Here is a 72,089-nt window from a genome sequence, read left to right as displayed (position 1 = left end):
GCAACAAACACGAATAACAATATGAGGTCAATAATATTAATTTAAAAATTGTTAGCAAAACTTATTCCTGCACCTCTGGCAAACCTACAGTATTCAGTCAGAAACATCTTTTTGTTTTACATTCTGCAAACACCAAGTTAAACAGTGAATAGATGAAAAAAATGTTCATTGCTCTACTAGAAACTAGCTATGGACTAGGTGTAAGCCTCAATATAGTCAGTAGAGGAATCCCACTGAACTGGGATTTTGAAGCAGACTTTACCTGAATTGAGGAAATTCTTTTTTGTTAAAATCTTGTTAATTTGTTTTGTTAAAATTTTAAAGATAACTTTTATTAAACTAAGAGTTTTGTGAGATTTATGAAAAATTTTTTTTAGATCTTTCATCCAAAATTATGTAAAAATATTACTGAAAGTTTTTAATATAATTTAAATAGGAAAAAAAAAGTTGCTTTTTTTTTTGAAGCCAAAATGAATGTTGTTGACTAGATAAATATCCTTATTTAAATTTTTGTTTTGGGCAGTCATCATTCTGCCAATGATTTTAACGTGGTCTGGAAAGGCTGGCATCTCTAGAGCCATGATGACATTTGCTTTCTGCTCAGAAGCAGCACAGAGCTGGAACTGGGGAGCAGGGAAACAGGAGATGCTCCTTGATCCAAATAATACCCAGGAGTTGTAATGTAATGTGAAGTACTGTCCGGACACTCTGACCCATTCCATTTGGTCACATACTGGATGTGACAGTCCTGTTGGACAACTGGAACATAGCCCTTAGCTTTGCAGTTGTTGGAAGGACTTTCAAGCCTGCTGATCTGGTGAACTTGTCAGTCAAGTTCACCATTGGAAGTGCAGGGACTGAAGGACAGGGCAGCATTGCCAGGGTTTCAGAGTGCCCATTCAGTTTCAGATGCTCACAACGCCCACGGGGGCATGTGTTAAGATCACAGAATCACAGAATGGTTTGGGTTGGAAGGGACGTTAAAGATCATCTAGTTCTAAGATGCATCTTGCACTACTTTGTGCCTTCTCCCTGAGTGCCCGTGGCTTTTCGTATGCTTCTGCCTTTCCCCAGCAGGAGCTCTGAATGTGCTTGCAGATGCTCCATGGATGTGGGTGGCAGGAGAGACGTGCTCTCTTACACACCTTGTGCACATCTTGCAGCAAAGTCCCTTGAGCCTTTCCTCGAGAGACTGCTATACTCAGTGTGACAAACCCCACTTGTCAGACCCAGTCAGTTTGGGGATTTGATGTTCGTAGACAGAAGTTTATTTTGTTTATTTAATCTTAATTCCATGCCTGCATTCAAGGCAGTGACTTTGTGCATGTGTTTATTCGCTCTTATATGCACACTCACATCCTTGTACCCTTGGGTCATTGTACATTTAGCTGGAAAAATACATGTATGTGTAATATGCTGTTAATATTTAATCAAACTCCCTAGTAAGATTTCCACCAAGCTAATGTTCAGAAAACTGAATAGATTAAAAAAAAAAAAAAGACAACTGTCATAAATGGAGTTATTTTGTAAAGCCCCAAGTGAATGAGGTTTCTGCACTGTTAAATACGATGGAGAAAATACTGTAGAGAACATATTCTTCGCCATGTATTTGCATTTTCATAAATGACAAATGACAAAGTTGTGGGGGCTCATACTGTGGATACAATTCCCACTCTGTTTTATATTGTTAAACAACATATGCTTGGATAAGTTAGTGTCCCATCATAAATTCAAGCCTTCAGGCAAATTCTGACAAATTGTAAATGTAATTTAATTACATTAGGGGGAGAAACAAAGACATTTCTTAGGCTAAGGGTTTGCAGAGAGCCATAGGTTCCACCCCTGATTGGGCTAGCTTTATGCAACGCGCTGACTGCAGCCAGTTTAACTGAACCAAGTCCTGGAGTTGTTTGTGTATATATATGTCAATGGGCTTTTTTCCCAGGTCTCTTGCTGGAAAAGTGTCGTGGTTTAACCCCAGCCAGCAACTAAGCACCACGCAGCCGCTTCCCCCTTCCCCCTCCCAGTGGGGTGAGGAGGAGGAAAGAGGGAAAAAAAAAAGTAAAACTCGTGGGTTGAGATAAGAACAGTTTAATAACTAAAGTAAAATATAATACTAACAATAGTAATAATGAAATACAATAATAATAATAGTAATGAAAAGGAATATAACAAAAAGGAGGGGGAGGAAGGGAAAAAACCAACCAAACAACAACAAAAGAAAAAAAAAAACCACCAGTGATGCACAATGCAATTGCTCACCACCCGCTGACCGATGCCCAGTTAGTTCCCGAGCCACGATCCGCCCCGCCCGGCCAACTCCCCCCTGTTTATATACTGGGCATGACGTTCCATGGTATGGAATACCCCTTTGGCTACTTCAGGTCAGCTGCCCCGGCTCTGCTCCCTCCCAGCTTCTTGCACACCTGCTTGCTGGCAGAGCACGGGAAACTGAAAAATCCTTGGCTGAAGATAAGCGCTACTTAGCAACAACTAAAACATCGGAGTGTTATCAACATCATTCTCACACTAAATCCAAAACACAGCACTGTAGCAGCTACTAAGAAGAAAATTAACTCTGTCCCAGCCGAAACCAGGACAAAAAGTCACTTTTCTTGCTGTTATGTTTTCAACACCATGATTGAACTGTGAATTAACATTGCAAAAGACTGTCTATAGTCTCTGGTTCCAGACTGTACAGGTACTGTTTGCAGAAAGCCTCCTCTGAACGGTTGAACTGTGGAAGAGCATGTTAAATCTATCCAGCATTTGGACAAAAAAAAAAATTGTTATTTTTAATTTTGTGTGAACAAACATTTTAAAGCACTTTAGTACAGCTGACATGGCAAAAAAGAAAGGTGAAGATTTTCTCTTGTGAGAACTTTTATGTGTCATGAGAATAACAACACTGACAGAACTTAAGATTTCTTCTTTCTTAGCCCCTTCAGTCTCTCAAGCCACAGATTTCTTCAGATCACCAAGTTTTGGCCATGGAGTTGAGCTCAACATACAAGTCAATCTGCCACCCTTGTCAACGCTCTCCGGAGAGAGAAGAGTTTGTTCTGTCTCCAGCTTCCCAGGTGTTGCGGTGGTTTCTGTCGGAGTTGCACCACTGATCCTGCTCGTGGCCTGCTGCTTGGCTTATGGGCTCTGCACGAAGCATCCTTTCTCTGCAAAAGGTCTAGCAGAGAGATCAGCCCATCCCTGGGGCCTCCCCGGGGGACCACGTTCCCTGCTCCGCTCGAGTGTTAACAACTGGGGAGGGCTGTGCCCAGCTCCTGAGTTCCTCCTGATGGGAAACTGGCTGGACAACGGTGTTTATCCTGTCACAGAAAGACATTTACCTTGCAGTTCCTCTGCACCCTGATGACCGTACTTCCTTCATCTTCCCCACTGCTGCGCCCCAGAATACTATATGCTCTAATGGCTAAAACAGATCATTGCAACGCTGGTCTTAGTGTTTGTACTTCAGATTAAAGGATGTGGTTTTGACAAGACATCTGCTGAGCAAACCGCTTTTCTTTTTCCTTAATCAGCATGCTGTGCCCCTGTCCTCTTAATCTCTTCTAACTCTCATGGCAAAAATAATTGAGCCCACAATCTCAGAAGCATAGGCTCTTACGGGATTATTTATGGCACTGACTAATTGGGGATTTATTTCTTAGAAGGGTGCTGGTTTTGGAAATCTAGGCACCCCTAATTTTCCTTCCCTTAAAACTTTTATGACACTGTCAGGAACTTTCTCTTTTCCAATTTTTTTTTTTTAAAGCAGTAATTACTCTGTCAGATAAATCAGCAAATCCTTTAGATTACATATTTAACAATGAGACCATTTCTATGTGGATTCTTCAGTGTCCCATGAAAGGTGTATCCTTCCTACAATGCGGGTATTTTTGAGATCTCTCTTTTACACAACGATCAATTTTTGCAGCACTTTCAAGGACCTGATATCTCAACTGACTTCACTTCTGTGTTTGGTTGGTGGTGTTTAATGGGTTCAAAGGCAATAGGCAGGCTGGGGTCAGACAGACCAAGTGTACGCTTAAGCTTTGTTTCTCTAGACCCAAGCTATAAGCCAATAGTCCCTGTTTTATTAAGACTGTACTTATTAGCTGCTTCACCCACAGATTTGATTCACATGATTTTGATTTGGAGAAGCCTTGCAAAGCTCCTTTGTAAACGGGGCTCTGCATGATGCAGGAGTCAAATAAATGAGTGCCAGGTGAATGTGTGAAACCTGACAATCTCTCTGCACCATGCCCTGCAGATGCAGGACATGGTAATGAAGGGAGCATGAATGAACAAGCTGATTCATGAGATGCATAGGCATCTTTCATTAGAGTTTGTGTGACTTTGATGAACCGGATTTGGATCTGGTTGCTGAAACTGGCTTCACTGCTGAGTCACTGTGTGTTGGTGGCAGAGGATGGTATGAATAAGCCCTAGCACCAGGGATCTGTGTCCTGCTCCACCGGTGACTCAAGACTAACCTCAGCAAAGTCATTTGCTCTCTCTAGATTGTAGTCTTCCCATGCCTGAAAAAGGGAGGGGTGAAGATGAACCCACCTTTTCTGGTGCCTGGACACTTGGGAAGAGCCTTATGTAAATGCAATGTATAACTAATCTTTCTTCTCCAACGTCCTGATCAACTTGTCTCTTATGGGAACTGCTGAAACTTCTGTTCTCTTGGTGACTTTTTGGAGCTACAGAGCCCAGGTGTTGTTAATGACATCACGTAGGCAAGCAGACAGTCACACAAGTAAGCAAAATTGAAGTTAACTTCATCTGTGCTGTACCAGTTTTAGCTCTTAGATGAGGAGGAAGCGGCTGGTGTTTTGCCAGTCTGGGGGAGGAAGGTGGAAGGCAGAGGGTCAACAACTGGCAGGAACTGAAATCTCTGCCTTTGAGATGTGTTATCAGCCGTGGAGAGGAGGGAGAAACTGCGATGGTGCCAGGAGCATGGTTGCTGTCCTTAACAACCTATTTCTTTGGGGACTGTTGCACTCCCAGTTGGTTTCAGAAAACCTGAGCTCCCTGACCTGCTGCGCACACCCCGCTGAGGCAGGGCGGCCGCCGGGGCAGAGCACCCAGCTTGCTGGCTCATGGTGCCGGGCGTCTCGGCAGAGCCTCGCTGCGATGCCCTCTGCTTTTCCTTTCTTTTTCCCAGCTCAGTTTCCGTTAAACATATGTCAACGCTGGCCAATGCTGCAGCAGTTGAAGCCTCCTCTTCCATCTTGATCACGTAAAGTGGAAGTCATGCTGGCCCTGGCATGCTCATCTCCTCTGGCCTTTGTGACTGCTCAGTTTATGGTGTAACTCTGTAAAGGTGAATCAGAGCTGCAGGCGCTTTGTCAGCATTTGGCTTCAGCTGTCTTCCTGGCTCTGTGGTTATCACCTGCACGAGGGTGGGCAGGAAAATGATGTGCCTGGCCACTTTTCCATATTCTACAAAAGAATTACAGCTTGTGAGAGGGAGGAAACAAATGGTCCTCAATTTCTGAAGTGCTCTTACCTCTCAGAAATACTCTCATGAAATGCTCCACATGAAAAGCTTTTGTCTACATTTTTTATCATTTAGCCAGACATGCGACTCTTGTGGAGAGGCTTCATTTATTACTTCGCTTAAGTGTGGAGTCCTAATTTCTGGTTTCATCTGAAGACCATTTCAGACTTGGGCTCTTTGGGAAAAGGAAATGAAAGTGGGTTCAAGAGCTCTTTGTTTCCTGAACCCCTGGTTCCCACTCAGGAAAGCGTGTTCGTGCCACAAATGGATAAAAATTACAAGGGTTCATTCAGGAATGTAACATCCATTTAATTGATCTATTCACAATCACAAAATCAAAGACAGGATTTATTAGGCTTTGACATATGGATTGAGTATGCTCCTTTTGTTTCTAGATGACGTTTTCCTCCTCTCAAACTTAGCTAAAAATGTAATAGCCCCTCAGTTCAACACAGATTCACAAACCTCCTTTGTGCCTTCTTGGTCAACCATTGACTCTTTGTGAAGCCCAACAAGGAATCACAGTCTCAATGGATAGTCCCTCTATGCTGTGGAGTAAGAAAAAAAAAAAAAGGAATATCATGAATTACTTATAAAGTTCACTGAGATACAGCCACTGACAAGAAGAGTAATGACTAGCTTCTAGGCTTAACTCTTCTACGCTTTTTTTTTTCTTCACATAGACTTTCATTACTGAGCCACAAAGGTGTAAATGGGCTGAAAGTGTTTCCTGTATTCATGGAGTGATGGAAAAGCTATCAAGTAATGTGGGACATGCACATTTTTCATGGCAACATGTTTTATTTTTAAGTTCAGAAATACCAGCTGCTTCAGAAGAACAAACCTACAGCCTCCCTTAAACATGAAAGATACTGCCTGCTTCCTTCTCGCTGTGCGAGCCACAGCTGCTGGGCCTGTTTTGAATCATTGAAATGAGGGGGAATATCCACCAGAAGCAGGTTAATCAGGTCTCATCCTAATTTTAGTATTAAGAGAGGAAGCACTAACTAGATTCCTTGGGACGTGTGGGTGAGATGCAAAGGAAACATGGGCTATGGTGGCCTTAAGGCATAGTCCTGCTTTTCCAAATCTGTACTGTGCTAGGGGCTGAAGCAGTCAGCAGTCCCAAGCAGAGCATAACCAGGCTTCTAAAATATGCTCCGTTTGCTGTCACCTGCTGTCACTTGGACACTGCTATAGAATTACAAGAACTGTTTCTGCAGTGTCAGGAGCTGCTGGATGTGCTAGTAGCCATAAACTACATCAGCCAAACCACAAAACACAAAAAAACCATTATTCATTTATTTATTTTAAACTCAACCAGACACACAAAATCCCACTGTTTTACCAATTTACATGTGTATAATTTTCTTGCACATCTTTTAAGATAGCTGCCTCCCCCCAGGCTACGACAGCTGCTTATGTGGGTTAGGTTAAGGTACGCTGATGAACCCTCTGCAAAACATCCTCCCACTCTGCCAGAGAGCTCTTGGTAAGGGCTCAGGGTGTTTCTAACCAGTTCTGCTCTCACCCCGCGGCAGCCTCGTCTCCCCCAGTGTTTCCCTCGCCTCCCAGTGAAAGCATCATGCGTAACCGCGTCAAAGCCTTATCAAAGCCACAGGGGCGGTAAGTTAAAACGCCAGTGGCAGGCAATATAAATCCTGTTCTTTTGCAGTTAACTCTGGGAAACTCATTTCCCAATCTCACTTTCATGTTTGCATGGCCCTTCCATTATATCATGCCCAAAGAGCATTAATAAGGACAAGGTGTGTGTTGCGGTCTGCATTGGCTTGCCGATTGCATCCTATTATGTATTGGGCTGCAAGAGCCCTGCCCTGCACAAGCGAGGAGCTGTAGCCATTTCACAGACGCTGTCGATGTTCAGGGTTAACATCTCAATTTCTGCTGGCCTCCTAGACAGCAGAGAAGTGCTTTACTCATCAGTCAGGGGCAGCTCTCAGCCTCCTTCCTATTACCCTTCTCTCCTACCATCGGTACCATGTACCAAAAGGGTACGTTTTCCTGGCTGAAACTTCACTGTATTGAAGGCTGTTTGCAACAGAGCTATGCCAGAGAGTTTCTAGTTCTTGCATTATTTCATGCCCAGCCCTAAACCTTTTGTTTAATTAACAGTGTATCTTTTAGAAACAGGAGCAATCCTTGCAGCCAGATGCCCTGACTTTAAAGGCTACATGTATACCACCTGTGTAACTAAGTAGGGGCTTTGCCTAGGACTAGTTTCAAGGCCTATTATCAATATAAAATCAGATTTTGTTTGGCTTTATTCTAGCTGCAAAAAGGACTCCAAAAGAGTCTTCTCACAAGAAGATATTTAAGACCCAAAAAAAATCACAATAAAGGTAAGGTGCAAAGTTTTACTCATGATGTTAATTAACAGCTGAAATAATTTGCCAAGAGAAAAGCAGATTTTTCCATCCCATGCAGCATTATAGATGGGAACATTTTAGGAAATGGGAAAACTTACCATCGTAGCTTTAAAATGATTTAGCCTCTCCCCACTTTACCATCTGATCCTCTTGTAATTAGCTTCTGCAGGCTTCAGTCAGAGGTGCTTGTTCAGAAGCGCGTACCAATAACTATTCCCTTGGTACCATTACATGGAAATGCTCAAAGCTCTTGGGCTTGCTCTGGGTGTAAGTGGGGCCAAACCACCCACTTCTTACAGATCAGGAGGGTAAATTTTGTTCTATAGCTTGTACTTGTCATGTGTGTTAAAAGTGAAGCCAAGTTTTGCTGCATTTGCTTCAGAGGAGTTACACGGCCTTGTCCTGGGAAGAGTAAGGTAAGTGCTGTCGATGCGAGGTTTCCTGTTGATGATGGTTGTTTTACACTGTGTCAGAGGTGACACCAGGATTTCTTTCTTAACGCTTAGTAGGACTGTACTCAAACTGAGGTCTACAACACTTTCTCTTCAGATTTTGTTGGAACAAATAAGAAAACATTTTAAAATATATCCATTTTGTTTACAGTCTATGTTAAATTACAGGCTCCTAGGTAAAAGTATTAGCCTGTCTCCGTTTTCTGTAAGACTCATACTGAGGTTCTCTGAGTTGCTGAGCAACAGAAAGTATAGTTAGAGCTTTACATAGAAATCAATGCAAATTGGATATACATGTGAACCCTCAGATGCATACAATTTAAAGGGACATTTACTGCCTCCAGAATGTATTCAAATTGCTTGGTTTTCCCAACTATCTTGGTAATAAACAGTTGTCACAATGTTTGGTTTTGTTTTCTCATTTCTGTGCTTTTTAGCAATACTGAACCTGCTGGAGAGACAGATTTGTTTTCTTTTTTTAACGATTATTGTCTACACTGATGACTTTCCCCCAATAAAACGTAGGACAATCGATTAATGTTGTGAGTAGTAATTTGTGTTCTCTTGTAAAGGTTGCAACTATATCTGTGTTGCTTATATGTTAGGCTGCAGACTGTAAACCTGATTTTAGGAGCAAAGCATAAGTGGAATATGTGTTACTGTGAGGATAGACTGGAAATTAAAAAGCTGTGATAGACAGTCCAGCAGTGCTTTCCTCCTGCCTCTATTATCAAGTTAACAGCTGGTAAATCACAGGTCCCTCATTATTCCACAAGCTTTCTTGTGGATGCCTTCTCTTTCCCAAATCATGTCAAACCATGGAGTCCCTCTCAAAGTTTTCATGGTAATAAAGAAAATGTACTTTCAATGTTTTTCCAACTATCTACTCTGAAATAGACAGACCAGGCAGTAGTAGAATATTTTTAGCTAAAAAAGTATGAGAGGAGAATATTGCCTGCAGTGGTATTAAAGCAAATATCCATGTGGATGCCACACTTAATACAAATTATTCTAAACCACTCTCTGTTAATCTGTTTATAGCACTTTCTCTCACACTTCTCATCATATTAACCTTTTAACTTTAATATTTTATAAAACACTGCCATCTGAAAGCTCAGCAATTCTTCCTTGACAACATAATGTAGAGTTAATACTTTACACATCTAACCCAATATTGTGCCTGTGTATTTAAGAGAGAAATATAATAGCATTTGACATATAATTAAACTGCTGGCTGCCATTCCACTGAATTAAAAGACTCTTTTGATCAGAGCTGGATCAGAATTGGGTAATTCCTCTGTTTCCAAATCCTACTGTGATGACATACTGGATAACAGTGAATCTGCTTGGCGTAGGTCATAGGGCAGATAGCCCTACGGTGTGGTAGGGAGATGCTAGGACTGTAAAGCTACGTCTAGACTAGGATATTAAAAGTACACAGGTCTGTTCACTGGCAAAGAGGCCAACAGGCATAATGTACCCTGCCCATGTAAACTGTCTTCCCCTACAAAACAACGTGGTTAGGCACAAGCTGCCTGCTGGGAATGGTCCTCGAGGAGTTCAAACTCTGGAAGTGTCCTTAGGGGTGGCCTGAGACAGTGCTGGCTGGTATGGCCAAGAACAAGGCAGATCATGCAAACAGCTTACCAACACAGAATCTACCAATTACCCAGTAATAGTCCCTGGCACTGTTTAATGCAGAACTACATGTTTAGCACAATTTGCATGCTGGTTTCGTACTGGTTCTTGTTGTTTAGTTGTAGACCTTGTTCACCACATCCCAAATCCACCTTGTCCAATTCATTTGTGATTTGAATGATTAAAGGTGTCACTTTCCCAAGTAGAGTATGGAGAGGAAGGCTGGCTGGTCAGGGGGATTTGAGGCTGAACACCGAGAGGTCTGGGCACACTTTGTTGATTGAACAGATCAGGAAATCCTAGGATACTAAAGTTCCACCTATAATATATACAGGTAGCAAACAGTGCCAGAGCATCCTCTAATTGCACAGTTTGGAAATACAGCGTACACAAAACAGTAAAGGGAATAATGAGGTAGGCCAGAACATGGGATTGTATAGGATAGACTCTCTTGCGTTGCCTCCATGCTTTGACTGCCTCCTATCCTGACTTCGGCTTTTTTTTTTTTTTTTTTCCTGTTTGTTTGGTTATTTTGGTTTTCATTCCTTGCTAGAGGTTTACAATCTTCCACCAGCAGTTCATCAGCAAACTCCAGGTTAGCAATCTGTGATGCCCAGAAATGCACAAGAGACTCTTTCGGTAGCCAGTATTTAATGGAGGTTGAATAAACAAATCTACAAAATTGCGATTTTTCTTCTGGCAAATGGAAATAACACAGAGAGGAGTGAATTTCAGTGGGCTTTAGTTATGGCTGATTCCAAGCAGCTTAAATTAAACACTCATTCTTCTTCACAAAGCCAAATTAAAAAAACTCTGCCAAGGCTGTTTGCATCATTACTGTGCATATGTGAATATGCAATTGTATTTCAGAACCAAAGAGTACAATCTAAGACGATCACAAAAAAAAAAAAAAATCATAAGTCCCAAGGTATTTTTCTAGGTTGTATTTTTTTGTCCATGTCAGATAGTATATTATATGCTGTTTGGATTTGGTACTTTGAAAATACCTCTTAATTATACTCTAGAAGTTTAATTGTTGCTAAGTAATTCTAGTACCTATATTGCTGGATGTGAACAGAACCTAAAGAAACTGAGGAATGTACTGCCAATGAAGAATAATTATGCTTCTGGCCAGCGAATAATTTAGTACATTTTGGAGGGGAAAAAAAACTCAGGGGGAAAAGGCAGCTAGTTGCCATTAGCAAATAAATGGCAGGAAGTCATACTTCACATGGAACTAGAATAACACAAATGACACAGTGAAGCACAAGCTAATAACTGCAGCCATTCTGCTGGGGGCAAGTAATTGAGAGACACGGGAAGCAGTTTTAGGAATGCCAAAAAATACCTCATTATTGGCTATTTGATGGGACATGTCAAAAAGCCACAGTCAGCTAAAAATTAAGACACATTTGAATAGATGTATCTGTAGCAGCCTGGACAATATTCTACAGATGGAAAGCTAATGCTCAGGAATGACAAACGCAAGGAAGACACTAAAGTATTTACAGTCCATTTTAGCTCTGTTGTATACATAAACTGTGAACAGCTTAGATGTGAAAACTCACCAAGTCCCAGTGAGACAATGTGATGTACTATATGGGCTGTGCAGATTACTGGGTCATCTCCTTCTATGGCAAATCCATAATGGCCAATACTGAATGCGAGGATTGCACAGGAAACACAAATTCTTACAGTCTCATAATAACTCCATTCACTGCACTAGACTGTATTGTGTATTGACTTCCACATCAGCTTGCAGATAACAGCGGTAGAGGAAGAATAGCTATGACTATGGTGTTATTCCATGTAGGTGTTCTTAGCACTGAAAATAGGAAATAAAACTTTCTTTTTCCAGACCACTATTAGATTATTTTTATTCTTATTATGAAACAGAAATATAACCCAATATAACTCAAGCTGTTACAATTGTAATTTTTGCAACTTCCTTGTTTGGTACTACTTTAAAATCAGTCTTGCTTGGCTTTGACTATATACTGCTTATTTTATTTCTATGATTAGCCTCATTGCCTTTGCAGCAATGAAAGTAACTCACAAAAATAATATCCATAAGTATACCCAGGAGCAGTAGCATTGGCCTGCTATTGGCCAGTGCCTAGGCAATAACACTGGTTTTTCACTGGGTAGAGTCCAGTGGGATGATTTTTGTGTAGGCAAAAGGATTGCTACCTGGCTTTGAGTGTGCTGCTCAAGAGGAGCTGGTGACCTTCTTTTCTTCTCGCAGACTGGGCTGGCAGGGAGCCACTGGCAGGGTATTTTTTTATGATGGAAAATGTTTCCTTCTTAGGGTTATTTGGCTTATCTAAGTTTTCACTAAGAAAATTCCATGCAGGTTTAAACAAATAAAGCTTTGGCAATGTCTTTCATATCTTTTTCCTTCTTTCTGAGGAACAACACGCTTTTTGTAAGAAGAGGATGATGTTACGCATTAGGAGTTTTAGTTTGTGCAGGGTGTCGGTGCTAGATGGCTCAGGGGGCTAAGGAGGAGTGCAGGAATCAGGTGTCCTTGGAGCCATTGGGATGGTGCAGATTCCCATCAGCCTCGTCTTCTTTCAGCAGTGTAACAAAAATAGCACTTTTAATGGTGAGTCAAACATCACTGATGTTTCATATTGATTACTGAGTGTAAAGGTCAGTATGAATCGCGCCTGGAACACTTGAATGCCACCCCTGAGCTGGCTGAGGAGGGAAGCGATGGCCCTGCATTTGTGATCTTCAGCCCATCTGCTCCTCTGAGTGCCATTAAAAAGGAAGTGAAATGGAGGATGTATGGTTTGTAGAAAAGAGCATGACTGTTTTGTCACCTTCTTCCTTGCAAACACATATTGATTTGCACTTGCAGGGCAGGCTTATTTTAAGGTGTCAGGGCAGTAGGATACCAAGTTTATCAAAGTAAGCAACCAACTTTAGAAGTTCTAGTAGACAGCAGAAACCAAAAGTTTTGTCCTTTACTTCACAAGCCATACAGTTTGTTTTAGCCCATAAACTAATACAGTATAAAGCATGAAAATATCAGCCCCAGAAAAATTAAGTCAAGCACCTTCTAACAATGATTTGTCTTAAAACAGGGTCGTGCAACCTACATTAACTCTGCAATCCACGTTAACAGGCCCTTATAATAACTTTGCAGAGCAACATTTGACATCCTCTACTGAAGTACTTTTGCCAGCCTCTATAGTCAACAGATACAGGGTCTTAAAATAGAACCACATGTCTCCAAAAATGAGCAAATAGGTATGAGAGGAATGTCACACAATTGTTTATGCAGCTATGATACTTTTTGAAAGATTTTGCTGGTAAATATCGGTGGCATGTTTGTTACTAGTTGTCACTGTGGCAAAATAAAATTATGGATTAAAAATTATTTTTAGAAATGGAAACTGCTGCCACTGGGCATAATTCTAAAGAGGGGTGGAGATACTATAACCTGACAGTATTAATTAAATCATATTCATGCTGTTTCATTCTGTTTTGCCTTAGAAAAATTGCTAAGACCCTTAATGAAAGTTTGACAAAAAACCTATTTTAAAAAGGGGAAGGTCTGTTCTGGCATTGTCTGGTTGTCTTGTTTAAGGCACAGGAGAGGCTAAGTAATGCAGGACTGGACTTTTTCATCACTGAAATCAGTAAAAATGAAAGACTTCAACACTAATATTAACCATTGCAGAGAGGAAGAGGCTGTCTTACAATCTGTTTGCATTATTGAGGCTGGTTTTCAGATTTCATTTTTAAAACTTTTGTTATTCTTTTCTCCTAAAATAAGACATAGTGCATATGTCCAGTCTACCTATAAATCTTAAGCCAGCAACATTCAATTTGGAACCAAAATCATCTTACACATAAGCAGTGCGAGCTGAAAGTCTGAAGTGCTAAGCAGCTGGGCTTTTATTATGCTCGTCGTCATCAGGTATACTCAGTTAAATTTACACAGTCAACGTTTTGTTTTCAATTGTCTGAAACACTTTTGCTCAGCTTATTTCTACCATGTTTCAAGCCAGAGTGGTGTTTGCAGCAGCTCTGCACTCCACTGTTCAGCATCTAAGTCCTATATGTGCAATACAACATCCATTATACAGGTATAGGTATAATAAGCATATGACAATTACAAAGATGCTGGTTTTTTTCTACAAATGTTAAAATTTCCTGGATATATTAATTTCCTCCACCTTTTAACCACACATACAGGAGTCAGAGGTAGATTTGAGATATTTTCATTGACACTAATGATAATTTTCACTTTTTTTGTTTGTTGGCTAACATTAATTCAGTGTCAACCTGTTTGCTCTGTTGTCATTAAGGATTTAGGTTAGCAACTCTTACTTTTTAAGTTTCTTGGGCCCAGATTCCAGCTCTATTCAAATTAGAGGTGTGATCCCTCAACATGATCATACCTATGCAGTTAGGAAAGATGATACCTACTGGTGGTTTTCAGATGAATGACAGAGTTCTTTAGAAGTAAATTATTATCTGACTTCCCTTCTTTTCACATATTCATTTCCCGGCCAGACTTGCACAGATCACATGAAGACACGTTTGCATTAGACATGCTGTCATGATTTGAAATGTGGACCAAACAAATAATACCATGTATACTCCAGCTTTGCTATTAGCTTTAATGTGAGTTGCCTAACAACTTTCTGTTGCCTCACCATTTGTAAGGTGGTTCTGCTATTTAATTTTCCCTCAGGAGTGCTGTGAAAATCAGCACAAGCAGGCAACGTTTATAATGAACTTTAAACTTGTAAAGTGCTGCTAAACTTCTAAGTACCATTTACTTCAGCTACCACTTTCTTTGTTCAGAAGTAGATTTGAGGTAATATAACTTAACAACCATAACAATGACATGAAAGACACAGAAATATGTATTAAACCAATTTTTTAACCATCAGCTGCCAAACTACAGTCTTCTCTGTTGGTGGACAGTAAAGAACTGATTGTACTTTTTTTTTTTTAATAAGGGAGCATTCAGAGCGCTGATGCTTTGAATGAATTCCAGCATAATAATTACATCCTACCATATCTAAATATCAATTAGATGTGGTCTTTTTTAGTTCGTTTCCTGTTCCGCATTGCTGGGTTGTGTTGCTGTGCCCTGTTGAACAGTAGCCACATTCACTCTAAAGTTGGCAACATTTTTGTGACAGACAAAGTGATAGCTTTATGTCTCAAGGATGATTCTCTGAATGCTTCCACAGACACTGGTTTTGCTCTGGGGCAGCTTGAGTAGTGTTGCTTTGGCTTACAGTAGCCTAAGTGTGTGTAGGGATTATACTGCAATAATAACTATATAAATATCAAATGATTAATAATATTTTATAGTGTGGACAGTTGATGAATGTAAAGCTGAATCTTGTCAGGCAGAGATTTAACTACAGGAACAATATAAAATTCACTACTCAATACTAACCCCCCCCCCCCAATCTTAGAATTAGTATTTACCCTCTTGGGTTTTTTCCTCGAGTTCATTGGGATGAATTGTGAATATGGACTTTCCACTTCAATTAATTTACAGAACATTAGGCCCCTGGTATGTATACTGTGTGCAGTGGTGTGGTATCTGAGTTATAGTCAATAGTTATACCAAGTGCTATTCAATTATTCTTTTCATTGGATATTATGCCAAATTTCTTTGGGGGCAAAATATAAGATTCAGTGACCAAAAAAAATCATTTATTTATGAAGGACATGGTTGAGAGCCCACGAGTAGTGCAGAAATCAAATTCTTTTCATTCGCTTGCAAGCCCACTTCAGCAACTCAGCAGAGTACAGCGCAGAAAGAAAAGAGGATGGGAAGAGGACTATTTCAGTTTGATGGCATTGTGAGATACCGAGCCCTTTAAACTCCAGGCCAAATAAAATTTCAAGGTACTTGGCACCATGCCCTTTATTTGCCGGGATGTAGGCCCTGATACCACAGTGCTGAAGAAAATAAGGAGGTTTCCAGATGGCTCTGAAGAAAGTTGGATGTGATACTTAAAAGTGTCTTACAGTCTTGCTTTATCCGGACTTTGGTCCTTAAGAGTCATTTTTGTATATGAATCACAGATTTGGTTTCTGCTGATGGGTATCTGCTCAGCATCTTTCAGATGGTGCATCTATAGAATGGGGCTGATCTTAAGACCCATAGCATGAGCAGAAAATTCCTTAGTTATAGTGAGACTGACCTCAGCTTTCAAAATTAAATTGGGCGATATTTGTGTAAACGTTTGGTCCCTCCTTGTTGCAGTGACTAACCAAGGTGATCTGCAGTGGAAGATTAGGGCCTTGTTTTATAAAATTGCAACTTTGGAGTAACGCTTTATGTTTGTGAAATCAGACAAAGGGTCACCGGCCTACCCGCTTTGTAGAAATGGAAGGTTTCTTAGCTTAGACATCACCAAATGTTCCCAAAAGACAGACTCAGATCCAACAAGGAGTTAAGGTTACAGCTGAAAGCTGAGCTGTTTGCCAGGGAGCAAGACAAGCCTTGATCTTTTTGCTCAGTAATCTTTTTGCTCAGTAATCTTTTTGCTCAGTAATCTTTTTGCTCAGTAATCTTTTAACGGGCAAAAGAAACATGGTTTCTTTTCCTGTCAGGTAATTTACATCCAAGATTCAAAAGAGGGAGTAGTGACTGGGTGACCTTAGCTTGCATAAAACAGAGCTTCAAACAGAGCTAAACTGTTTCTAGTGAGCCTGGCTGGTCTTTTGACAATACTCTTGTATTGCTTTGGGATACCCAGAGTCCCCGGGCACAGATTTATTCTGCACTCTAATTGGAAATGCCTAGGAAAGGTGACAATCTGAGAGATTTATAACTAATTGCAATGATTAAAGTGTTAATTCTGAAATATCTCACTAACATATACCATTTTCATGTTTCTATCTAGTAAGCAAGATAAATCTGTGAACAAGGACTTCAGTGCCCATCAGTCTTGTTGACTAAACATCACATATTGAGAGTTGGCTGTTATGTGAAGAAAATTACTTATTAGAATAATGGTTTTGAAAGTTGCATACAGGGCTGGCATCCTTCAGATTAATATATTTGTTTCAGATAAATTAAAATAGGGTTTCATATGATGAAATCGGGGCTAGGTGCGCTAATGGGGACAATCTGTACATGCAATCCACAGAGGCCCTTAATTTTGGACACCAACAAGAGATGTGCATGGCAGTTGTGGATGATTGTTTGTACAGAGCTTGTACATATATAATATTTCTGCTCACCTAATTCACACATGGGCATGTTTGAAAATAAACCCATATATCATTTTCCTTCTTTTAGCAGAATTATAGTGACTTTCATACATATTTCTCAAATGCCACCGTAGCCCAATTGCCCTGGAAGACAGATCAGTATTCAAACTGTCAGCAAAGAAGACTGATGTTGGTCATAAGTCCCTATTATCTGAAAGATTTGATGTGGACTTGAGTTGGGACACAGCTTTGATCAATGCTACTTAACTGTATGTTAACCATATACCTGATGGCTCATCTACACATGGTAGAATGGAGATCAAATTATGCTGAAAAGTACTTGTAAATGTGGGTGCTAATTGTGATGCTACACTGATAAACAAAGCGTCAGCTCTGGATGACGCATTATTAGATGTACTGAAGTACAGCACCGAGTCCAGCTGTAAGAGTGCAGCTATGATTGTGTCGCAGCTTGGAACCGCACATACTGCACAGTGCTAGGAAAGAGGTTAGCTGTATAATACACCTCCTAACATTACCTCCCACCTCAGTAAATCTACTTGATTAATGAGATACTGACATTTTATTAGATTATTTTGCATCACCAGTGCACAAGCACCCTTTAAAATTTCGTATCCTGATTTCTAGGCTTATCATTTTCTTACAAGTCACTACTTTTGAGAGCAGGTTGTGCTGTATTACGGCTGGCTGACTCATAAAATCCCACGGCACATGGAGATCTGAGCTTATACTTCTTGAATATTTTTCATGCTGTAATGAAATAGAAGTCTTTGAAATAGGCACGAGACACATGCACATGCTCTAGGATGGCCAGAAGTGGGGTACACCCATAGGGTTGTGGGAGAGCCCAGTCCTTGTTACCTGCTCTGCCTTACGTGGAGCAGAATCCCAAACTCCAGGTGAGCATCCTTATTCCCACAATATATCACCAAGTACCTTAGCTCCAATTATAATGCAGGTTTCATTTCTTCCCTGTCGTCTTCTCTGGAGTGGACAGCAGTGCCCCTCAAGAGGCTATTATGTATTGCTGTCTATGATACAGCTAGCCGGTATAGCAGGAGGATGTTGATACTCCCTCCTCTACTGTTTAAATAAGCAAAAAATGAGCCTATGAATGTCCTAGTCATAAAATTGCTTCGTTTTTTTTCAGTTGGAAACTAAGTATCAAATATAACCATTACAACATGAATGAATGTGAATTCTCTTTGTCTAACTCTCTACTTAGCAACTCCGTTAACAGCTCTCTCTCTCTCTCTCTCTCTCTCTCTCAAATCAGATGGTGCTTCTAAGGCTAAAGCATGTCGGATGCCTGGAAGCATTTCTGTTTTCAGTGAGAACCTCTGTTAACATGACACAATCCCTTTAAAATGCAGACATGCACTCAGCAAATTTGATAAGTCCTGAGATGAATTTAGATGCACAAAGATGGTGAAGCAGCCTAATCCTTCCTACAGAAGATAATATTTAAACGAATTTATTTCAATCAAGGAAACACCTGGGCAAGCTTATTTAATATAGTCTTTGCATTTAATTATCTCCACTGAAGGGGCACTTGCCATATTTCAAAATATGATTATTTTCTTTCGTATTATTTTAAGATCCTCAAAGGAAACCTGGAGAGAAATAAAAAAAGGGCTCTTAATTAACCTGAGCCACCAGAAGTCATCTTTTTGGAATAGGGAAGCTGGGATATGGGACTGAAAATAAATAGTACTTTAAAAATCGGACTCTCTACATGAATAATGAAGAATAGCTGTTAAAACCTGAAAAGAATTCTGTATGAATGAATTGTTGCTAGGCATTAATATCAGAAAGGCACACTTACACATTAAACTGTCTTATGGAGAAAAGACAAAAATAGAAAAAATAATTCTGTGAAGAACTCAATATGGTCAAAATTATTGGCAGAAGTCAAGGAAGTGTAAAATTATGATATACCCAGAGAACAGTACAGCCCAGAGTCAGCGTCTCGGTTCTTTTCTTCTCTCCTGTTGCTCTTGTGTGGTTGGCATAAAGCAAGCTATTCCTTTTGGGAAGAATTTATTCCCTAGTATATCTCTGGCAAGCACTTTTACCATGAGTGCTCTGACTGCTTAATCCAATTACCCTCATACTTGCAAGAGGGAATACTGTATAAGAAAACAGGAGACGCTGTTCTCTCCACCACAACTGGAACTGCAATATGAACAGGGCTTGGATGTTTTTATTCTAGATAGCAAATTAACAGACTATGGCAACTTATGCATGAGTAATTAGATCACTGCTTTTTTGCAGCATCAGTACTACATGAAAGGCTATTTGCAACATGGGTTTGTACAGGATGAGTGTAATTGTATGTATGTATCATCCAAAAGTTGCTTTGGTTGCCTAGGCACAAGCAAGAGGGGAATTGTGCCCATTTTAGGCAATTATTTAGTATTGCACTTCTGGGCTTCTCTTGTTTAATCATTTAACATGTTAACTTTGCTCCTTGAAAGGCTAAATACAGTCTTGCAAAGATCATGTTACATGTGCCTTAACCTTTGCAAGAAGCCAGACAGCCCCTCATGCTATCAGTAACAGATTTGCCTTGTATTCTACTCCCTTTAGGAACTGTATGTTCTACACTCTGTAGGTGTGAAAAGGGATCAAAGCCAGTTTTCCAACGGAAGTACTCTTGCCTTTTATTCTACCAAGCAATTACACAAATTTTAATTTCCAGTCAAAGTCATGCCGTTACCAGATCATACTACTGCTTCATCTGGACAAAAAATTAAGCTGTTTTATGCCACTTGCAAAACTAATTCAAAGTCAACTCTCACTCTTGAAGACAGACTTCTTTTTTCCTTAGTTTTTTAAAAAGTGTGAGGTTTATTTCACTTTTCTGTAGATGCTTTGTATAGGTGCTTATACTATCCTTTTATCACTATTGGTCAATCAAACTCATCTGAAAAAATTCCCCTGGGCTCAGTCTTGGCGTTGAAAGTGTGTGCTTTCTCCAGGAAACATTTAAAATGACAGGAAATGCTTGTGAAAGATGGGAAATAATGAGGGGGGGGGGAAATGTTTTCTGATCATCTATGTTTGTGTTCTTGCAACTGATGATATTTTCACAATTGAACTGAAATATATTGCTATTCTATTTGTCATAGAATTGTATTCAAGCTGTTCCCAGAGATGGCACGCTGGATGAGGTGGCAGCATGAAACCCGTATTCCTCCCGTTTTCCCACCTGCAAAGGGGCAGTGAGTCCAGTACGTCAGTCCTCTCTCTCAAGTCACCCTTTGAATATTATGTCACGCTATTGACATCGCATGGCGACATTAAAGATGAAAGTGAATAGAAATCGGAGAGTCTGTAAGGTCGCAAAGAGGGAGGGAGGTCAGCTACATGGCAAGAGCCGCGCCATCCTGGAAACGGGTGGAAGGGCCAACAGAGAGCATGGCCCACTGCTCGGCTTCGTGCGAAGGCAGTTTAGCCCTGACAAACGGCTACCTAGTGGCTGGTCCTCTGCCTGCGGCAGGCTCTGGGCCGGGCTGCGGCCTGCAGACCCCCACGGGCCCGGTTTATTTCAGCCACTGCGGCCGCAGGCACCCCCGGCCCTGCCCGCGCACGGGTAACCCGCTGGCTGTCAGGGACACCCGGGTGGGGCTTCCACCCGCCGTGACACGGCGCGGGGGGCGGCGAGGCGAGGCGGGGGCAGGCCGGCGCTGCAGTGGGGGTGAGGAGGAGGAGGAGGAGTGGAGAAGAACTGAGAGGGGAAAAGCGAGGGGGGCGTGAAGGAGCGGGGGGGTGAAAGGGGAGTGAGCGGAGAGGAGGCGGCCGCGGGGAGCGGAGCGGGACGGCGGCGAGCTGCCCGAACCAGCGGCTGCCGGCGGGCGAGGCGCCCGGGCCATGGCGCGGCGGGACGGCGGTGGCGGGGGGGTGCCCCGCCTGCTGCTCTGGCTGGCGCTGTGGGGGCTATGGCGCGGCGGCGACGCTGGCGCCCTGCCCGCCCGCGGGGCGGCCCTGCCCTTCGGCGCGGACCCGCCGGCGGCGTGCAGCCCGCGCTGCCAGCACGGCGGGCTCTGCCTCGGCAACGGCACCTGCCTCTGCTCCAAGGGCTACGAGGGCGAGCTCTGCCAGCACGGTAACGGCCCGGCCTCGCACCGCGGGAGGGGCGCCCGGAGGTGCCGGTGGGCGGGAAGGTGGCGGCGGGTTGCGGTGGGGAGCCGCCGTGGGGTGGGCGCCGCTGTGGGGCGGCCGCGGGGCGATGGCGGGCGGGGAGAGGCCGCTCCGCGCCTCGCGTCGCCGCGGGGGAAAGGTGAGAAGGGCCGCAGACAGGGCCGCGCCCGGCCCCAGGCCGCCCGGAGAGCCCGGCGGCGGGGCGCCCCGTCACGCATCGCCTGCCCGAGGCTGTGGGGACCTTTTCGTTGGTGGTGGTCCCTGGGGACGCGTCTCGGCCTGTACAGGGCTGGGCACAGGTGCCTGTGTTAGCTCTCTGACCTGTCAGCCTTGCTGGAAGTAATCCCTCCAGGAAGGTCTGAGGAGCTCGGGTTTGGATCTGGTGTGAGAGTTTGGTGGTTAGATGCCAGGGTGGACGTAAATAAAAGAAGGTGGAAGAAGAGGGGTAAAGACACCCGGTTTCTGGTGAGGCGAGGCAATGATAGCAAACTGATAGAGCACAACCAAGAGCCAGCTCCTTTATGAAGACACTCACGTAGGTGAGTAGACCCAGCCGTCGGAAAAGGTGGTGTTGTCAGCAGACAGCGTTTTACCACTTTAACATTGGGTAAACGTCCACTTACTGGACAGGCTTCTGCATCGGCTTCCTTTTATCATTTTCACTGTGCATGTTTAAATACTTGCCTGAGTAAGGAATGATGCTTTTAGAGGCTTGACGGCTTTCCAAGCCTCAGCAACGTTAAACTGGTATTTCTAGGTGCAATGAGTGAGAATAGTACTAATGAAAAGATCAAAAAAGTGTGTAGAAAGTAGGTTATCTCTTGTTTGTTTAGAATATGTTATGCTTGTAAAAATACTGGAATTTACTTCCTAGATGTTACCTGACCCACAGAGTCATTTGTACATCCCATTTCCATGGTAGGAGGCGTAAAGCTAGGGTGAACTGACATCTGTTCCTCTTGGTTTCCAAGGGGAGACAAAGTATTTTTTAAAATGTCACCCAGTATGCAAAAGTAAACACTGGGGAGAAGAGTTTTAGTTTAAACCCTCTTTAATGTAACATGCCTGATTTCTAATTCCTTTCTTCAAAAGTTTTAACTGCAGAGCATTGTGGCTATTAATTGCTAAAAATCACTCAAGATCAGGAGTTCTTTTGCTTCACATGTCCTGTGTGAAGAGGTGATATGATTGTACAATATTTGTTCTAGTTTTCAATGCCCTTCATTTAAAATGTGATTATTTTTTTTTTAAACTCTGAAATGGGATGCTGAAAATTTCATTCAGCACTGTAATCATTCATGGAGCGTTGTTTTATTTAGAGGCTGAGGCTAGCAGGTGGTGATAAATGATGTATAGCTAATGCGCTGCGTAGTGGGGATGAATAACTATGCTGTATGCACTGTTGCAAACAACTGTTGGATCCTAGACATTTTGGGGTTTAGGGGAGATGTGAAAGATTGTTGGAGATGCAGATCCGTTTTTGAACTAGAGAGGTGAACTGTCTGGAATTGTTAAGGGAACCACTAAATGCTTGCTTTGATAAGGTCATCAATGTAGAAAAAAAATTGGATAAATGAAGCTTAATCCCTTGTTTTGTCAAGAAAACTGAACTGAAAACTATGTGAAATAACACAGAAATAGAGTTTTTCGTAAGTTGAGAGCTCTTGCATGGCACTTCCAATGAACTGAAAGCATCTGGTGGAAGTTATGCAGAGCTGAGTGCTGAACATGCCTGTGTCCTTTATTTGCATGCAAATACTCATTCTGCAGATACTAATGTGAAAAATCCTCTGTTCTTCAGTTGAATTGCTTGAGAGTGCTATAAGTATATGAGGGCAAAATAAGTGTGGTGTTACTCACTGCTCACCTTTTCCCTTTTCTTCCCTCTGTTTCAGACTTCTTACCCATCCAGTCAAAGGATAAAGCGATGTGGTGTAGAGAACTCATCTCACACCTGCAGTTAATTCAGATGAGACTCTCTGAAATGCATGGGTTTCTAAAATCTGTGTGTGAATAAACAAATGTTTTCTCAGACACCAGGGCTGATTCAGGAATGATTTATGAGTAGCAGGGAGGCCTATGTGATAGGTAATTAATTTTCAATCTGACTGGACTTACCCAGAATTTTGCAAAATGAAGATTTTTATTTGTGCCTTATCCAACCTGTCCAAGGTGTCAGCAATGAAAAAGTTGCAGAATCTGTGATGATCATAATGCTTTTCTCCCAACAGATAATTACAGTTATGACAAAAGTTACATTTATCTCAGATGATTTCTAAACAAACACTGTACATTTCAGAAAGGTCTCTGAGAGGCCAGCTGAGGCAAAAAAAGAGGGTGGGGAGGAAGGAAGTGCTGACTTACTTCTGGAGACATTTTAGAGAAGAGGTATGAGGAAATGAGCATGTAGTTTTTCTGGAGAGGTATGTAGGAATCCAGTAGAGTGAAGTCTGATATTTCATCTTAAGAATCAGAAGATGTCCCTGAAGTTGCAGCATTTTTTATTAAATCATTTCTTCTTACCACCTCTTTTCTCACCTGTCATTTCTTGACTTCAATTATCAAAAGCTTCTTTGGCAGTCCAGCTGTGTTCCTTTGTTCCTTTTTAATATGGCTCTTTCTTCTGCCTGTTCTGTCTAGGGTCCAAAAGCTTCCTTAGTTTTGAGTGTTTGAAAGCTTAAAATGGTGGAGTGCTGTCTGTGCAGGGAAACTATTTCACCTGATCGGCAATATAGGATGGCAGGGAAAATATATCTTAGGAAATGTGAAGACAAACTGAGTACTCGGAGACTAAAATAATGCGAATTTCTTACGCACTTAAGTAGTAACTTTGGTAAACTTCACCAATATTTATCCAAGCTTTGCTTGTTGTCTGTCTTACAGCAACATGTTATCCAAAATGCAAAAATGGTGGGGAGTGCCTCAGACCTGGAAAATGCAGATGTCCACCTGGCTATGGGGGTAGATACTGTCATAAAGGTGAGTAAGACCCAAACAAGTGATAGCTTGGAAAGACAAGGAGTTTGAAAACAGACAAATTTAATTTGGGACTCCTCAAGTCCAGGATCTAATGCACTTTGAAATGATGGCCTTAATTCCTTAGACCTCTGACCTTACTGTCAAAAAATGCATGGCCTAGAGGATCTGCATGCTTGCAGGAGAATGGGGTGGAGTATATGTACTGAAATGTGTTGTGACAATCTGAGAGAATTTTGTCCCTTGGAAAACACCTTGTTTATGTGTTATGTAAATATTCTGTTTAACATTCTGTAACAGAGTCTTTCTAAATAATTTAATGAGATGACTTGTGTAGATGATACATATTTCTGCATTAGGTGGTTGAAACTTTTGTGTAGTATCTGCAAGATGGTAATAGTGAGGGCAAGTCGCTCAAGATATGCGTGGCAATGTACTGTTGATAGGTAATGGGAGATGACACAGATAAGGAGTAGCAAAGACCAGTTTTTATGGTTTTGTGAAGCCTATTGAATATATGCATGGATTGGAAAAGGCAATCCAAGAAAATGTTGTGTTGTTATGAACTGATCAGACTACTGATGATAACGAGTTCTGGGATAAAAGCGGAAGCAAACTTGAAGTAGTTTGAAGGGAAAATGATGTAGTAGGCAAGATATCCCCAGAGAGCGAAGGAAAAGAAAGCATTGTTTTCCTTTCAGAAGAAAAGCCTCAATCTGGCACTTAAAAAATTTCTAGGAGTTCTTTTTGAAAAGATGCTGGTAAACTAGTTGGGCAGTCATCACTGTGCTGAGAACTTAATAAGCATTCTGCCTGACTGTGGTCACAGCAGCTAGCAACACCTCACAGGATTCTCTGTTTATGCTTGATGTTTATTCTGTGGGCATTTTCTTTATTTCCTTCAAACGTGAAATAGCTACAAGGCTTTTCTTGGAGTGTAACCTAATGGGTACTTGGAGAAGAAACTCGGCTAGCTTCTGCAGCTCTCTGGAGTCTTGTTGTTGGGTTGTCTGGGTTTGGGGTTTTTTGTTTGTTTGTTTTATTTTTTAATAAAGCTGTATTTGGTATTTTATGAAGAAGGCATGACCTGAGTGTGCCTAATGTGGTAACATCTGTCTAAGTTTGCAGAAGCTTAAACTGTAGCTCTGGGATGTTAACTAGACTGAATGGGAATTCAATTGCCAGTGATAATAATTTGATATCAAAATTTTTAACATTATAGAGGAATTAAAAAAGATGAGGAAGTGTCTTCTAACGAAGATCTGTATAACACAGTACTGTTGTGTAATGCATTCGGAAATAACTGTTCATTTTGAGTAGACGTAACAGTGTTGACAGCAATGAGGTAAACTGGAGCATGGTCAGCTTCATTTTCCAGCCAAAGGATTTTTATTTTTTTTAAATTTTTTAAAAGCCAACTGAAAGCTTAGGTTTGTGGGGTCTTGACAGGGACCCCACAAGAAAGGGGAACTTGACGTTCTCAGAAGAGCCTAAATCAGAAGCAAGGTGAGAAGTACTACTGAAATAGAAAAAGCAGAGTGAGGATTCATGCTAATACTACAGTCTAGATTTTGATTTGTATGTGAGTAAAAGTCCTACTTGTATTTGTTATCATGTTATCCCTGTAAGGCAAAGGATGTGCTTGTGGTCGCCTTTAAAGTGGCGTACTGTGGCTTATGGAGCCTGGATGTACAAACTTGCACTGTGGTGCAATGTGCTATTACAGAATTGCAGAGAGTCACAGAATGGTTGAAGTTGGAAGGGACCTCTGGAGGTCATCTTGTCCAACCCCCCTGCTCAAGCAGGGCCATCTAGAGCCAGTTGCCAAGGACCATGTCCAGATGGCTTTTGAATATCTCCAAGGACGGAGACTCCACAACTTCCCAGGGTAACCTGTGCCAGTGCTTGGTCACCCTCACTGTGAAGCCATGCTGACTATTCCTGATTATTTTCTTGTCCTTAATGTGCCTGGAAACGGTTTCCAGGTGTTCCATTACCTTACCAGGGATTGAGGTGAGGCTGACTGGCGTGTAGTTCCCTGGGTCCTCCTTGCCCTTCTTGAAGACTGGAGTGATATTTGCTTTCCTCCAGTCTTCAGGCACTTCTCCCGGTCACCACGATCGATCAAATACAATCAATATTAAATACATTAACTTATACTGTGTGACAAAGAAATATGCAAACAAGCTTTGAAGAGTTTTTCCAGCTGTACTGGAGTTGACTTGCATGTCCTTGTGTGTTCAGCATTTGTGCCAAAAATCTGTTAGCTGAAATGATGCTCAAAACTTGTGGTAGAACAGAGATTTGGACTTTTTTCTACCAAGTATCAAGCAGACATCCCAATTGTCCATCATTATAATGAAGGATAGTTGTTTCTCTTCAATACAGTGAAGGTGGTGTATACATTTACATTCATGCTTGTGAAAGGATGCATTTGATTGTACAGAACAGTGATTATGCCATATTTCAAAGTTGGTGCATACCACAGTTGATACCAATCATATGTCTGGCATAAATAATGCTTCATTAGTGAGGCCTTCAGGGCTTTGATGTGTAGAATGATTCTGGAATGAGGAGGCTGACCTAGACAGTTGGCCTTTAGGAAGGCACCACTTGACTATAGTTATAGGTTCATTTGTCAAAGTAATATCCCCTTCTCTTCCTCTTGTTATGTGTAGGTCCTGTCGGGTAAGGAAATATGTGAATCCGTGACCACATGTTACTGGCTTACCAGCTGTGATTTGGCAAGATCGATAAGCATATGCATGTTAGTAGTTACTGTGGTGTAGCTGATGAACAGTGGTGTAGCTGCTGAACAGTTGGTTCACGGTTGGGGAGGGGAGGAGCTGTGCCATAGCAATAATCATGTTTGTTGGTACTCTCCGGCTAAATGCTCAACAAACTTTTAAGGACATGCTTAATTTAAACTGCATTTTGAGTTGGCGTTTGCAAACGTGGTTCTGTCATCCTCATTCACTCCTTATAGAACTGTGCCTTGCTCTGAATAGTTGAAATTTTAGTCTTTGCAGATGTGATAAAACAAGCAGTTGATGGTAGACCAGCTGTTTAAAGATAATTATTTGAAGTCCTATGCTGCTTCTGAAATGCACTGCGTATGCTGTTCTTCCGCAGTAAGCTGTGAAGGAGGCTGTCAAAATGGTGGAGAATGCATCTCTGTCAATGGAGTTGTGAAGTGCCTTTGTGCTTCTGGCTGGACAGGATCAAGATGCCAAGAAGGTGGGTATCTACATTCATGAAAATACTTATATTGATTAAAAATATAACTGCAGTAACAAAAACATTTTAAAAGTATTAAGAGGCTAATGACTGTGGAAATGTCATTGCATTACTACAGAAATGAAGGACCTACATTATTAGTACATACTCAGATAAAATAGCGTCAAATTATTTTTGCATTACAATGTACATCTGTTAACATTTAAACCAAAATTCTGAACACAGTACATAAGTATGTTTTTCCATTTCCATGGTCCTGGAAATGCCTTTAGAGTTACACCAGTTGAGTATCGGGCCTGGAAGAAAATGTGTTTTGCCATTTTGATTTGTATCATCCTGAATCTTTCATTCTGTCAGGATTCTTTTATATCAGTTTTATAAATCCTGCTGACTTACCCATTCTTTTCTTCTAGCAATTTGTCCTCAAGGTTGTCGGAATAATGGAGCTTGTGTGGCTCCTGGGATTTGTAGCTGCCCAGCTGGATGGGTCGGTGGAGCATGTCACTTAGGTAAATGACTTCTGACATTTTTTATTTATCCTTTTCTTTACTTGTTTGATTTACCAATATAGTGTTCAAATCTTCAGTGCCTAACAAAGGTGCTAGGAAGGTATCTTAGAACAGTAGATGAGAGCTGCTTCTGCGTACTGGGGATCTTGCAAGCATGCATAAGGAGTAGATGGCTTTTCAATTTGGTCAGAAAGACAGACCTTTTCCACTTTAAGTAAATTCAGATTCAGATTTTGGTTATCACCAAATTCATTACTTGGTATGTCTTGTCAGTATTCCTGACAATTACCCTGACGAGATACCCACCTTCTTGGTGTCTTGATCCTGTCCAGCCAGAAGCACAAAGGCACTTCACAGCTCCATTGACAGAGGTGCATTCCCCACCGTTTTGACAGCCTCCTTCACAGCTTACTGCAGAAGAACAGCATACGCAGTGCATTTCAGAGGCAGCATAGGACTTCAAATTCTGACAGTATTTTCTATAAACCAATACCCCAGTGTAAAAAACTGAAAATGGCCATTACAGAAACACTATCACTACTGATGTGGGTTAGAAGCTTCATTAAATTTTATGGACGTGGAAAATTGAAACTTGCTTCTCACTTTGAGGATAAGTGAGCAGAATCAACTCCAGGTGCTCTTAAAAGAGTAAGAGGAAGCCGGCTGTAATCAGGATTAGTACTGGGATTAGACACTCCTGCTGAACAACCACTTGCCTTTTCCCCCATTTTGATTCACAAAAGCAAATGATGATTATAAAAACTTTAATCTACCCTTCTCTGGCAGGGCCTCATGTGCTCGTAACAGCACTGCCCTGATGCTAAAGGCAATAATCCTGAGACTGTAAAAAGGAAAAGTTTTTTGTTTGCTGTCTGGGAGACTGAGAGAAAGCTCATTTAAACATTGGTTTTGAACTTGATATCGTAGGTGCAAGGTCTCTGGATTAAGTCCCCTGCATTTGAAATTTTTATGTGGTGGTGGGAATCCAAATCAGCTAATGTTAGTTCTTCTGCAGTATATATAGTCAAGCAAACATTAACAAATAATACTTTAACATTCCCATTTGACCAGCAAAATGCTTATCCTTTGTATTCATCAGTGTATCGAGATAGAGAGTGATATTAAAAGGTAAGTATGGGAGATGCAGAGAACTTACAAAATGCTCCCTTTCCTGCACCAGCAATAATGGTAGAAGTGTTCAGGTTCTTAATGTCAAAATAATCACTGTTCGCGAACTAACTAGATCTGCATCCATTTTGACTTCTGTTGGTGCAGATGCTCGTAAGCAAATTGCAGCCCCTGGGTTGTTAACTGAACTGGGGTGTAGCTAGGGGACAACTAAAGCTGTGCCCGCTCAGTCCTCCTCTGCCCTTCTTGTGGGGGAACAGAAGGGCAGTGTGTGAGCAACAGCAAGTATATGGCAACTGTTTCCTCATGGATGTGGATCCAAGAAACAGCTTGGATAAGTTTCAGCAGGAATTTTTATTGTTCCTTCACTTTCATGGAGGCATCCATCTCAAAAATAGCCTGTGCCTTAAAGAGCAACAGAAATGATAGTATTTTAAAAGGGGAATGGAGCATGAATAAGACCAGACATACTGTGGCTGTATTCCAGTGAAGGCCACGATGCCATAAATTGAGAGGTATTGCTTTTCAGTTCTTCCATTATGCTTTTATTTATACTGTCCCAGTGCGGTCACCAGGGAACAATTCTGCTAGCACAGTGAGACAAAGAAGAAAAATGATCCTGTGTTGTGCTGAAGACATACTATGTATCTGGTGTCTCATTTCAGCTGTATGTAAACTACCTTGTCAACATGGAGGAAAATGCATAGCTCCAAACGTGTGCAGATGTCGACTGCCGTACTCTGGTCTACAGTGTACAAAGAAAAGGAAGGAATGAAGCAACTTCAGCAAAGATAAGCTGCATTTTCTTCATGTAACTCTTCACACAGAGATGAAGTCTGCAGCAGTGGGGGACCTTAAAACAAACATGGTAACTAATTGATTTCAGATAGCTTTTTGTCTTCAGTATATTAAGTAAATGCTTTTCCTTATGAAAGAAAAGTATTGCTGATTGTAACAAAGCTGTTAGAAGTATCCAAGTGTGTGTAGTGTATGGCACATGTTTTCTTCTGTTCTCATTTCTTTGTAAGCAGAAGTATTATGTCTTGGTTGATACAGCTGACCTTGAAATAAAATTTACTCTTCAAATAAAGTACTTCAGAATAGATCTATGCGCATCTTTTTGATTCCCCCCCCCTTTGACTAGAATTATTGCGTTATATTAATGATGTGTTTTTAAAAACCACATGAAACAAAATGTCCTTAATTCAGATCATCGGAAGTGGATGTTAGTTCAAGTATAATTTACCTTCAATAAGATTACACAGTTGCAAGAGGAAACTTGCAGAGTTTGCATCTTTCTGGAACATCAGCAAACTGCAAAGCATCTTATCAAAATCCTGGTTATCGCTTTATGTATGCTTCCTGCCCCTCCCCCCCCAATCAGATTTGGATCTTCATCAGTTAAGCAGTATTAAAAAAAACCCCAAAACACAGTACTTGTTCAGACAGTTCTAACTGTTACTTTCTAAAAGCTTAATCCATACTGATACTCTAAGAGAGTCCTTATCTTGACTAGTTCTACAATCATATTATCTGATCATCTCTCAACTTCCAATTATTTCTTTTCCTTATCCCAGTAAGACAGGGAAATGTGTTTATCTCCCTTCTGGAGATGTAGACATTGATGAGTCATTCCTATTCAAGATTGTGTTGTTACAGGAGCAATATAATGGGAGGCTACAGACCGGCAGTGAGGAAGAGCCGTGTCCGTCACAAATCACCTGCGTGGAGGATGCTGAGGCTTGTCTTCTGGACATGTTCTAGTTTGGCCTCATTTAGGTTTTGCAGCCTTTTGAAGGGGCTGCAGATTGGACTGAGGCTTCTATGGTCATTGTTCCATGTCTCATTTGTGCTGTTTCTTGAGTGCTACAGTTGAGGAAGGTTTTGCCAAAACATGCAAGTTGAATCAGTCAGCTTTCTGAATGATGCCCAAATCAATTATTTTTTGAGAGATAGATTGATTTTCATTGTTTTCTAGGTGAAACTGAAAGTCTTGGTGGGAGAATTTTACCTATGCATTATTTTAATCCATTTGATGGAATAACATCATATCTGTGTATAAGCTCCCTTACCAGAACATGTAGCTTTCATAGGCAGAGTGACTTAGATGGACGTGTTTCTCCAGGGATTACAAGCCACCGAGCATTGCCAAGAAGCAAAGGAAACAGGGTCTTCTCCGTTACCAGCCTTCTCTAAAAGAGAGAACCCAAGCGTACGGCGGGCAAATGAAAGACAATGGTGTAGTTCATGAGACCCCCGTTTTCTGTTAGGAGCGATTGCTGTGTTGTATAGTTGAGAAGCCTTCCTCTGCCCTTGCTTTGGAGGCTGCTGCATTCGGTCCAGATGAAACCTGCTATGGACGTGTGCTGTGCAGGTTTTGTTGCCAGGGGCAGGGGACGGAGTAAGAGGAGAGTATGGTTTTTGTGCCGCTTTTGCTGTGATACACTGGATGTTTCAGAGATGCTGGTGAAAAATGTGGTTTTCATGCATGGAACAAGATGATGTCATGAACAATTCTGGAGTAGGCTTTATGATGATGAAATTCTGTGTCACAGTTCACTACAATAATCAGGCCATGATTTAGAAATTCAGAAGTTAAGTTGAATACCTTAGATGACATTGCTGGTTGCAGGGAAGTGAATGGAAAAAAATTCATTACCTGAGACCCAAGATTTCAGAGTAAATGAGCAGAAAGAGCATAATATCTCAGTATTGTTCCTGAAAAGACTGACTTCTTTACTAATAAAGCCAAAAGTGACAATAATGGTGATTAGAAGCCAAAAGAGATATTAGCATTGTTAGGAGCATAAGACCAGGAGCAGTCAGTGAGAGACCTGTAATTGGTGTTTCTGAGCAGGCCAGAACAAATGCTAACTTAAATAGTTCCCTGTTGAGAAATGATTGAAGTAAGCAAGCAGTAATTTGATGGCATACAGAATGTGATGGCCTATTTTAGAAATACTGCTTGAACGTAGCACCATCTACTGGCTACGGGGTTTTTCGTTGGGGTTTTTTTGTTTTTAAGAAATATCATTTAAGTCTCCACAATATTTTGAGTTTAAAAGTGAATTTTCTAGTAGTTATTTTAAAGTAGAACAGTCTCAGAATGCGTTATTAATGACAGTCCAGGTCCCCAAATTATTATTTCCACAGTTCCACATATATTTACTAAAAGAGCTGTCGGTATTCCTTGTCTTTTGTTTGTTTCCCACTCACTGGAGGATTGAACATACTAGTTATAGCATGTAATTTTTGGAGCTAGATGTGTCTTCCTGTGAAAAGCTAGTTATGCATGCAGCTCAAAGGTCAAGAAAAATGACACAGAACAGGTTACCTCCCTTATTTATTAGAGCTAACTGTAACGCCTTATACAGATGCTCTGATTTTCACTAAAAACAACTGGAAAAATTGTAAGGGTAGTGCACTGGTTGCGTTTTTGATGTTCTGTCTTTTTAGAGCGTGCGTGGAAAGGTGAGAAGTGTTTCTTCTTTTTAATTTACTTACATGCACATTTTACCATTTACATTTTCTCTTCTACTGTAAGTGGTTGTAGCAAGAATGGAGTTACTTGGTTTATCTGTAAAATATCCTTTATTGGCTAAACTGAGCTGCGTGTGGAAGTTGAGTAACATGATGCGACGTTGCCATGTGATCTCTTTATACAAGAGAAACAGCATAACCATCTTTAGTCATTAGTAACACTTTCTAATCTCTACGTTTGGTTTTGTATATGTACCCAGGTGTTAGGTTTTATTGAGAATTTAAACTTTGGATTTTCCCATTTGGGCAAGTAATGGAGTCGATATAGCCAATTTGTCAAATAGCTTAAGCTTTTATACCGATTTACTTTAGGGTTTGCTTTTGGTAGATGGAAGTGTTAAATCGCTCTCTCTTCTCAGCTATGAGAATATATAACTAACTTTTGTAAAAAGAGTGAGCCTTTCGCATGGGACCCACTTTTTTGTTTTGTTTTGTTTTTTTTAATCACAGCCAACATGGATATAAACATAGGAAACTGAGTCCTTGCTAAGATCTGTGGTATCTTCTGTGATATGAGTCCTTCCTTCAGAAAACATTCATTATTCTGCATTTTAAAGATCTTTTCAAGATCATTGGCAAAAGTCAGTCTGCACTTGGGAGAATTTCTGCTGGCCTGCAGAGCAACTTCAGTGCAACCAGATAAAAAATGGATGATGTACATAGGTACCTTCCAGCACTGTTTAGTATTTAAAGAAACCATGCAAGAAAATTCAGTGAAGATACCTGTATTCGGTATAACGTGCTAAGAATCACTGTAAGATCTTCAGTTTGGCACAAGTTGCCCTTCGTTCCATCAGAGTGGAACCATGGCAGCTCCTGCAGTATGCAACCCTTCTCCCCCCTTCCAAATCCCCGAATTCTTCTGGGCCTCATTTCAGATTGCATTTTGCAACTTTCGAACAATTTTGTTAACCTGTGTACATGAGCCCTCTGTATGCTTCTGCCTCTTGTTAAACTGAGCAATTTTACTGCATTGTTGCATTGTGCTTTGTAATTACAGTGAATTCTGTTTCATGTGTATGATGGACAATCTAGTAACAAAATAGTTTCAACTAATCACATAATTACTGGGCAGTTTTGAAGTAGCTGTCTGTCTTTATGCATGTACTAGTAATTTTTCTGCATCGTGTGCTTGCTGGAACTAGTGCAGCTTAGCACTGAGCATTTTTAACTACTGTAGCAAAACTCTGGATGTGCTTTTGTGCGCACAGCTTGCATTTGGAAAATGTAAAAGAAATCATTTTTGCCTTTAGAACCACTGAAAATAAATGGGAAATACTAAAAGTTATGATTAAAAAAACCCCCTTTATTCAGCCTGAAATCCTAGAAAGGCACATATGTATTGATCAGTTTTGTGAATGGAGGGTTGCACAAACTCATTAACGAAAGTACTATTAACAGTGTTCCTGGCAGATGTTATCTCTCTCTTTAGCACACCACCTCTGTAACTGACGTGGAATGGGGGTTATTACCATATGAGACAATGCGATATTGGTGTGTTTGTGTTTTAAAAACATTTTCAGAACCTTGCGTATTCAAACCATCATCCTGAGGCATCAGTTCCAATAGCTAGTCAGGTTTTGTTCATCGAGATCTTTATGAGCTGTGAGAAAGGAAACAGTTCAAGTGGAGTAGGTTTTAAATAATAGAACAGTTCCCAGAAGATCAGGCTATCAGCCACTTGGATGCTGGACTGAAAGAAACTATGGAAACACTGAAACTTAAAATGCAAGTGGGAAATTGAAAACATTTTTAAAATACACCAGTCAGGCACTTGGAAATCCATCAGGTATCATTCTGGAATGACGCTGAGCTCTCAAAATGCCAGCTTACTTTGCAAAATGACTTAAGAGGACTATCAAAAGGTGAGGAGAAATCTAGGCACAGAGCTGCTAACAGCTAAGATTTGGCAATCAGCATCCCACAGTGGCAGTAAATGGCAAAATGAGGTCTATTTTCTTCCCATTCAGAATTAGTGTATGTAAATTGAATATTGCTCAGGAGAACAGGAAGTCATGACGTTTATTTTTGGTTTAAAAAAACCAAACCAAAACAGTAAACCTCAATGGCTTAGCTAAAGGGACATTTTTATCTATTACCAGAGCTCAGTTGGTTGTGGAACTGAAATGTCTTTCACAGCTCTAGGGGAAGAAGATGGTGGTCCTCTGCAGGAAACTTCATAAAAACTGGAATTTTATTTGTTCAAAAACTATCTGGCAGCTGGTAGGTGCTAACAGTTCATTGGAGCAATAGATAATGCAAAAAAACTCCTCTCACGTTTTTACAAATATTTTCTGATTTGATGTATACGGATGGCACGATGTACCGCATGATGTACTGCAAATTCCTCCTCTTATTAGTTCCTATTTTAAGATTCAGCATGGCTAAAAGCATTGTCAAATTTCTCTAAGAGACTCAGGGAGAAAATCTCCTCGTATTACTGAATGCCATCTCAAAACAGGGGCATAAAAGTCTTACAGACACAGAAATCATGCGGTAGCTGGGTACTCAACTTTGTGAGTGTAAGTAACGAAGTCAAAACAAAAGAGTTGGTATCTGGCTCCTGGCTGCAAAGGCCTGCCATAGATAAACCAGAATTATTCTGCATCTGGTTGACTGTTAACAAGACATGTGACTTGGCCTCCATTGTTAGTAGCCAAGCCTTGGTTTAGGTTCCCCCTCCTTCCTCGCTACTAGCTTGTCATTATAACAGACTGATGCAAATACCAGACAAAGAAGAAAAAAATAGTTCTGCTTTTTCTTCTGTACGCAGCCAAATAATATGTATGTAAACAATGTTTAAAAACAGAAGGTACCATTCACAAGTGATGAAGTGCTGCCTTCTTCCCCAGAGACACTCAGCAGCTATTACAATCTTGTTCCCACAAAGGAAATCTCACAGTCCCGTTGACTACATCAACAAACTGCAGAATTTTGGGTTTGCATCATTCATCAAATCTGTGAGCCCAGTGAAGAATTAGAGCCTGTGGGGTTTGTGCATGAGGTAGCAAAAAATTATAGAAATATACATATGTTTTAATAACTACAAGATTGTTGTTTTGAAGCTCGCCAAAATTCATGACTGTAATACGAATCTTTTAAAATAATGCTTCTGGATATTCCTTTCATTTAAATAAACTCTGTAATTGCCTTCAACCCTCTTGCTCTTTTCAAGTCTCATACATCCATGCAGCATTGCAATTTAATTGATGCACTTCTTTTCTTCAACCGTGATGCCTTTGTACCTTGGAGAGAAAAATAAATAAATAAATAAATGTAAATAAATAAATGACGCAGCCCCCTTTTTATCATAAAGTTTAAGAAACAATTTTAATGAATCTCTGCTTTCCTGATATGCAGAAACACAACAATAAGTTCAACTTCTGCATATAGCTTGTTTATTTCTTTAAGAAAATGTGCCATTTTGGTCAGTGTATGATACAGCACTGTCTGACTGATCAGGAATATATTTTCTAGATTAAAAATATACTAATGCTTTGCAGGATATATTTTTGTAAACATTTAAATCAAAATGATTTTTTTAGGTTACATTTTGTAAATCCATATTGCAAACATTATAGTCTTATCTTTGTAGGATGTGTAGTTTTATATTTTCAAAACGTGTATGAGCATTTATTAATTGTTTCAATTTCTTAAACTGAATTTTGAAAAACAATTTGTCCCATCTCTAGCAAGTTATCATCTGCTCTCTGACCACAAATGGTATTGGCCTTGTATATTGGACTTCATCGATAAAGTAGAAAAAAGATCTGAACTCCCAGTAGTTTCAACTGGGAGAAACTGAGGCTGGGTGAAAGTTAAACCGTTGCTGTCTTCCCTGGTTTTTACCCATTTCTCACTAGAAATGCCTGCACATCTAGCAGTCACATTATAGGTTTTACATTAAAAGACATAATGTGGCAAAGTACTAAAAAGAAAGGAAAGATGGGAAGGATAGAATATGCTAGTTTGGCTGCAGCAGGAGACCAAAGAATGAAATTGTTTTTAAAAGAAAACACAGTACAGGTATGAACAGTGGCATGTAATTAAAGACGATGTAAAGGAACAGCACCAGCATGCAGTGCTAAAATCAGCTAAGCTATCTCCCAACTCCACCAAATGAATTCTGCTGGCACCAGAAGAGTGTCTTAAGTATGTTGAAATGAAAAGAAGAGAAACATCACAGATGATGCAATAAGAGTAGAATGCTTTCTACTTCAGACATCACAAAAAAGTTGTAATGAAATGTTTAATTAAATTACTTCAGTGAATGACTGTCAGCACTCAAGGAAAGGAATACAACAGAAGATTATGTGACAAAACTGAGAAATGTTCATCATTCACTATAACGCAATAAAGTAAAGCTATTCCCAAAGTTACGCTTGGGTATAAGGAATGTCTGTATAAAACAGGGATGAACTGAGTGACATTGTAGTTAGTTAGCTGAAAAAGATCAGGGCTTGAGTCAATGCAAGCTAAGAAAGTCAGCAGTGAGATACTCTTCCCCAAAATGGGGCCAGATGCCAGAAAAGAGAATAGTGGTTGTTATGAAGATGACGATAGTTATCAATTCCTGCTGCAGCCACTTAGGGAATGACATGAGATAATCAGCTTAATTTGAAACAAAGGAAATTTACTTTAGGTGTTGAGAACAATTCTGTAAGTATTAGAGCCTACAAATTACTGGAATAGCTCTCAGGAATTTAATGAACTTTCCCTCACTGGAGACTGAAAGGAAGAAATTAGACAAACACATGTGGTGTATTTTGTGCTGCTTCATTGGCAAGGGTGGACTAGATAATGACTCCCAAATCACTGTATCTGTGACGGTGGCTTGACTCTACAATTACCTGAATTTTCCTCCCACAGAAGACTCCAGTATAACCAGGACGACAGGAGCATACGTTAGGCAATACACACTTGCCTCCAAACAGACACTTCTGGTTGCACACAGCTAAAACAAGAGAGGTACATATATGGCTTTATTCATGAAAACAACTTGGTGAAGGAAAAGCAACTGCTATCTCTATATACTTCTTCTGCCTGCTTATAGGAGCCGAGAACTTGGTAGGTATTTTCACAGGGAAACACCCCTCAGTGTAAGAAGACTTCGCAGTCATGTGGAGCCAACAATGTTCTTATGCCTACCCCATCCCCCTTATGCTTTGATGCAGATTTAATCTGGGAACATGCTGAGGGCATGAATGAAACTGAGATAGGGACATGAGTAAGGTGTTCTTTCACGCATCCTACTATTTCAAGCTATTGCAATGGCCTCTCAGGGCTGTTGCAGCAGCATACAGTGTTAGAGCAAGCCACCACATACTGCCATGGTCCCAGACTACCATCATGTTCTGGAGGGCTTCAGAGCGGGCAGAGGAATCTCTGCTCTTTATCCTGCCTTTAACACAGGTTTGGGTTAAAATACAACCAAGGTGTTGGACTTCTAGTCACTATGTATTGCTGAAGCAGTCTTAACTGTGCTGAAGCAGAAGGATTACAGGTCACATCATTCTTACGTGTTTGACACTGGATTCCTTCCCACTGCAGAGGACAATGACACGTACTCGGGCCAATACACTCCCCACCGTTCTTACATTCCTGAAGACAGATTGCTGCACAAACATCATCACAAAGTTTGGTTATATCCCAAGTGATTACTTTTATTCAGTATTTGCATTTCAGGAGGCCCACGAGTGGCTGAGTGCCTTCCATACACAACAGTCACATCATCTTCACTGAAAATCCGTCTAAGATCAACAGAATATTAGAGAGGCAACTAGAAACAAAAAACCCTACAGCCAAAGCACATATTGAGATGTTCTGATGCATCACAGATTGCTACAAAAGCCTGAAATACTGAATTAAGTCAGCACCACTAAATAGCTTTGTTTTTTCCAAATTTACCTTTCTAAAACCCACACCTTAGTGCGAGATCTTTTGTCATGCAACTTAACACACGGTGAATCAACTTACGAACATTTGATCCAAAGTTATTTTCTATGACGCATTTTTCTGCACATTCGTCCGTGCTTATTAAGCCATAATCTAAACCACTATTATTTCTCATTGGTTAACTGACTATTTGATAATCAAATCTCTCCTCCACAGTGTCCAAAAGTATCTCACTCCTGTCAATATGGGTAATATTTTTTTCAATAAAACTTTCCAATAATTACAGAAGGTAATACAGGGAAAATTGTTTTTCCTCCATGCCATTAGAGAGCTCATTGGCCATATCAATATCTGAGCCTCGGGTGGGTACTATGACAGACGCTAACACTTTATCTATTGGATTTCTACCACCCATCCTCATGCTGATTTTCATGCAGACTGTGCTTTTATCCATGCTGCCACATTTTATTTATGCACCATCAATATCTTCATTAAGATACGTGACCCACAGCTGTGCTACCATCACGGTCCTATTTCTACCTTTCCTAAAGAGCTTGTGCCCATTGCATCTTCTGTTCCAATCGTTTCTCACTATGTTTCCACAGTTTTCCAATCTTTCACTACTTCTTTTTCTATTGTATCTGCTTTTATGTCCTACAGCACACACTGAAATTCTTTCATTTCATTGACTCAGCTCTTCGCGGAAATACAAATGTTTCTTATTTAGACAATTAAGAAAGAAACAAGTATTATTTGCTACACAAGAATTTAAAAGATATTTTGGTCTCATGATTTAGCCCAAGAACTGCATGGTATTAGATCTCCATCCTAAATTTTGCTGCCAAGTTATAGACCATTATTTTTTCAATGTGTATATATTCTTGAGTTCTTTGGCACTAACTTCATATTACTCGTGTGGACAGAGTTGTCCTTTAGTCATATGTTACTTTTAATGTATGGTTCTCCTGTTAACTACAAGATACTTACGAGTGTTACATCTCTTTCCTCTCCATCCTGAAGGACAAGAGCAAACGTTTGGCCCTACGCACCTTCCTCCATTCATGCACCTTGGCTCGCAGACACCTTAAAATCAAAAACATCTGCTGTTTAATACATTTAATGGATTACAGAATAATTATTGGTTACTTTTGGATCCTGGAAGGATTTTAACACTGGCTTACTTTTTTCACATCTTCTGCCTGTGTACCCATCAGGACAAGTACAGACATTATTTCTCATGCAATGACCACCATTCTTACAAGGCGGGCTGCAGACAGCTAAAAGATACAAACAGGAGGAAAAGGCTGTAGTTTGCATTTTGTTTGACTTAGTGATATAGGAAACAAGAGTGCAACATGAAAATTCTGATAACTTATGTAGACATTCAGCACTATCAGGCCTGTCTCGTAAAAATCATATTAATGTGGATTGGTGCCTACGTCAATAGTAAAGACAAAATCAGATAAAAAGGGGTCAAGGTTGGCAACTGTATGTGTACACGAGTAACCAGGCTACATAATATACAATGAAACTGGTTGAATACTGCTCAAAAGTTGAGTGGAAGACAAGGCAAATTTTGAGTTTCCCTTCTCCTTGGACGTTCACTGAATCAGCCACAAAATTTAAAAAATAATGTAATCTCTGTTTTGCACCACTCCTCAGGAACGTGGCTTGATTGTGAATTTTGTGTCTTCAGATAACAATGTTTTCTCACAGATTTCCTCATAATGGCTCCTAAGGGGGGGGGGAAGAAAAAAAAAAGAAAAAAGATTACCATTCTGACACTGGGCACCAAAGAATCCATGTGGACAGAGGCAAACACTTGGCTTAGTACAGGAACCACCATTGAGACACACAGGGTCACACACCGCTGCAGAAACAGGGTCAGGAAGAGTGGGAAGCATGACATCCAAATAAAGTCTATAAAATATGTGCTTCTGTTGCAAGGACAGGAATTAAACACCTAAGATAACTGCAGATAACACCATTCACATAAAATTTTTACCCAAAATTTTAGGATCAGTATTAGACTTTCTAGAGGTGCCACCGGCAGCAGAACTAACATGCAGAGACAAGAGGGAGTGCGGGGGCTCTGCAGCAGTAAGCAGCTGCCCATCGCTGCTGTCTGATCCATGCAGTTCCAAATTTCAAACTATGGGAGGTCCTACGGACGATTTCCCAGGAACATGGAAGTTGCAGGAGTGTTACCTGTACTGCATGTAGGTCCGTACCACCCAGATTTACACTGGCAGATGTCTGGAGTAAGACATTCACCACCATTTTCACAGTGTCTGTTGCAAATCACTACCATCCAAGAAGTTGGGCAAAAACAAAGGGGGGGGGGGGGGGAGATGAGGGGAGAGAGAAAGACATATGTTACAAATTATGCTTGATTCATTTTTCAGTTCTTTCCCAAATATTAACACTGGAAATAAAATACAATTCCACTAGTTGAAGAGGAATTGCTGAATAGATTAATCCAGTCTCAAAGCCATAAAAAGCTAGCACCAGACTATAAAGGTAAATAAAATGTCTTTCCATGTAATTATCCATGGTCTGGTTATATTCAGTGTTAAAAATCTAGAAAACTTCAAATATAAATTCTAAAAAAAATGGGAAATTCAATACTAAGAGATAAATGGACCATGTTACATGATGGATTTGATGAACTCCAAGAAAGTTCACTCAAGTGTCCTCCATCACTTCACCAAGTGCAGCTGTATGCATAGAGTGACATGAGACTAACAAGCCAAAGACATTAAAATATCATGGTCGTGGAAAACCGTGAATCACTTCTTCAGGGCAACATCTCATTCTCTTTAGTATTGCTTAACAAAGAGCACCAATTTTTTTCGTGTCACAATTGCAACTAGAACAAGAAAAACTGAGAATGAAGACTCCTGGGATTTGAGGAGGAGATGAACAAAGGACTTTCTCAGTTTGGGGTCAATAATGCAGTGGCACGTTCAGGTGAATGATATATAAACAGCCTGTCTAAATTTGGACTCTCTGAATGATAAAAATTACCAGTATGAAACCTACCCAAGATTTGGAGTTGCCAAATTGCAGCATGTAGAATTCAGTATGCAAAAGACAATTTATGTGAGACTGACTAATTCAAATTTTTCAGCTATGATCACAGCAAATTTTCCAATTTTCATGCCAGGTAAAAAAAAAAAAAAAAAAGACCCCATAATGTGGTTCTGAATTCAGTTTTCCTGTATCCCAGTTTTTCTGACCCACGATTCACTGATATCAACTTCTGAATGTACCTCAGCATCTAACCAATTTAAGATGATAGAAGTTAAAAAGCTGTAAGGACATTAAACATCTGTGTTCTGAAGGTAGTATCACACGTGCAACGATGTGCTCTATGTTTCCACGTTCGTGACTCATAAATAATAAGCTCTTTGCAATTTTTATCATACGTTATGTTTTCAAAGTTACGTGCAAATACTATCTAACTGATGTTCGAAAAGCCCAAGTATGGGAGCCTCCAAAGAGGCACAAATATTATGTCATTTGCTAGCATTAGACAGAGTGCATCAAAAATTTAAGCTATAATTTGCTTTCTTGCTCCTGAAGAACAGGAGAAATGTTCTGTGTTTTTCCCTTACGCTTTTTTGCTTACTTGTATCACATCTTGGTCCCACAAAACCATATGGGCAGGTGCAGAGATTTCTGGCCAAGCACGTGCCTCCATTTTGACAGGGTGGTTTACAATGTGCTGCAGATATAGAATTATGTTGTTCAAGAAATCACCTCTAAAAAGATGCATGGATTGGTTATGCTTTAGAAAAAGGGAAATGTTAATAACTGACAGTGAGCAAAGAACTGGAAATAAAATAAGGAGATATATGCAATGCCTTTTGACATGAATAAGTAACAAGAAGAACTTAATTCCAACAGACTACACAGAGTCCCAACAGTGGTGGTCACCCTGAAGAAAAGAAATCTGAGAACTTCCAGACTGGAATTCCCACTCTTCAGGAGTGTTTAGCTTAGAGGCATCTACATTTACTGGTGAACTCCTCTACTTACTGTGAAAGCTAAATTTAGGAATATCCAATCACAAGCAACATTTACAGTGTATATCAAAAAAAGTAGACTATATACCAACATGTTACTCAAAAGAGTTCTGTTGAAGTAGAAGTAAAATGAACACACCTTTTTGCTGTCAGAACAAACAGTCATGGAAGTTATTTACAGCATCCTTCGGGTATTTATGGATTCAAAAGTGAAAAATATTCTATTTACCTTCCTCACAAGTGGAGCCACTGTATCCTGGTAGACATTCACAGACATTGGGCTTAATGCACCTCCCATGGTTTTTGCAATCAGGTCTGCACAGAGCTGTGCAAAAAATAACAGTGATCTTCAAATCATTAATTTGTGGATATGAGTTACCACAGGCAAAATCAAAATGCCGTACTCACCAGCCTGACAGTTGTAACCAGCATAACCAGGCTTGCATTTGCAAATATTGGGTGCCACACACTCCATATTTTTGCCACATGTTTGTCTACATCTCGCTGAAAGGTAAGGAAGAAAACAAAGAAAGGAATAAGGAAAATGAAAGTGGCATTTCAGCACAACTGTGTCTTGCCTAACATAATGAACAGATCACGCAGAGTCCATTAGGACCTGCCTGTAAGTGGGGAGCCTGAGACACATCAGAAAAATATTTTTAAGTGCATCCATACAACTAAAAGCCTGGAGGCTATGCCAATATTAATAATGAAAATGAGAAAATTCAATACTCTATGCATTTCGCTGATCACACAGTAACAGTGTACTTTCAAGTTATAAAGATGTCACAAGATTATTTTCTGCAAAGCATTTAGTGTGGTTATTTGTAATACCTCTGCAAGTGAAGCCATCTCCATAATAACCATAAGGACAATGACCGCACTTCACGCTTCCATCCTGACTTGGCTCACAAGGTACGCCAGGAAAACAGGGTAAATTGGTACAGGTTACTGCTTTAGGAATCACTGTTTCGCTCAATTCTTCAGGAAGCATTTTTGGTGGGACAGTGACTTCAACAAGGACAAAAGGCAAAGGACTCGCTTTATGCTTGGCTAATAGGTGCTGAACTCTGTGAGCATTTCCACCTTTGAATACTTTGCTTGGCAAAGAAAGCCCTTTGCTTATATTTGTTCTGCTCCTAGGAGAAGTCTTCCTGCTGGTCTCAAAATAGCTGTAGGCCTCAACTTGTGCCCTTGTTTTCTTCTCAGGTGATACAGCATGGCTCCTTGAAGATGCAGTCATCACAGCACGTACTGAAGAACTCTCTTCTATGTTAGCAAGGTGACCACTGATGGTGCTGAGAGCATAAGCAATGTTTCCAGTAACAGCAGATTGTACAGAAGCACTTCTCTGAGAATTAAGTGACTTCCAAGTGGTGATTGTTTTTACTGTGGAGGCTGGTGGAGTGCTGCTACTGGCCATTTCTGTAGAAATAAATCTCTCGGGGACATCTGTAGAACTGGGAATATAGCCTGAGATGCTTAAAACCTTTTCAAAAGATGATTGTTGAAAACCTACAGCATGTTAGAAAGAAAGGGGGGAAAAAAGTACAGAAATATTATGAGACTTTTTTTTCCTTTTGAGGGTGGGGAATGCCTTCTGAACAGAAAAACATACAGCCCATTCATTCTGTGCTTCAGGAATTATCAACATGTGCTACGTCAGAATACATGTATGCAGTAGAACCTAACTCCTAACTGGCAGAATTGGAGAAGATAAAGGTATTCTGGGTACATCCTTTCCCACCCTCACCATGGCCTTTTCTTGGCTGGAAGGAGAAAGCACCATATATGTAAGGCAGACAGCAGAGGTTTTCCCATACTGGGTCAATAAACAGCTTTACTGTCAGAGCAAATTACCAGCTCCATATACTGCTTCCAACTAGATAACTGAAACAGAGTTTAAAGAAAAGATACTGCTTATGGTTCACCAGTGTGTCTAAGCGCTAGTAATAAGCCTAGAGTCTAGAAGCAGATATTTAATCACAAGTATGTACATGCTTATACTTACTGATGCATCATGGACAGTATTTTAGGTGAATAATCCGCCACCTTGTAGCAAAAGTATTACCATGTTTTACTCTCCAAACTTTTTAATCAACTTTCTTAAAGTCTCTGCATGGGTTTTATTAGTGGGATGTTTCACTTGTTTTAAAAACAACACAGACTGACTCAGCCTCCTCATTGAAAGGAGTGCAAAGTGAATGAAAAGTTCTTCATGTTCTGCCCAGGAAAAGCAGGTGGTCTGGTGGGTTGTGGAAAGGAGGATGGCACTGCAATCCCAGAATGGCGTAATGCTGTATATGGGCTTTTAGCATTATGGGGCAGAGGAGGAATGAAACTGGAGGAGATTATCCAACCTAACTTAAGCTCTGTCCCTAACCCCATTTAGAACAGTACTAGAAAATGGTCTACAAAAGGTTAAACTTTACTGAATCTTATTACAGAGTGCTGTCTCCCACTGCTGAAAAGCAAACCATTTTGCAGTTGATAAAGAATTATCCAGCACTGGCAGTGGAGTGAGAGAGTTTTCCTCCTCCCCCACTAACAATTCAGAGATAAAGGGAAGACACACGAAAATTTCCCGCAAAGAAAGCCCCAGCAGGCACAGAGCTGGAAATGCCAGCAACAGCATTTATGGAGTTTTGGAATTAAGACATTCACTTGCCATATCCCTCACCTTTCCTTTGAGTTAAAGTAGGAAAATGGCATTCAACATAATGCCATAAACTTTTGCTTATCTCATATAACAGATGTCCCTATCCCCATGTTACCTATTTTATGTCAGTGGTTAGTCACAAAAACAAAAGGCAATGGTAAGAATGTCATACATCACACTGTCAATAAAATGACTTGACTGACCTAAGGGATTTGTTGATGTTGACATTTCAGTCTCATTTTTCAGATCAGAATACACTGATCATACCCCGGTAATGAATTAAATCGAGTAAAACTGAAAAATTAAAGTGAGTAACATAAAACTGACTAGAACCTTTATTTGCCAGCTATATTCTTATCAGTTTGTGAATCAGAAATCCCATTTTCTTCATGAAAAAATCACCTTTATTCCCTCCAATTTCTCCTGTGGAATCCTTTCTTTCAACATTAGTGTCTTCAAAGCTTTCTAAAAACAAAAGACGTGAAGGCACATTAGTAGTTACTTTTGTTTCAACTGCAAATAATTTACAGAGTTGAAGTTTTAGTACATAAAAATAACTCAAAATTCAGAAAGCAGATAAAGATCAAAAATTGTTTCTTAAAAGTTTTCAATAGAGTATTTTAAAAATTCAAGTTATTCAGTAATTGCATTGTAAATAAATGTTTGGGCATCTTATTTCGCAAGTGCCTTGATTTGGGTAAATAGTTCTATGTTAAGCAATCTAACAGAAAAATATTTTGTCAATAATTCCTCATATTATGAAAATAATGCAGAAACCCCCCACGTTTCATTGTATTCTACTTTGATATAAAAGAATTGGGGTATTTTGTATCTATTTTTTCTAGTCACCTGAAAAAGTGTTTTACAACTATGTGACCCAGTGCAGTCTGATGTTGTCATTAACTGAGATTCTGTCCCAGCCATCAACAGTCAGAGGCACAGTCCTGTTTTGCTGACTACTGAAAAGAGTTCTAAGTTACTGTTAGAAACATGAAGCACAACCAAAGCTATTTTATCTGAATGACAGTAAGATAATAGCATTCTTCTGAAAAACAAATAATTTTACCATAACATGACTTCCCATCTCCTTGCAGATTATTTGGGCATGGACCACAATAGTAAGAACCAAAAGTATTGAAGCAAAATACTCCAGGGAAGCAAGGAGTGGATACACATTCATCTACATCATCTTGACAATTTTTACCTGCATTGAAATACAGATATTTTTTTTTTTATAATGTTGTGTCACTAGGCTTTGACAGTGTGTTTATAAAAGTAGAATGTATGCAGGTGCTGAAACACAAAAAGGGCATCTATCAAGTGCAACAAAGTATTTCAGTACATCTAATAAGTACAGCTGACTAGGTTTGCTATTCACATTTTTTCATCTCATATCAAGTATCTTGCTTATTGCGGAATATGGAGAAGATGGGCTGTGAGGACTACATGTTTATCTGCAGGCATAGGAGGAATCACACTGTAACCAAACTCATCGCTCCTATGTTTCACCATGTTGCTGAGTTTACCTCTGCGGAGGAAAACAATGGAAATTTGCTTTCATAATATAAACAACCATTGTATTCATGCAAGAAAAATCTTGAAGTATATCATATAACTTTATCACAAGACCATAACATTTCTTCATACTCTAACAGTGAGCTATTTACAGTCAAAAATTTTAAAAAAAATTGTAGACATAAAATTAGAAACTCTTATTTATCACTAAACATGATAAATGTGTGTAAATAAAGTAGCAATTTACCTTGAAGTTCGGGTGGACATTCACAGTAATAGCTGTTTATTCCATCCACACATCTGCCAATGCCACACTGGTTAAGTTTACAGTCATCAGTATTCACTTGACAGAGATCACCTTCAAATCCAGCCACACACACACAAAGATATCTTCCACTTCCAGGTGGGAAATTAATGTTTGTCACACATGAGCCATTATTTAGGCAATCACACGATTTTACACTGACCTACAAGACATGCCCAATAAGACAGTTTTCTTTTTTTAATGAACTAGCAATGAGTTTTGTAATTAGATATCTTAAACATCTTACTAGTAGGTGTCATTTTACTGTAATATTCATTACCTCTATTTCTACCTTAGTCTTTGCATTGCAGTCATCTGTCAAAGAAAATGTTAATTTATGGAGATTCATTGACACAGCTTTCCACAAAAGGAGACCTGATGGGGAAAGACTGGCACCTTCTGGACCAGAATCCAATGTGAAATGAATAGCAGAGCCCTCTGGATCTGAAGCCAAAAACTGATATACAAAATCTTCTCCATAAAAAGTCTGTAGCATACCCTGAAAAGTTTCAAGCACTGGAGGCTGGTTGTCTGTAACAAAGGAGATATTTTCCTCTTTTAAGCAAAAGTTGCAATATACTTATAAAAATTAAAAGGAGCATATCTTTCTATTAAGAAAGCCACATGTAATTATTTCTCTTAAATTCTAATGTCATTTGAATGGCACAGGAAAAACACTAAATATTTTCATTATAACTGTAACTACATAACCAAGAAACTACTTATACTACGCAAGAGCTTGTAAAGATGCAGTGCATCTATACATAGAAAGACCTCAGAATTTATCGAATTTAACCACTGTATTTTAATTATGCAGAGATAGTTTGTAGATGAAAGTACAGGAAGCCAGAAAACTCAGAGGTGATTGCTGTTTCCTTTAACAAATGAATAGACATTGTTAAGCAATACTCGGGAATGGGCTGCAGTGACTATCTTGGCAAAACTGAGCATGAGGTTATGGAATAAGTTATTCACTCATTGTTCCTAGAAGGATTTCAACCACACAACAACTTACTCACTGGTAAGCCTTAGTCTATTTAGACGCCTGCACTGTTGAGCTCTAACCTGTTTGGCAGGAATAACTAGATTTCTAGACACCAGGTGAAAACAAACAAACAAAACCCCAGCACCAGGACAAGTTCTGTGAAAGAGAGAAGCAGAAGCCCTGGGGAGAGTGTAGGTTTTGAAGTTGGGACATAGGAAGGTGATTAAGATTGCTAAGTTTTGGGTTACAGTGAAGTGACTGCTCCAAGCGGGAACCCACCCACCGTGGCAGAAACCATGAAGGGAGAAGAAGCTGTAATCAGTGTCGCAGCAGTTAGATTCTGACACCCTGTTCCTAATGTCATCCACTCTGGAGAAGAGGTTGTGCTCCTGGGTTTTAGGGAATTGCCTCTGGTTTACATTCTTCTCCCATTTCTGACTTTGGCAATATTGAATTCCAGTCCGTGGCTGTAACAGGAAATCCCTCATCCCTGACTGCTGGATGAGTTTCATTTCGTTCATTTCATTCAGGTTTCATTCTTTTGGAATAAGTATAGCCACCTTGGCTTTCAGTACAAGTTTGAACTAGGAAAAGATTCAGCAAGACAGGCACCAGAAGTCCCACTCCTACAGGACCCTTCCCAATCCAGGCAGACTCTTACCAGCACATTCACCCATGGAAACACTGGTGGAACGCTTGTATTTGAGATGTTATAGACTTGGGTTGATGGAGCAGGCTGGATGCCTGCAAGAGCCGTCCCATTTGGTGAAGGGACCAATATGATTTGTATATCCAAAGACTAAGATCTGAGCCAAAAGAGCTACAACTTCTAGGCTAGAACTTTGTACTATGGAGAAGGAAAATGAAGAATCTAGACTTGGGTCTTCTTTTCATAGTGTGGTTTCTAACTGGACTGAAGTATGACAGCCTTGGATATACTTTCAAGTATTTGTTTAGGCCATGTATCTATGCCATCGATGTGGATTATGTCCAAATATTAAGTGGCTAATAAATATGACATGCCATTTAATTCAGTTTGTGTTCTCCTCTTGTTTGGTATCAGAGTCATTTGTTGGAAAATATCTTTTATTCCTCAATGTTGAGGACAAACATTTGTGGATGTAGCTGTGCCAAATATCAAAATGCCAATTAGGCTGAGAGTTGTTAATTTTCATTAGTTATTTGTAATGGCTGCTGGGGGTGGGGGGGGGCAGGGCAAGAAAAAAAAAAAGCCTGACTTTTACACGTATGGTCTGGAAAACAAAATATCATTTTCAGAAATTAGGAGAAATGTCAGATGAAAATCAAAATCAAATTACAAGCTAAAGTAGTGGGTACTAAGCTTTAAATGAAACACTTAACTAGTTAAACTTAAAACTTCACTATTTCCATAAATTTAAAAATTTAGTAGATTTTCAACTTCTTGCTATTAAAAAAAAAAAAAACTATTTAGAACTTACTTTCAACAACTGACCAAGTTAACTTTGATATGTCAGGTCTGCAGAGTAAGCAAGGGCTGGTTGGATTTGTGTCACCTTCACCGTAACAGAGTCCATCTATGTTGCATGTTTTCTCCTTTTAGAGAAATGACAGTGTGACTCATTAATTTTTGGTTATCAAACAGTAAATCTGGATGAATTTGTAAAGTGTCAAATAAAATCTAATCTATTCTGCACTTCCACTAAACAACTAAGGTTGTTTTTAAATCTAAACAACTGACAGCATGTTTGGTTTTATTTGGTAATTAATTATATGAAGTGCTTTTGGTTTGATTTTTTTAATTCAAAATTGCCTCATCCCAGCTTCTCTTTCTGTGCTTATCATTTCTGTGCATGGAAAATCCCTGTTGGAAACAAGAACAGGGTACGTTCTGCTGATTTTTCTAGATTTTTTTCTGCTTGAAAAGATGCATATTTTCAAATGAAATACATACCTTTAACATACATAACCCAGATTCTTGTGGTTCACATGTCTGACAGGCTCCATCATATAATATCATTGTTTTAGAGTTGCTATAAATAAATCCATCATTAGAAATCTGCAAGATGTACAGTAAAAATGGATTAACTCATACAGGTATCAACGTATCACCAGCGTGGACTGCTAGCATGAGCTTCAACTCACTGACAGACACGTACATTTAGCTGTTTAAACTCTCATAACAGTCATCAGAAATTTAATCAATCCTGCTGATAAGTCTAGGCAGATATTTGACCAACCACATGTAGGTGTCTACTTTAGCGTAAATTGAATAGTGTGTAAGCTCTATTGACCTTACTGTCTCAATCTGTATGACAGCTCAGATATCTACGTCACACAGGGATTCGTACATGTAGACTGGGCTCAACTCAATTTTCCCATAAATGTGTCTAATGTCATTTGAAATGCTCTAGGGTAACTACATGGCCTTTAACTTCTGCTCTTGAAGAACCCGTGCCTCTGTAGGTCCTAGGTTGCATCTACCAGTCCCCTTGCAGGAGAACACTCTCAAATGGCACTCAACACTTCTTAAGCTTAGGTGATGAAACCGAGACCCCAAGTTAAGCAAGCTGAGTTCCAACTTTAGTACCATTTAAAAAAGGATAATATCTATGTAATGTATTTTCACCTTAATAGGAATATCTGTAAGTGAATATTTGAAATTTCTGCGAGTACCTTTATTTGCCACCTGGCAATGGGTTTATCATCAACCAGATCCATGACATCAGACTGCTGGCCATCATTTGGTAACTGGCAGTCGACAGTCCTGGCATTTTGGAAGGCAGCTGGCATAGTTAGAGGTTCTCCGGGAATCCATTGTCTATCACTATACTAAATGTTAAGACAGACAATCTGTTTTTCAGTGAAATACATTATGAAAATATTTTTATCAGAGGAAAAAAAACATGTATTACACAGTGTTTGAACAAGTCTAATGTCTCTGGATTAGAATGCAGTGGGAAATATTAAACGCCACTATTGCACACATAAGATTTCTACCTAAGCCTGCTGCTGTGGAAGAAAAGGCAGAGAAGGCTTTCCTGCTGTGCGGCCCTTTGACACTGCATTGCCAAGGACAAACAGCTCTTCCAGCTGGAAAGTAATGGGAGGGTTAAGCAGTGGGTGATCCTCTAACAGCACTGATCTGATGTGTAAGTGCCTCTATCCCTCTCCATCTCTGCTCCCATGAGAGGACAAGCTTTAGTTGAAGGAACAGATGAGGTTTTTGGCAGGGCTCAGGTATTCTGGGTGCTGGGGGAATACTGGCAGTTAGCCATTAAGCTTGCACAAGCCAATAAATTACACCATTAACCCTGTAGACTCTTCTTCTAAACTGCAGTGAGGACAAGTCATCCAAGGATCCATCTTGAGAGTTCAAGGTAACAGAATAGGGATGATAATACTATTTGACTGAAGTATTGATGTGGAAGCAGGGATAAGCATACTGAAAATAAAGTTAGATGGAAGTAAGAATCCAGACAGACTAAGAATCAAGAGAACAGCAAGATCAAAATCATTTTGAGCTTGACTAGGTTTTACTGAGCTAGCACATTTTTTCAGTTACTGGAGCCAATCGAGACATTTATTCAATTCCAATCCTGACATGGGGAGTCATCTGCTGATAAGGCCTTGCTTTTTTTTTTTTTTTAAAACAGTAAAATAACACGAAAATAAAAACTTTTGCTGAAAAGACATACAAGCTATTTTTGTTCCAACCAACCAATTTGGTTTTCTTTCATCCTATACTTAGTTAAGAAATTCACAGCAAGAGTGACTAAAAGCTAACAGCTAAATATTTATAAATATGTCATTTTGAGCGCACTTAGAATGATAACCTTTGAAATGTGATGCAATCTACTTCTCCAGAAACCTTTTTTTATCAGCTGGAGGCAAGTTCAGATAATTTTTTCAGAAATACGTTAACCTTTCAAAAACCAATTAAAAAACCTTCAGATCTACTACCATTCTAGCTTGTTAGGTTCATAGAAAAACTTACCCTTATCCTTTACAAAAATCTTAGTAAATTCTGGATCTGTGTAATCATAGGTTCCTTGGCCCTGTCCTACCCAAACGTCTATCAAGAGATGTGCAGTTGTCCTGCATCTGTGAGGTACTTCAATACAGAATTCTCTGAATCACCTCTTTTAGCATCACGCACGAGACCTACATCCTTCCTAGCATGGTAGGACAGCCCATGGACAATGGATTTGATTTAACCTTTCAAAGGTGAAAACATAAAACAAAAGAAATTCAGTGTGTATTAGCTCTAAATTCTGCCAAAATGCCTCTTCTATGAAATTTTGATCATGTAAGTTTAATCTCAAAATACGTGGAGTTCTATACTGTTGCAAGTCAATTGATATTTGCATAAAGTCACTATTACTCCAGCCTGAAAATTAAACAAACAAAACAAAAAAACCCAAACATCCTTTCTTTTGTATTTTCAAGGAAAAAATTCTCAGCTTCCTCCTCAACTGCAGATAACAGCAGTAGTGTTCATTTTCTAACCTGGCTCTTGTCAGTGAGAAGATCATCAATAAAAGTGATTAAATAGAAAGTTTTTGTAGTTGGGAGCCAAATACACCACCACAAAGAGTGTTATATCAGAATATCTTGCCATGAGCTAAAACTGAGACATTTCAAACTGTGATAAGTGAACTCCCAATAATTGTCTCACTGTGAGCTTGGTCTAAAAGTCTTTTAACCTAATGGAGTGTAAATTTATTCTCAACTTTATCATTTCAAGCCAACTTGCACATGAGTGGATACATGTTGTGTTTAAGAAAAATCTATAGCCAGCATTGCTTAATCTGTCAAAATAATTTTAGCATCTTCTGGAACTAGCTAAGGAAAACTTCTGTCTCAAGAACAATATTTTCCCATTGAATCATCCCTCTTTTGCCATCTCCACTGCCACTGCCATCATCACATCAATGAAACCCAATTTTACTTTGAAGCTTTTTTATTCTCATGTCTAACACGACATAAAAACTTGTAATTGCCGATTGTTTATTCCAGGCTAACACTTGTAAACTGCTTGTAATTTTGCCTTGAGCAAATTCTAGGTCTGAGTAACAACAGTCTCTCTATATAGATTCCCCTTAGTTTACAGTGCAACATTTTTAATCTCCTGTTCAAACCTGGGATATAGAGCCGACATATATCATTAAATAGCCATGGTATTCTACTCCAGGGAAATGGACAACATATCAAAAATTCCTCTCTCTTTTCGTAACAGATTTATTATGTTTATAAAAGGCCTATTTCAAGCATTAGATTTGAGACAGAAATCTAGTAATGTCTTTAACCTTGCTGTTCTTTTTCAAAGAAGTGGTACTTCAATTCCTCTCCATAAGCACTTAAAAAATGAACAACGATGTACTGGTTGTTACTAATAGAGCTGCCCTTGCCCTTTTCTGATGGATAGCTGCCGTATGCTGTTATCTCCCTCTCGGCTGCTGAACATTCCCATTATGTTTTGTATTTCTCTTATCATGGAGCAAATGGCAATCTTGCAAAGACTTGAGTGTCTGCTGCAAAGTGCTGAGTGCCTTTGCTTTTAGCTTCTACAAAAGCATTGGGTTGTACCCACATCAATGAATAATATGTTAGACGTTTTTTCCCTCATTCTCTGAGAAGTTTAAAATGTAATTGTTACTATTCAGGGAGACCTACCTGTAATTTGATAATTTCACATTTCAGATTCAATGACTCCCTGAAGCCATGTCCAAAAGCTCTCACTGATGTGCAGTCATACTGTCGAATATCGCACAGCCCAGCATTCTCCAGCTCTGTAATTTCTGGAGCCTGGTCTTCGAAGTAGAGATTAGACAATGAATGTCAGTATATTAACTCATTCATATACATTTACATTAAGCAATACGTTTATTTCTCTAACTCAGAAAACTATGTAAACAATGAAATCTGGACCCAGCTGAAGAAAGACATAAACAGAAACATTTTTTATTGTTAAAATGAACCTTAACTTTAAAGATAGGCTTTTGTCTTCTCTTGGAACTTGAATATTTTGAAGCAGAGAAAATATTCATCTGATAACAAACACTTGTGAATATGTGTTTTGCTTTCTCACCTATGGTTCTTTACATCACACTTGCAGAATAAAATCTAAATGAAACTCAGGCCCTAGTAATAGGAACGGAAAACGTTACAGTCATGCAATAATTTATAACAGGACTAAACAAAAACATCTCAGGTGGAAGTTATTTCAGGAAATAAACTGACAAAAATTAGAACGCTCAAAAATAGTTTTTATGAAGCAAAACCAGTTTATTTTACTTCAAGAGGAATAAAGTATTTCTTTTTATTATTCTCTTATCTCTTTCTCTATTTGCTTTTAAATAGGCCACTAAAACAAAAACACCATTGCAAAACAAAATATTAACAGGTTTTGTTTTGAAAGGGTTTTGACTTTTGTAGTACTTTTCATATTTTTCCAGTGTACCTGCTTAACTGAATTTTTTGTGAATGTCTTATTTACTGGGAAAAAAAAAAAAAAAATGAACACTGCCCAGCTCTATTTGCTGTACCTCTTTTTTCTTCACCATGAATTCTGCTCCCACCACATCTAACAGTTAGCTTACAGAGATGTAACATGATCAAAAACATTCCACTTGCAGTTAATAAACAGGATCACATAGACTATAAAAAATTAGGGAATGGATGGATGTGGCAGATCTTCCCTGAAGACAACAGCGTGTGGAAACACTGCTAACCTCTTGGGGCAATACTCTGGATTGCAAACTCACTGAGTGGTAAATTTTTTAAATCTGACATACCAGAAACTAAGTCCATGTTTTGCCCTTCGGAAACAAGAAGGCTGAATAGAAAACAATTATGGCTGTATTAAACTGGAACTAAATTGCTGGATAATGAACAGGGCCACCACAGGGAACCCTTGTCAGCGTACAAAAGCAGGAGAGAAAGGCAGCAAAATAAACGTATGTTGCACGAACACTGAGAACACTATTTAAGTAAATCTGGTTTTTTTTCCCCCACTTACCAGACAGTATGCTGCAGTCATATGAGCTGTAGCCTTGAAAACATGCACAGCCCCATTCTGTACATTCCCCATTACCACTGCAGAGACTGGGACACTTTAATGCAATAAGTAGGCTCTCAACTGACCCTTCAAGTTCCTGTTGGTTGTAATTTATTTCTTCTAAAACTCTTTTCTCACATTCATTCTCTAGAAGAGCTAAGGAAGCTGCTGCCCAACTGAGGTCATCCTTCAGCAGCAAATCTTTAACACACATATTGATTGCATCCTCTATTCGCCGGCCAAGAAGGCCACCACAAGATCTTCCTATACTGGAGTTAGCTATTGCCTGCTGGCATAGTAACAAAGCGCTAGACTCGGTGAGGCCAGAAGGTGTGGGCCAAGAAGGAAGAAACTTTCGGTCTGTGTCACTGGCATGGTCCTCTGGGAAAAAATAACTATATCCCTCTAAGTCTGTTTGGCTAAGACTTTGGAATAGAAATACTGGATAGTATTCATAATAATTTTGGCGCTTCCCCCTACTTGTAACAGATTGACTTTTGTGAAGATGACTACTGTAACGGTGAGAATTTCTGCTAATGCCTGAGCTTGAAGTTCCTTCTCTTTCTACACCAGCATTTCCCACTGAGATTGCAGACACACGTGTGTTTAGTAGTGATGTTTTGTGAAGTTTGGTTTGATTATCCTCCCTCTGCAGAAGAATAGATGAATCCATTTCATGTGCAGATGAACGTTTCTTTAAGCCTTTGACGAGATCAACAGGACCGAGATACTCAGCAGTGACATCCAGTCCTGGTATCAAAGAAAGAAATCCACTATTTTCACTTTCTTTACAAGACAGAGGAAGTTCTGTCTGAGAAACTGTCTCTAGTTTATTCACTGATTGATATAATCCAGCATCTTCAAGTGCGCAGTCACAGAAGACTATTTTTCTAGAAGATGTTAAGGAAGCAGGTGTCTTGTCAAACAAGCTATCTCCTGGTGAAATTCTAGAGAAGAAAGAAAGAGATGAAACTGTATCTATCATCTGAACTATTTTCATTTTAGTAAAGCATTAACGTTTCTTTTGCTTTTTGTTGTTTCATACTTCTACAACATAGATCACAGAATCTGCAGCATACAGCTATATTTAAAGACCAGTTAAATCACAAAACAATGAGAGTTACTTATAATAGAAGAAATTAAAAGAGTGGATATTTTCTGTATACCTTGATACTTTGTTCAAAACCTACTCAAACTAATTTTATATCATACTACTTAAATACTAATTTGGCACTTCAGTTTCAATTTTCTCTGAAATTAATTATGGAATGTAATGATGGCATTCTAACATTAACTTAAAAACGTAGGAAGATTTTTTTTTTTTTATTTTGACAAATTTTTTAAGAGTGTGAAGGAAAGGTTGACCCAAAAATGATGACATTTGATTGAAACAGAAGTGTTTTGTTACCTCCATTCCTTAATAAAAGAAAAAGGAACATTAGCATGGTTCGGGATTTCCACCCCACTTGCAGTGTGGTAGTCATTCTCTGCACTTCCATCAAAGGTGCCACAGAGTCCCATTGTATGTCTGTAATCTGAACTGGGTGCCCTAAGTGTTATGCTCATTCCCCATTCACTCACATCAGCACGAACAAAAGCTCCAGAAGAAAACAAAACCTAAAAAGAGATTGATGATATCATCATGAGAAACATTATTTTTATTTTACCTAATAAAACCAGGTATGTTTGTTGGGAAGGAACAATTGGAAAAGGCCAGGCATTTAAAGACATCCCATTAAATTCTTGCTCTAACTATTCTGGATCAGACAAATTTCATTATTTCTTCTTCTCGTGAAGCCCTGTAAATAAAAACCCTATACATCTCAACCGTAGCAGGCAGCTAGATAGTGCACTATAGGTCCATAAACTTCATCCATCATTAGCAGGTATATTGTGGAAGGTCAGTAACTGCAAAACCACAGAGAATCAAAGATCAGCTGGGCTGCTCACTCTTCACATGCTAGCATATGCAAAGGGGTGATTCCGGTAATATGAACAGACCCTCTCAACTTTCTTTTTGTCAGCTACATGATTCTCTGTGTTAGTAGCTTAATATAGAGTCACTTTCTACCTGCAAAGCTGATCCTAAATGTTCTAGATAGATAGCTCAGAACAGTCTCAAATATTTACTATTTAATTTTAGGCAACTTTACAATTTCTTGAAAGAAATACTAGCATTCTCAAGAACAAAATCCACTGCAAGTTTAAATGCTGTTTCTATTACTAACTTGCTGTACAAATCTGAGCAAGTCACTTAATTTTTCTGGTTCCTCAGTATCCTTTTAATTTCTCTATTGCCTACTGTCATCTTACTAGTTCATATTCGAGGTCTTCAGATGAAGTGCTTCAGATAAAAGTTAAATATTTAAAATAGTCTTATACCAATAGCCAAACCCAATTTGAAAAGGCATATCTGTTTTTATGGCTTGCCTTCCAGACCAACAGAGTGATTAAAGAGCAGTTGAGGGCTTCATTTTTACATTCTGCTTCATTTGAAATTCAGTGGAGTCCTACAGCAATTCTATCTACAAAAGACAAGCTACAGGAAATTATAAAAGCAAATGTGAATGTTTTATCTGAGGGCCACATTCTCTAGAGAAACCATCTACACTTCTAATTCTGTGGATGTCATTTGGCATAATTAATTATCTGCATGCACAGCCTTCCGATATGACACTGGCATGAGTGAAACAGAGCACACAGAGATCTTATTTTGGAACATTAGGGCTGCTAAATAAGTGCATACTGCATCTGAAAACTGCACCTTCCACACAAGGCTTGTATACTGTGATTGACAAAATGGTTCCAGAAAGGTATGCATGTTGACACATCCTTGTTTTTGAGGACAACATCCTTCACTTACAAGCAAAACACTGGCCAAAGGACTATGATTGTAAAATAAACATGATGCTATTGCTTAATTGCAGAAATAAAACATGTTTTGGTTCTGAAGTTGGTGTGAACTGGCAAAAATAATTGCTGAGATAACCATTACGTCCACAAGCAATTATTTACTACTTACTGTTAGTTTTCTTCCTAGGTAGGATTCAGTGATTCTGACATTGCTTCCTGTTGTGTCTCTGTTTATTACAGATAAGTGTGGCTGTGACTCGTGTAGCTGGCCACTGCACATGTCAAATGCAATTATATCACTTCCTTCTTTGGCAACAAAGCCACAGTTACAGGATGCTGGGTAGTGAAGACTTCCACAGTCCCACTGGCGGACATGAACTTCAAAATCTCGAGACGTACTCTTATAGAGAACAAATGTTCCTGTTTTAAAATTGTCATAGAGTCTGGAATCAAAAGAATAGCATGTGATAACACTTTGGTGATAAAATAACTGTATCACCACGTCAGCAACTTTATCTTAAAGCAGATTCCTAATATTTGGTGAACTTTAATACTGCAACTCATTTTCTTGCATCAGAAAAACCAAACAGTACAGCTCACAAACCACCACACAACTTTGTTCTGAACAAACACCATCATATCTTCCTCTCTGCAGCTCTAAATCAAAAAAATTAAACCTGTTTAACAGCAGAAAAATAAGGACTAAAAGAAGGATCATGAGTGGAGTATATGTAGACGATGGTTGTGAATGGAAACATAACCATGAAGCCACTGCCATTCTTTGATTTTTTTTTTTTTTTTTAAACAGTGCTTATGACAGGGAACTGGAGGGTACTTCTCAACCTTTGTGTTTCTACAGCAGTACACCTATGCAGCAAGAGCAATAAGATGCATAGCAGTATGCATGTGGCATGTGGGGGGCAGCTGCTAACAACTGTGTAAGTACCCTTGACAAAATGATTTAGAAAGCCACATACTTTTTAAAAGGTCTGCTTTATTAAGATGGAGATGGGGTATGCTTATTCCCAGAGATTTGAAAATTATTTAAGATGAAAACCATAAGTAGCAACTTCCTTTTTTTCCCTTAGGGTTAGCCATCTGTTCCCTGAAGCAAGGTTAAAATAGTCAATTTAATGATTCAGCGGTGAGAAGGGAAAAAAAAAAAAGATAAGAAAAGAAAGAAAAAACCCCAAACTTTTGCTGCAAGTTTAACAGCCTCTTGGCTATAAATGGCATTTGACAGTTAATTGCAGAATCGTGATTTACTTTGTGTATAATGGGCCAGCAGACAAACTGCAGATGGCTACCCTACTGGGACTGCACAGGATTACCCGTGATTCAGTAAGGACAGTTCCTTTTCTGTTTGTTTCCTCTATTTGTAAAATAAAGTAGCAACAGACTTTATCCTTAAAGTTCTTTCCCTGCAGCATCATGCTTCCAGCCAGACCATATCACAGTAAATCATTGCTTCATAAGAAAGCTTGATAACAATGCATCAATGGTTAAAATGCCCAGTGAAGCCATCCCTATAATCTCCACTGAAGGAGGAACTGCAAGATCAGGATAACCCCAGTGACTTTATTATTGTTATTACTAGTCACAGTGCTATCAGAGAAGCAATTACAACTTGTCTTTTCCCTTCTGTTATCAAGATCACAAGACGAGTGGGGTTGTGGGCTGCACATCCTTATTTGGAGGGAACGTATCCTCTTCTTCTCGCCCTGCCACTTGAAGAAATGTGCCTCTGCTGAGCAGAGAATGTAAAAGTCCCAGGTGTGGAACCTGTGTTTGTTTTGACACCTTCCATGAATTAGAAACACTTTGAAAGACAGAAGCATACCAAAACCATGCCAGCTGTGGCCAAGGAAGCTGTCTTCACTTTAGAAAGAAGGTCAGTGATATGCAAGTGACAGCAGTGAATAAGTCGCTTTCAATGCCATTAATGAACTCAGCACAACGTTACACAGACGGCTGATAGCTTCTAGCAACTTGATCCTTACAAGGATTCAGATACTGACACCCAGAAATAGGGAAACTATGCTGCAGATGGGAAACACCTTTGCATTAAAACAGTTTTGCCTAATCAATCATTTTATCATTGTTCATATTTAATAACATTTCTATCTTTCATAGTCAACAGACTGTACAGCAACCACCCCTCTCTTGGCATACTCCTCTAAAAAGGAAAATAGTCCATTTGCTTCACTCTTTTGCCACAACCCCAAAATGTGCATTTAGAAATACAAATATTACAAACATCATCATGACTAACAAGCTTTTACTAACTAAAGCACGTTTATCCTTATTGTCCAAGAAAGAATGTAAAATACAGAGTGCAATTGTGGAAAACTACAGCTAACTTGTATCACCAGCACAGATTTTAAATAAATAAATACATACATACATACATACATACATCAATAAATCACACCCCCCCCCAAACACCCACAAAAAATCCCAACACACTTGAAATTAAGAACAGCAATCCAGTGATTACCTTCCATCAAACGTAATTATATGAGGGTCAGTAAATGAGTAGCAGTAGGCAGTGGGTAGATCCTTCACTGTAATCTTCAAAACAAAGCAGCACATAGTAAGCCATGTCAGATTAGGAAATAAACAGACTCAGGCACATTGTTTATCTTATGACACTAGTGTGTGTTCTAATAAATACGTTATATTATAATCAGAGTAGTTATATCAATATTAAAATGTAAAAAAATTAATTCAAATGAAAACGCAGCATTTCAATGACAATAAAACAATGGAAAATCGACCACTTCGAAATCTTGGTGTGAGTCAGCAAGTCACAACTGAAATAGAAGCTTCATTAACATCAGCCACGTTTCTGGCCTGTCTACAGAGCTTAACATGAAGATTTTCAACCTGTGTGCTTTCTGGAACATAGCCATTCCACAGGAAATTCTCACTGGATATAGGTTCGACTGCAATTCTGGTAATTCTGTCTCCATCCTGCATAAAGTCTGTCACAGCAGTGAAATAAATTACAGCTTGACTACAGATTCCGTTATTGCAGGGTTTCTGGAGAAGATCCACATGACAAGAAGAAAGAGCCAAGTTTAAACCTAACTGCTCTTTACCTGTTTTAATGAAAACACATCATTAGTGAGTTTTCCTCTAAATAAGTCACATTTTGTATACTACTGTTAATATAGATACTAACTTATTTACAAACATTTTCATAAATTAAAATAATTATGCATTTTTCTTGGGTTTGGTCATGCAAAACCCCCTCTCTACATCTTCATAGACACACCCAAGAAAATGGTTTTGAATTCTCCAGTTTGATAGACAAACGGAAATCATGACAGGCCTGCTAATGTGACATATAAAAAATGGTTGTCTGCATAGGCAAGGCTCCTCCTGGGGTTCACAGGACTTGTGCTTGAGAAAGTACTACAGAAAACGGTAATAATAGTAAAAAATGAGGACTTCATGACTGCATATACAATACTTGCAATACAACAGGTCAACAAAATTAACTGAATTATAAACTTTGCAAGTATTACGGTATTCTGGCTATTCAAGTTAAAGAATATGGCTCCGATATCCATAGCTGCCAAAAACACCTGCTAACTTCAACAAGTAATGGATTATGGACACATTCTTCCATACTTTCAGCAGCAGTATATGCAGCCTGTGAATATTTTGTTTTAACATTTTTAGAAAGTATTTTACAATGTAACAGCTTCTCCAAAGAAGGAGACCAGCAGGATTATTTAGAAAAACACATTAAACATAAAAAATGGAACAAAAAATCAGGATAATACTTACCTTCATCAACAGTATTTAATGTTAGTGAGATTTTGCAGTCACTTTCAAGCTGGCTAAACTCAGGACAAGGAATAGGAATGCTACTTTCTATTGCCAGTCTGTATTCCTTCCCGTCTTCTGATATATTGTATGTTTCTGGATGTATCTAGCACAGAAGAAATTGTACTTAAAATGCAAGCTTTTTGAGTAAACTACAGCAGTGCTTACTAACCAGCTAGGAATACAGTATAAAAAAACTAAAGAGATGGAATGGCATGGTGCATGGCCTGCTCCACTTGATCAGGCTTATTTAGATGGTCTGAAGAGCAGTGGCATACTGGGGAGAAGATGAGGACACAGCAGCAAGAGTCTTGAAGAAGTGGGAATAAGGGGCAAGGATAAGGAAAGGGCAAGAGTAAAGGCTAGCTAGAAAGGTAAGGAATTAGCAAACCACATTAACACCACAAAAATGTATTCTCTGGGTAACTTCTGGAAGCTAAAATACAAACAGTTTGTTGTATTGTCTGGGGGGAAGGGAAGGGGAAGCTACCTACAGACAACAACGTCCCAGAAGAATTTGGAAGCACCATATTTCTCCTGGGATTCCTCTCTGTAAAGTTACAACACAGATCACTATAGATGCATAATCAAAAATGCAACGAGAGATCAGTAAGAGGCCTACAACTGAGCATTGTACATTGGGTGAAATCCTGAACGCAGCCTCACAAGAAAACAAAACCAACGCATTCACGCTTTGCAGTGTGCACTACAGACTTGCACTGACATGAGATAAAACTGGGCCCTGCTCCTGCAGAAACATAAGCTCAGGCTTAACTTTACGAAGGGCAAATCCTTAAGTCAACAGGACTATTCCCAACATCTAATGATACGCAGTATGTCTTTCTGGGATTAGGGTCCCATTCCTGGCCAACAAATGGGTCCCTATAGCTATATCCACAGTAGGAATTAAAATGAGTTTGGAGCCTGGCCTCTGACCTAGTGGCATGGCACAGCTCACGTCCCAGTTTCCCTCGCTAAGCCCAGACCAGGTTGGCCTCACCCTTCCCTTACCCCCATGGCCAGCTGGGAAGAGGCCCTGGGCCTAGGCTATCCCGTGAGCCATGTGCTGGGAGAGCCTGTTGGCATAGGCCAAAATCAGGCCAGAAAAGGCAGCAGCCGTTAAACGTAACGGACAACAGCGTGCCAGGGCTCAGGTCTGAGCCGTGACCCTCCTAGTTTACAAATACAGCGTCAGAGGCGACTCTAGCTGCTGGAAATCAAGGCTTTCACTACGTGTGTGGGTTGCCGATTCAGCCTTCCTGCACCTTGAGTACATGGGGAGCATAGAAACAACTTTGACTCTTCTGCTTTTTGACAAATTTAAGTTCACTACAGCCAACAGCATGCTCTATTAATTCACAATTAATACATTTTGAGTGCCGCCTTCTAGTCAGAGGACTGACTGCTGTAGCAATACTCAGAAAGATTCCTACTATGATAAAGTAAAACATTATTTTCTTTCAAAATTACCTTAATGCCAGCAAAAAATTCCTTGCTCTCAACAGAAGAGCTTTGTATATCTGGCTTCTCCATGAAAAAAGCAGAACAGCTACAGTAGACCTGTAAGGCAAAACCAGCATAATAGAATACATTTTTGGTATGAAGTGGTCACATGAAGACAAAACCCAGCCATCATGCGTCAGTTTGATGGATTCATCATGCCCGATCTTCTGTTTGCACCAGAAGTTACCATTTGCCAGTGGTGCTGCTTAAGAAAAACACAGAAACAGACTGAGCATCCTAAGACCTTTTCTTGGCATACTCCACCAGTGGTGCAGAGACTTCTTGAACTAAAGGTCGCATACAAACCATCACCTAAGTGTCCACGGATTTAACAAATCCCTTCTGGAACATTTCTGCACCCCATGACATCTTATGGAAATGCATTCTATACTTTATTATCTGTTATTTACTTCTTTTTGTCCGTTTCACATTTTTTGCATTTTAATTTTGTTGAGTGCCCATTAGATCTTAGATTATCCAAAACAACCATCCCCTCCTCCTCCTCTTCTTACTATACTTTTTTCCAGGTGTTATGGGCCTGGATAATCTTTTTCAAGCTGAAAAATTTACTGTGATTTCCCTCCACTGAACCAGTTCCATGCTACTAGACACTGTGGGTTTGCTTTAGTTTTGTATTTTTTCTTTGTTTATTTTGCTGTATCCCTTTTGAGATGTATTGACCACACATGCAATATTTCAGATCCTGAGAAAACCAAGGATTCATAGCAGCAGCAGGTAGTTTATGACTGCGCCTTTCCTTTTGACTGTCACTGAGCTAACACTCTCAGGCAACTATTCACAAAGTCCCGAAAGGATTTTTGAGGATTAGCAATTGCTATTGTTGTCCATAAGCCATCCAAGCAGCCTGGCTTTGGCTTGAACACACATGCACATGCACACCAGCCACGTGCTTTTTTATTTTTTATTTTGGCCAGGAAAAATTAACCTGTATTTTGGTATATACAGGTAGAAAGCTTATTGATTTTCCAATGCTTAAGCTTCTCAAAGTTACCATGAGGGCCTAGGTCTTGATTCTGCTACCACGGAAGGTAATGCAGGTACTCCCACCGCTTTTGATGGCAGAGATTAAACCATTTAAATCCAATCCTAGAGACAAAACCATCAAGCAGCAGCTCATTATTGATTCAGAAAAAAGAAATCTATCATCTAATGAATCAACAAAACAGCTTCTCACCATCTCTGGCTCTTAGAGCCTCTCACTTAGATGCAGTTGCATCCAAAAATCCTCTTAATTTACAGTATCAAACAAAATCACAGTAGAGGGCGAAGAAGATGCAACCTGAATAAACATTTATCTTCTGGAGGCACGCTATACTGTACTGAGACAGACAGTCTCAAAACCTTAACGGCACTGATAATTACTGATATATTCTGTGGTATTTCCACATTCATATGGGCACTGTTGGTGTAAACAACAACCAGAGGCAGTATGCTTCTGCCAAGAGAAATTATACAGCAAGGTGCTGGAACTCTGTCTCTAACAACTGTTAGTGTCTACTGAGCCACATTTACAAAGATACAGAGATTATAATTATGTTTTAACATACTATGTCTCCAAGTCTGACGTTTATCCCATCTAGTTCTAGAAGTGAGAACGTCTGAACTGCTGTTTCATGTTTCAGTTCTTCTTTGATACCTTCAGGAGAAAGTCTTGACCAAGTTACAATGAATCCAACTGAGCTGTTTGCAAAAGGAACGCCAAAGGTACACCTCAGGTAAATGCTGCCTTTGATCAACTCTGCTACAACTTCAGGAATGGCTGGTAGTGGTGGTGACACAGATGGAGACGATGAAGGAGCCAGGTTACCTAGCCAAACAGAAGCGTGGTTTGTGCTTTTTATTCTGTGCAAAAACAGTATCAGATGAAATGACATTGACATATATTTTGCCAATTAATACACTAATAATATTTATCTTTTTTCATATGTGGATATATCACATAATTGCTTAGAAAATCAGAGAAAATGTGTATGTTCCTTTTATTAATTATTAAAAGGAGAAAAAAAATCTTTATCAGCCTTTGATTATATTCTAGCCAATAGGAAGGTGCTGAAGAGGGGGGAAAAAAAAAAAACCAAAAACAAGGGAATAAAATACAATTAATTATTTTACCAGACAGGAGAGAGAAACATGCAAAGGAATTTGCCTGACAAAAATATTTTCTCTACTTATAAAGAAAGAGGAGAAAAAAAGGAAAAAAGAAAAAAAAAGGGGGCTATTTAAAAAGGAAAAGCATAAGCAACAGTATGATTTGTAGATTCATCTTATATTTGACTCCCAAAGAATCAAAGTAATCTGTAAATCAGCATTATTAAAATTACTTTTTAACATTTTGGTACTTATTCTGAACAGTATGCTGAGAAAGTACTTTTGTAATCCAAGGTCTGAAATTACCTCCAAACTGCTCATTTTGCAACAGACCGAGCAATACTGTTGATAACATGAACGTGTTTTTATTCAAGACAGAATATGACTAAATGTTGACATTATTGGGTCACAGATGCACAGAAAATCTTGAAAATCAAACCAAAATACTCACTGCTACAGACTCCTTGAATTTCCATTCCCTCAGGGTCACAGGTGTGTGGCTTTGCATCTGAAACAACTATAAATTGTGCTTAAATTGTATATTCACATGCATACAGAGTATGTACACCAATGCTTTTAAATTATTGCCCTTTGTTAAAAATACACCAAATATCACAAGACGCTAATTGACATGTAAATTAGCAGAACAGAAGCAATCTTGTAATCCGATCCATATACAATTATGGTAGCGGCCAGTACAAAGCCTTGTGTTGGACATCACAAGTAAATTGGCTACACCTAGGAGGAAGGGTACAGAACATTCTACCACGTCTACATCTTTTACTTTGTTAGTGAATAAAAAGGAATTAAACTATTCTCTTGAATATATATTTTGTCTCCCCAAAATCCACATCTGAATGCTTATTCATTAACTGTAACCCTGGACAGCCAAATTCAGTGCAGACCTGCTTTGAAAAAAATCATCTTTCCTACAGGGGCCTAAGAAAAAGTGCTTGTGCACAGCTATTGTTTGGTACTTTGAATATTATAAAAAAAAGGTGGAACTTTGATTAAACATGAAAATACCAGTGCATTTGTAACAGGAGTAGAAAGAGGTTAGTCACTCCACTCAAACAAAGTCAAAAGGGCAGCAGCAACACTGAAAATCAAAAAAGCATGAAGAGCAGATTTTGATGTTCCACACTTTAGTGATATGTTTGAATTCCTTAGCATGCAGAGGATAGACTGTTTGAAAATTTGTATCAAGTGTTTACAGCTATCAAGTGTTAAAGAGAAAACACAGTACACAGGATAACCTAGGTAGAAAAAGCAGCACAAGAGTACAATGCACTTTGCATGAAAACATCATCTTAAAAGAGGGCTTTTAAACTCAAAATGTGTTTCAGATTTACAGTATTCAGCAGAGCCAAACCAGAATTATGTTTCTTGCCTACTTTGTTTTGAGGGAGTAAAAATTTGCTAGCTCACTGCCTATGATTTTTATATCTTCTTTCCTCTTCATGAGCCATCATCCAAAGTAAATGCAAAGTCCTATAGTGCAGGAGCTCTTCAGTGCTTCAGTCACTTGCATGCTGAAATGTCCCATTTCTGGCATTTTTTTTCTGTCAATAAACCCTTGGAGAATGCCTTAACAATTGGACCTAAAGGTACAATGATGGGCCAATAAAGCACCAGAAAACCCACTGATAGTTTTGCTATTAAGGTTTTGAAAGCAGTTAGTAATAGAGAATATGACTTAGAGCAATAGAGTATATGAGGCATAAAAATATTGCTAGTATTTTCACAATGGTGTGTTATATGAGCTAATAAGAATTTCCTACTACACTAATTTATCACTATTTCACAGTATTTATAACTGTAAGGATTTAACCATGCCTTCCTTAAGTTATCTAAAACATCTTGCATGTATAATGAAATACTGAAGTTTTGAGCTGTGAACACCAACACACTTTTGCAGCACAAGGGTTCAAGACAATGCGAGACATTGCAAAAGGACTCCAGTTCTTTCTCGTAGTACTAATAAAGTGTGTATCAGTAGAGCATTTCCGTGTGGAATTTTCTTCTAGCAACAACGTGTATACTCTCCAGAAAGATGATAAAAGAGTTACAGTAAGAAAAATACTCCTAACGATGCTAAACAGTAATTGATATAAATACAGTTTGGTCAAGTTCTTAAACAAAATTTACTCTTACACATAATTCTAAGCATATTCAGTAATGGGTATTTGCAGAGTATGAGTGCCATTGTAGGTACTCTGAATTTTGACTTCTAGATGTGTCTTATATCCCCACCTCATTATATGGAAAATTTCAATTCTTAAGTTTCTGGGCTTTGAACAATACTTGAGTGCTAAATGTAAGTTAAAAAAGGGTGGTGTGAACCCACCTTACCATACCAAATCATTTTTCTATCGTGTCAGTATTAAAAGTAAGGATTGCAAGAAATTTTAGCATGTATAACTATTTCCAGACATTTCCGCTGAGCCAAATATCAGAGAAACACACGTACTCATAAACACACACACTTAGTTGAGTTAGAGCATGCATTTTCTCACCTTCTGCACAATACCCCATGCATCCTTGGGTTGGCTGCAGTAAGTAAACAAAGAAATCTCCGCAGTTCCTCACACTGACAGGGATTCGGAAAAGACAGCAGTCTTTTGAAGTGCTGAAGAAAAACTGCCATGTAGCACAAGCTGTTAACTGTTTGATCTCACCGGGTCGAGGCATGGATTCTGACTCCCTCAGAGACAACCAGACAGGGGCTTGAGTACCACAGTGATTCATCTTCAGCACCAGAGAAAAACATCAGAAAATGGTTAATGCTATATCAAACTGTTGCTGTGCTTTAATGAGGTACCCATGTATTCAATTAATTTCCTGCATGAGCTTTTAGCAAAGTTTAGACAGTATAATTGAGGGCTGGCTTACTTTCCTCCTCAAGGTTGAATACAAACACACACAAAAGAGAGTTAAGTCCTTCTTTGTGTCTAATGAATTTGTGTTTCTAAAGCCAGGCTATAATTTAGTGCCTGAAGAACTTAACCGGGAGCCACACCTGAGTGTTTTGCCCAAAAAAGCTAACAGTTGTGTTACGGCTTAGTGAGTTACTCTACACCCATTAACCTACAGTAACTGACTGTGTGAATGCCATCAGAGCACAGCAAATACAGGGTAGAACATACATACACTGAATATCAACTAAAGGTGCTAAAGCTGACATGTTTTATCTGCCCTTTGCCATGGACTGAAGGCTCAGCTAACCTCCTGGATTTCTTCTAAGAGATGTGGCCAGCTGATGCAAGGTTACTGACTTGCAGCCCTAGCCAAAAATGCAAGACACCTGATAAACCCTGTCTGTCTTTCAGTTCCCTATCTTTAGAAACATATATGCTTGTAGCACCCCCTGTAACAACCACAGTGACTTTTGTAGCAACCCTAAATCCTTTGGTGTTTACAAAGCAGGGGGCTTCACAAGGTCTGTGGTTCAGATGCTGATTCAACAGGTGATTTAAGAGGGCTGTTGTTCCCTCTCTAGCAAACAAAAGCCTTGTTCAGTGCTTTTCCTCAGGGAGTGAGGAGTGTGCTGTGGAATAGTCTCCTTCACCCCTCACCACTGTGGCTATGTGAGGTCTTCAGGTCCAGGAAGCTGCCATGCAGGTCACAACTTAACAGTAGTACCAATGACGGTAACCGAAGCGTAAGTCTGATTTAGCAGACACCAGAGTTTACCAGTGGAATACAGAAAAATGAATCCTGAGAAAAGGAGACAAAGAAGGAATCTGGTTCATGGGTTACCAGAACGAGTTAAAGATCACCTCCTGTCTTTCATGTGCTGCAGAAAGCAAACTGAAGAGAAACACCTAGAAGGACACAGTGTGTTAAAGCCAGCATTTGGAAAACAATTACACGAAAACTATAAATCCGAAATTGTGAGATTTTGAGAACCTCTTCTCCTTCATACATTGCCTCAAGTATTCCTTTCTTTGACCTGATAGTGAAACAAGGTCTTAGATCATCTTGTCTTTAGACCTCTTGGTCTAAAGACTACTGCAGACTCATTGAGCAACTACTCATCTCAAAAGTACACTTTTCTTTCTTAATCTAGAATATCTGAGCCCACCATCAATCCATCAGACAGACAGAATTAATGAGAAGTAGACAGAAATGGGATAGATTGTTTAACAGAGTCTGAATCTTTGACAAGGATTAAATATAGCTATAATAAAAGTTCTCCTAAAGGGAAAGAAAGGTCAAAACTTCCCAAACAAGACATCCATTTTAGTTTGGTTTCAATGTTTTGACTTTGAGATTTCAAAATAGATGTCTTGTTTTTGTCAACAGATGCAAAGAAGCAGATGTCAATGCATAAATTTCGTTTGCTGAATAAGTTTTGAATCAATCTCTTTCCAACTGCAATTATCTGGACTCCTCTGTATTAGGATGGTAGCCTATTTTTACTAAGCATTGAGAACTTTGGTCAGATTTCTAAAACTTTCCTAGATGATCTGAGCGGTTATCTTGCTAGTCTAACCTCTGTTCTCAAAAACACATTCCTGGTTTATCATGCTGGTTCTTTGCATAAAAGTATCCATTTTGAGAAAATACAACTAGTTAATTAATTTGTTTGTACTAAATCTGACTGAAAGAAAGTCTTTCGGGAATCATACTTTTTGCTAGTTTTTTGCAATATAAAAGCCTGGATAACAGTAGCCTCTGCAACACAGCCCTCAGAGTCCTTGAGTCAGCTGCACATTAAAGGTATTTCAGCAGCCTTACACTGCTGTAAAGATTTAATAAAAAATTAAATAAATAAATAAATTAAAAAAAATAAGAGGGGCTGCTATAAACTCAATTTAATTTTATTAGTATGTTTTAACTGTTTTGTATTCTTTTAAAAGTGTTTCGTTGTCGGGCTTTTCTTTTTTTTTTTTTTTTAAGAGACTGTGACCAGGCAATTTCAATTCATTAGAAAAATCACATGTAAAATATTCTAATGACATTTCTATTTTTTTTTAAACAAGGAAGTGTTTTAAAATAGGAAACTACAAAGATATATCTCCTTAGAATATAACAATTACAGAGATGTTGGTACACTCCAAAATAAAGCATTGCAAGTCTAAAGTATTAAATATTTCAAGTAATTCTTGAGTCTTAGGGGACTTGCAGATGACAAGGCAACTAATCTTCAGTTAGCTCTGTTAGTTCAAGTCATTTTAGGAGTAATCTCTTCTCTCTGACATGATTACTTTAAAAGCTCCACAATTACTGGATTCATGTGGCTGCAAGTCTTTATACCGCTTTCACATGGCCGCCTTAACGGACTGACCATCACATAGTTGCAGCTTTACAACATGACATCCCTGCTACACTGCCACTGAGAAAATCTTCTTTAGCGGTGACTACAAATGATAGTTTCTGAGTGCTCTAAAAGGGATGTAATTTATCATCCTCTGCTATTGCCCATTCAGTGTAAAATTTTCAGCGCTTAAGACTTAATTGTCCAGTTAACACATTTTAATATACTCAAGTATTTAAAGAGAATAGGTACCCTGTATTCCTCCACATCAGTCTCCATAACCGTATTCTTTTTTTATATCCATCCTACTGAAAAATTCTTAAGAAAAAAAATGTATTTCTCATAATCAAATGAGTTGTAACAATACCTCCACGCACTTGGTCGGCATCTCAGCAGGCTTATCAAAAATCATAAAGCGATACCATCCTGGTGTTAGGGAATGGTCACATATTAAATCCTGAATAGCTGATTGCTGGAGGTGAGATGAATCAAAATCAACGCTTCGGTAAGGGCTCTGCAGGATCTGATGTCCACCAGGAGAGCATTCAAGAACTGTGGAGCAAGAGTATTTCGAGTATCAAGATGGAATGCCTAACAAGTACGTTAGAAAAGATGTTAAGTATTTTTAACGGGAAAATATGGATATATCGCAGTATGATGCAAAGCTACTTTTACTGAAAAACATATTGAAGTCTTAGTAACAACAACAAATAGGTATGTTAGCACTCTAAAATTTAATAGAATTCATCATGTGGTAACTTTCCCTTCTTTAAGTGGACAATAAATGCAAATTAATAACCACACTAGGCATTTACCCTAGATGTAAAAACAGTGGAAAGGAATATGTTTATACTTTCTCTCTGGATTTTGACTTTCTAGTTCCACTGATGTTTATGAAACCTAACAACCTGAATAAAAATGGGGTGTCAGATATATGAGAGGATCAAAATCTTACCTCAAGAGGAGTAAGGATTATCCAAAGGTCTTTTGTAAATAGGCTACCACTTTACAGGGTTCCTGTGCACGAAATGAAGAATTCCCTCAAATGGATGAGAAGTCGTTGCATACAGTTTGCATGTATACATGCAGATCATAGCAAAAGTGTGTATGAAAATGGGTAGATACTTAGTTATACATTTTAAGTCAATTTGCATGGCTGACATGCTAAATTTTAATAAAGTAAATACAACTGACAAACATGTTTTTGGACATCTAAGTGACGTTGTGGAAAAAAATCTCAAAATTGCTGATAGGTAAAATGAAAGATCAGAATCTGAAGAAGTCTTTACAACAGTTTTTTTTTTTTTAAATGCAGACTCATTCAGAAGTAAAGCAGAATGGCAGAATTTCTGAGTCTGATCTGGTAGCTGA

At 39.3% G+C, this 72,089-nt stretch overlaps 2 protein-coding genes across 2 annotated transcripts; one reads left to right on the top strand and one right to left on the bottom strand.

Annotated features, from left to right (window-relative positions):
• The first annotated feature begins 21,074 nt into the window (after window positions 1-21,074).
• Window positions 21,075-30,279, top strand: LOC127013640 (von Willebrand factor D and EGF domain-containing protein-like). The gene is made up of 5 exons (XM_050892607.1): window positions 21,075-21,309; window positions 24,228-24,323; window positions 27,453-27,557; window positions 27,971-28,066; window positions 29,860-30,279. Exons 1-5 carry the CDS (start codon window positions 21,075-21,077, stop codon window positions 29,967-29,969), a joined length of 642 nt encoding a protein of 213 aa, XP_050748564.1. The 3' UTR covers window positions 29,970-30,279.
• A 5,425-nt stretch (window positions 30,280-35,704) lies between these two features.
• Window positions 35,705-71,259, bottom strand: VWDE (von Willebrand factor D and EGF domains). The gene is made up of 30 exons (XM_050891846.1): window positions 71,086-71,259; window positions 67,975-68,206; window positions 65,910-65,975; window positions 64,918-65,177; window positions 63,317-63,406; window positions 61,808-61,952; window positions 60,899-61,113; window positions 60,510-60,583; window positions 58,182-58,455; window positions 56,568-56,776; window positions 55,121-56,106; window positions 53,776-53,912; window positions 50,776-50,931; window positions 50,054-50,158; window positions 49,581-49,695; window positions 47,416-47,666; window positions 47,079-47,298; window positions 46,383-46,520; window positions 45,719-45,781; window positions 43,492-44,172; window positions 43,066-43,161; window positions 42,887-42,982; window positions 42,261-42,356; window positions 40,838-40,933; window positions 40,404-40,499; window positions 39,811-39,906; window positions 39,617-39,712; window positions 38,254-38,349; window positions 37,585-37,688; window positions 35,705-35,979 (listed from the first exon to the last, which is right to left on the bottom strand). Exons 1-30 carry the CDS (start codon window positions 71,128-71,130, stop codon window positions 35,959-35,961), a joined length of 5,355 nt encoding a protein of 1,784 aa, XP_050747803.1. The 5' UTR covers window positions 71,131-71,259; the 3' UTR covers window positions 35,705-35,958.
• Window positions 71,260-72,089: the final 830 nt, after the last annotated feature.

Source organism: Gymnogyps californianus, chromosome 2 (assembly GCF_018139145.2).
Source record: "Gymnogyps californianus isolate 813 chromosome 2, ASM1813914v2, whole genome shotgun sequence".
NCBI lineage: Eukaryota > Metazoa > Chordata > Aves > Accipitriformes > Cathartidae > Gymnogyps > Gymnogyps californianus.
Note: the sequence above shows the minus strand (reverse complement) of the source record. Positions and strands in the feature narration are given on the sequence as shown.

Excerpts from the sequence above, each read along its gene's own strand:
- VWDE (XM_050891846.1), bottom strand. The coding sequence starts at position 71,130 with ATGATTTTTGATAAGCCTGCTGAGATGCCGACCAAGTGCGTGGAG. Across the intron at positions 49,696-50,053 it reads CTGGGTTATGTATGTTAAAG|GAGAAAACATGCAACATAGA; the intron begins GTATGTATTTCA and ends TTTCTCTAAAAG. Across the intron at positions 38,350-39,616 it reads AGGAAAGAGATGTAACACTC|CAATCTGTCTTCAGGAATGT; the intron begins GTAAGTATCTTG and ends ATGTTTGTGCAG.
- LOC127013640 (XM_050892607.1), top strand. The coding sequence starts at position 21,075 with ATGGCGCGGCGGGACGGCGGTGGCGGGGGGGTGCCCCGCCTGCTGCTC. Across the intron at positions 27,558-27,970 it reads AGGATCAAGATGCCAAGAAG|CAATTTGTCCTCAAGGTTGT; the intron begins GTGGGTATCTAC and ends CTTTTCTTCTAG. Across the intron at positions 28,067-29,859 it reads CGGTGGAGCATGTCACTTAG|CTGTATGTAAACTACCTTGT; the intron begins GTAAATGACTTC and ends GTCTCATTTCAG.